Below are 72,089 nucleotides of genomic sequence, written 5' to 3'. Positions count from 1 at the left end.
GATTGATAAAATGATTAATTTATAATTTGTTACTTGACATTACAATCAATTTTGTGTTCGATTGCTGATAGAGGTATTTACTCTCTCCACCATTTAGATCTAGCATTCTGGACACTTCTCAATCTTTGCTTTATTTTTTGTTTACACATTAAGATCTGGCAATAATTTTAATGTATTTCCAAATACTCATTACAAATTTTTCTCCTCTGTTCTTGCCATACTTTGATATTGCCACAGTGGATGCAGTGGAAGAAGAGAAGATAAAACAAAAATCTGTATTAATTATTTCTGATAATTCACTGAAAATTATTTGCTATATTAACCTATTACCAAAAATATCATATTTAAATGCACTGTGAAATATTATAGAAAATCAGCTTGCTTATTTAACAGCATAAGCTGATGTCAATATTTAAAGTATTTGAGGATATTAAATTTAACAAGAAAGGAAAAGGGAATAACTAACTTTAAAATAAGTTATTTTAATAATTATTAAACATTTCACACTGTCTCTTTTAGTGAATTTGAGCCCATTCTACCACTTTGAATATTTTATTAAATAGTTATCTTTAATAGTACAATGCACATATCTTTTAATTAATGAAGCCACAATTAGACATTGCAAATCCCTCAAGTAAAAAACAGACTCAAATTGATATAGTGTTGAAATATTTGTTTCATAGTTTAAATACATACCAAATTTACTTAAATACTAGAAACTACATTATTGTGAGAGCCATTGGTTTAAATCTAATATGAAATTTACCCTTTCCTGGTCTTTATCATGCTTACTCTCTTCCTTTACTACATTTAAACTTGAAAATACCAAGATAAATTGAAAAATCAAACACTGTCAAACATTCTAACATACCCTCAAGAAAAACAAAAATTTTACCAAGGTAGAAATGGGAGTTATGATTTGCTGGATGCTACAATTTCTACAATATATTCACAGGTATCATTTTTGTCCTTATTGTGTTATTTTCTGAGGTATAAATCTTTGATACTACTTGAGGCAATGAATCCTGGACAACTGCAAATTCTATTCTCTTTGTGATACAATCTATTGCCTGAAACATAAGTATTTGAGAGATTTCAATATTTCTTATAGTTTTCAACATGATTTAGCTGTTATACTAGAGGAGGTATTCAGGAATGAAAAGTTTTCAAAAACATGGTATTTTTTTATTTTTCTCCAAGGATATTACTTTGTGGTATATTTTTTTTTCTTTCAACATTTTAATCTTATCATATAAGCGTGCCACAGCATTTGAAAGCAATGTTGAAATTTATATATACATTTTATTAAAATAAAAACTATTTAAATGCACAAAGGTAAATGTCTAAATTACTACACTGAAGTTATAATAAATTTCCATATTCACTTTGTTCAGTTTATCAAAAATAAAATTGTTTTAATTACTCTGTAATTCTTTCAATTACAGTGAATATCAGTAATATTCATAATTGCTATTGTCATGATATATCTAATGTTTAATAACACCTAAAATAACATTTTTTTAAAAAATTGATATAATTTGTTAATGGCAGTTTTGAGGACTTTGTTTCAGCAGGTATATTAACTATTTATATGAAAGAAATTGTGAGAATAATTTTATTTCAAAAGCTTATTGGTAGTAATATATTTTTAATGGTTTTATTAATTACTTAGAAAACATGATGCTATTTTGACTAATTCTTGTACTTTCCCATTCATAGTGCTATTTTCATTTTAATCAGTGTTGATCTTAATCGTATTAAATCATTTTCCCCCACAAAATGATTTAATCGTATTAAATCATTATTTGAAATAGAGGAAGAAAACAGCTCTAATGAAATGTGAGATATGCACCTGATATAGCAGTATGCATGATGCCATGCCATATATTTTATGCTTTGTTATTTATTTTATATTTGGGGGTAAAATCTAAGACTTTTTCACTTCATTGCTCCAGCTATGGCTTCTGCTTTATGACCCCTTACAGTTGGTTGAATGGAGAATGGTATTAAAGCCAAAGATCTGGGTGCAAGGTCTGCTCTTTGCCATTTGATTGCTTGTGTTTCTAGACTTTCAAATAACGGAGTATAAAATATGTATATAATATAATGTGTATATTAATATTAATATTACTATATGTAACCACCTGTATCTACATTAACCTAAAGAAAAGTACATGCTAATGAGTCAAACTCTATTTCATAATTACATGGGTTATTCAAGCCTCTATTCCTTTCTTTCTTGTGAATCTTGACACCACTGATGAGAAACCTAGCTCTTACCAATTGTCATCCATTAAAAAATTAATTCAATTCCAGTATACATGTACAGTGGTGTGAGAATTGTTAGCTCATACTCCTATAATAAACATATATAGCAACTAGATTACAATGCGTATGTGTAGTTCTTTTGTGTTTAATCTTAGACTCCACTCATTTCCAAAGTTGGAAATGACTTAGGTCAGCACTTTCCCCCACCCTCTTCAGTGAGGCTATATATAAAAATTAATAACACAAGTAAATTTATATATAAATATTTTAGAAAACATAAATTATTTAAAAAGTTAAAAAACTACGTAAATAATTTTTAAGGAATATGATTAAAATTATACTAAAAACGAAGTGATAATATATACAATTTTATAAAAGATGATGTTAAATATTAGGTAAAATGGAATTAGTTATTGAGTTTTGTTTTCTATTTGTGTTACCTAACATTTACATTGCAATAGTAAATATAGTGAGTATTTTATTATTTGCCTGAATTTAACAGATAAACCTCTATTTTCACACATCAATTCACTAGCTCATAGTAAAGGGAGGAACAGGAGGAGATGGAGACAGGGAGGAAGAAAAAAATTGGGGAGGTTTCCTTTTATAGAAAAAAACACATCATTCATGTAATTGAAATATTGAAGATAACCATTTTGAAAATTTTAATACAATAACTAAATAGTGAAATAATTATAAATGGAAGCTAACAGAATAAATGGAAAGCCACTGAGACATAGGTTATTCACATTGCTTAAATTATCACCTCACAAGTTATTTTTTAAAAACAGAGGGAAACATTGCCACGCACTATGAAGAGATCTGACATTATCATAATCTAGTGAAAAAACATTAGTTAAATGTGTGTGTATATACATATATATGTGTGTATGTACACATATGTATATGTTATACGTGTATACACACACATAATTACATATGTATACATATTTACACATATATGTATGTTTACACACACACACACATATAAATGGAGGTGCCAAAAAATTGTATACAAGTGGACACTTTGGTCAATGTTGCTCAAGAAGTAGTTCCCTGTAATCAGAAGTGTCTGGACGCTGATGGTAACCACTTTGAGCACCTCTTGTAATTGCAGAAGTCAAACGTGACTTGTACTCATCTTTTGTTATCGGTATATATTGAATATTACAATTTAAATACAGTTTTCCTTTTTAAAAATGTGTATACATTTTTTGGCACCCTCTGTGTATACATACATTTGTTTTATTTTTTTTACATTATTTTTGGAATGATTTTGAGCCTTTGTTTATAGCCTGTGTACTGATAACATTATAGAATGATGTTTGATATTTTAGTTGTGATAATGGCAAAGTTATTATTTGTGAGAATGTTCTATTCTTAAGATACATATACATACATATTTATTGTTGAAATATCATATTATATGTCAGCTATTTTCAAAACATTTGAGAAAAATACTAGAGGAAGGCTTGGGGAAGTAGGAGAGAAAGAGAAAGACAGAGACTTAGAGAGGGAAACAGTGAAGATGGCTTGTATAGTAGATTTTGCAATTTCTTCAAGTTTCTCCATCCACAAACTAAAACAAGTGAAACAACTATCTAACAAAACAAAATTGCAAAACATGTCTACACAAAATTAGATGATTAGGTAGTCCCAACAAAAAAAATGCAAGTATATGGGTCAAACCACTGAAAACAACCAGAATCCTAGAGTATCATCATCTGTTCAGGAGAAACTGAAAGGAAAACCATGTGACTAATAATGATCCCCAAAATTACCAACAAACATTCACCATGTCATTTCAGGGGTCATTTCTCCTAGTAACTATGAAAATCCAAACAGAAAATAGCAGGTGAACGGAGAGAGGGCTTTAATGGTAGGGGAAATAAGAGGCAGTAAATATGTTAGGTCCCTGGGTACTAGGGACTTTCAAACTTTTTGAAGGTTACTCCCAGATCAAAGATTTACACTGAGGAGAATCTGCTAGAAGAGTATAGGTAAGGATACAGACATATATATGCAAAACTTCAAGTTACATTTGTATTGTTCATATATAATCATCATTTTCCAGACATTGGATAATAGGTAGCACAGGGCAACAATTAACTGAGAAGGAGAAGGGAAAATAAACAAGGTAAGTCCTACGAGTGTGACACATGATCAGTGTCGTGTTAGATTTCATACAGGTTGCAGGGCAGGAAGGGGAAAACAATAGGCAGATGTCAATGGTCCTTTTGTACTGCAGAGGCAGAGTCAGGTTGAGAGGGCAAAGCTGGCTGGAATTCACAGGATACAGAACCAGAAGGTAGAGGGCTACATGCAGAAAGAGTGCTACAGAGATTTTCAGAAAATCCCTCTTGATTCTTTATTTGAGTAGAGATCAGCACATGGATGTGAGGAAAAATGCCAACTCCATGTGGTTCTTCAGAACCACACAAAAGCAGGAGGTGAAACAATTCCTTGTGCCCACATAGGATCAAAATAGTTAAGGTTTTCATCTAGCCAAGTGGAAAACACCTCATACTGCAAGGGTCTTCAAGTAAATACTCAGAATAGAAATGTGCTATTAGTGGGGCAAAATTATTACTGAAAGACTGTTCTGGTCCTGTCTAGCAAATCTTGAAACAATCGTAAGAGAATCAAAGTTTTTCCAATAGCTTAAGTCAGAGGAAAAAACAAACAAATACACAATCTCGTATGTTTAAAAAAGAAAAAAAAGGATAGATATGACATAAATAGATACGGATGATAGCTAGATAAGGAGGTAGCTAGATAGACAGGTATCCAGAACCTAACAATGGTGGTAATTTACAATGTTTGACATCCATTAAAAATTATCCTGCATATACATTGTATAAATGTCTAACCACTATGCTGAAACTAATATAAAATATTATTGAACATCAACTGTAACTGAAAAGAAAAAAAATACCCTGCATATTAAAAGCAGAACAATGTAATTCATAATAATAAAAAAAAATTACATTCACTCAAAACTGACTTGGAACTGACATAGATTTAAAGAGTAGACAAGGGGAATTACAAAACAGTTATTATAACTTGGATTATAACTATAGTCCAAGTGTTCCAAAAAGAACAAGAAAAACATAGGTAGATATGGAAAGTATTAAAAAGATCACTGCTCCCCCAAAAGAAAAAGAAAACCTCAATGCTTGAGATAAAGAAATTCACCACTTGGGATTAGTACAGATTACATTACAGAAGAAAAGATAAATTAGCTTCAAGATATAGCGAAGGAAATTCCATAATGAAATATCATAGAAAGAAAAATACTGAAATAAATGCATAGAGCATCCATGAGCTATGATACAATTTCAAGCAATCAAATATATGTGTCATTGAGGCTGGTCTCCAAATAGGAAGAATGGAACAGAAACATAGTTGCAGAAAAATGAAAAACATATCAAATTTTGTGAAAATTATAAACCTACAGATCAAAGCATTTTAATAAACTGTGAAAAAGGAAAAGTTAAAACAGAAAAGGTAAAAAACAAAACAAAACAACTATGGTAAACAACTTCAAAATCAAAATGCTTAAAACCACTGGTATAGAAAATGTGTTGAAATTAGTCAAAGGAAAAATAGAAGATATATTATATAAAGCACAAAATTAAGACTAACAACAGACTTTTATGGAAAAAATGCAATCTGGGAAATAGTGGATAAACATACTAAAAAACAACAACAACAATAACAAAACTGTTAAAATAGGCTCACATCTCTCATACTTAGCAAAAATAGTTTCCTAAAAGAAAAAAAAAATATATATATATAGGAACTATATAGTTATAAAGGGCATTGTTATTAAGAAGAAATAACAGTCTTAAACATTTAGAGCATTAATAATAAATTTATATTTCATTAGGCAACAGTTGCTAGAAGCTAAAGTGCTACAATTAACAATTACAGTCAGAGATTTTAAAATTCCTCTCTCAATATTCAAGAGAAAGTCAGTTAGAATGTAGGAGAGATGAAACATATTAATAACCAAATTGTTTTAATTCACATTAATATGTCTCTACTGAAGAACAGAAAAAAATAAGTATACGTTTTAAGTGTATACAAAGTATTTACTCAGACATACTATATTCTGGGCATTGATTAAATACCAATAATTATAAAATGTATCACATTTTGCTAGTATATTCTCTACAGTGAAATTAAATTAGAAATAAATATCAGAAAAGTACCTGGAAAATCCTCAAATATTTGAAACCCAAATAACACACTTTTAAATAATACATGGGTTAAATATGAAATTGAGGAAGGTATTATAAGGACAAATTAGGATGAATTTTTAACTAAATAAAATTACAAACACATATGAATAGTTGTATGACACAGCTAAAAGAGTGCTTACAGGATAATGTAGAGTGCAAATCTCCTATGTTAGAAAATAAAAAAAAAAGTATCCAAAGCCAATAGCATAAGCTCCCACCTTAATAACAGGAAAAGAGCACACTGAATCCATAGCAAGCAGAATAAAGAAATATATAAGATAAGAATACAATAAATAGAACAGAATATGTTTTAAAAATCTACTAGAGAAAAATAGATTAATCAAAAAGGTGGTTCTTAGACAAGATAGATAAATCTCACACATTCTAGTCGTATTTATGAACAAAAAGGAAGAGAAGGCACACTTTATCAGTATCAGGACTGAGTGAGGGAACAACACTACAAATCCCACAAACAGTAAAAGTACTATAGACGTACTATTTAACAAATGTATTCAAATAAATTTAAGAACTTAGGTGAAATGGACAACCATTTCGTTGACAGACATAAGCTACCCAAGTTCCCCTAAGAAGTCATAGGTAATCTAAATAACTACACTTTTTAAGAAAATGAATTTGTAGTTAAATTTTTCTAGTAAACCACCAAATACAGATAAATTTACTAGTGAATACCAGCAAATATGTAAAATGGAAATAACGCCAAGCATACACACCCACACAAACTGACACAAACAAATATACTGAGGGTGCTAAAAAAAGATGTGTACACATTTTAAGAAAGGAATAAAAAAAAACTGTATTAAAAATTTAATACTCAGTATATACCAATAATAAAAGATGATGCATACAAGTCATATGTACACATTTTTTTGGCAACCCGGAAATTTGATTTCAATAGCTATTCAAGTATAACTGAAATTCACGTAAGTTTTAGAAACATGAAGATAGAATAACAACAGCTCACCAAATATTGGATTTCTGACACATTTGTGTCTCCTATTTTCTTAGTTTTTTTTTTTTCAACTCTCTCTCCTACTGCTTCCTTCTTCCTCTCAGAAGAAATCCAACTTGTCTTTTTTTTGTTGCTGTTGTTTGATTTGTCTTTTACCATTTTATAATCATTAGAATGATTGCCAACCATTCTTCTGGCTTAATCATACCCTTATAATCTTTATTCTCTTTTACAACCCAGTTATCAGATTATCCCTCCAAATAAATTCTGTATTCTGTAAGTATAAAAAATTTAATCTCATCTAGATACCTTCCTAAAATTATCAAATCTAGAGAGCGGGAAGAAAGAAGGGAGAAGGAGGTAGGAGTGAAAGAGTGAGAATGAGAATGACAGAGATTTAATATTCTGCCTCTTATATTTGCATTCCATATGAATCAGATATAAATTTATATTTTCCACTGCCTAGTAAAAAAATTAAAAGAAAACCAACCTTCAAAAGAGATATTTAAAACTTTTACATACAATTTATTATTTATAATTATCATGTATATTATAATATATTCAGATTTAGATGTACTCAATTGTTTTAGATTTTTATTTTCTATGTGTTGTTAATCTTTGATAATTTTTCTGGGTAGCAATTGTTGAAAAATATTATATTTTCAGTTGTTGCTTATGGATTAAAGAATGCTCTGTGGGTCTGGAGGCACATCAAATTATCATGCCTATTTATTTAAACACCATTTTTTTCTTAATTATACAGGTCATAACTTCTAAAGTTCTACTTTACCTGAATGCATAAACAGCATAATCGGATTCTGTGATAAGTGTTAAAGCATTAAAAAAATGACAAGACAAAATTTCCTGAACTATTGAGGCTTAAAAAATTAATGCTGGGAATTTTTGTTTTGTTATCTTCTGACAACTCCAGATGACTAATGTGTCAAATAATGGTGATGCTTAAATCCCTGGTGTCATATATTTAACAAACAAAATATGTAATCAGCCCTCTAATGTACTGATTTGTGTTGTTTGTTTTATGTGATTGCGTTGGTAGTTTAACATTATTTGATGGTGTAGCTTATGAATTTTTGAATAGAGAGTTAAATTTAAAATAAGTTTTTTGAGTATATGAACAGGAAAATAAAGCATAACTAGAAACAATATGTATTTCAAATGTGATAATATATTCAAAATCTACAAAAAATAAGACACATCACAGTCAGAAAATATATAGTTTCCTCCATATACTAGATTCTCATTTCTTCTGTATTTGTTAATCTATGTTATTTTATTAGGCCTCAACTCCCGTTTCAGTATCTAGAAAATAATCAGTATTAATATGTACCTGTATAGTTATATTAAAGTGCTGATGGTGGAAGGGCGCACACAATGTGACTCCATCATGGAATCTCCGGTGCAGCATCTCCACTACCAAACCCGTGTTCTCCACCGGCTGGTGTCCATGGCACAGAGAGAGTCAGAAAAGTCACCCCATGCCTAACAGCTGTGGAAATCCACTAGTGCTAGACTCACCAGGTGTTAAATCCCCTTGGCAATGACCCAGCTAATTCTCTGGGGAACTGCATTGGAGGAAAAGCCCCATTTTTCACCCATCCAGGATAGAGATCTAGTAACTAGTCTATGTATTTTTAGATTTTTTTCTTTTTCTATGATTATTGAAAGCTACTGATTGTTCTCCAGGTACACTTTTAGCAGCAACTCACTCAAGGTGACGTGTAAACCTTTATTTTATTTTCATGCTTTCCAAATACAATACGGTCTTGAAAAATTTAGCTATTTAGAAATACTTGTATGATTTAAGTAATTAATGATTGTTTCCTTCTAAACTACTTGTAGTTTAGAGTGAGAAATCATTTTACAGAATATTAACTCCTTAAAATTTGTAGATCTATGGCGTTATATTTTATCATGTGCAGTTTTTGGCTACACATAGCTGAAAGCAATTGCTAACCTATATACTGTCTTTGTATGGACTAGAGGCACACTTGCTATGAGTAAGTACATCTGAGCCTCAGTTTCTCCTTTTAAAGTCAGGTATTGGGATTTGTACCATATTTATCAGTTACTTTAAACTGAGGACAGGCACAAAGAAATCTGCAGAATTGTAGTGTGGTTTCTCCAGTTCCAAAACTACTTATTAAGAATCTTTAATTAATAGGGTGGACATCAATATAATTTTATAATTTCCCATAAATGACTGTGATGAGAAATTCTAGTTATATACCACCAGAACAAGCAAACCAGTATGTTTCTTTTTCTGCACTTATTATTTTATTATTCCCTTTGCTTTAAAGGGAACAAATATTTTGTCACCCTAAAACTGCCTTTTGGGATATTGATTTTAAGCTGCTTATTAAGAAACAAGACTCATAAAGAACTTTTGAGCCTTCTCCTCCCTACCTAAGAGGTTCCATTCCGATTCCAGGAAAGGAGTCTTAGGATGCTGCTTTATCTTAATGTGAATTAAGGGCAGTAAATAGGAGGGCTTCAGGTAGGGGCCTGTTACCAGGATAACACCTGTGTCCCAGTGTTCTAGAATTGCCTAGGAAGAATTTGCCTGACATGTGTGTTCTGCTCTTCCTCAACTACCTGTAATTTGCCCATTCTCAACCCCACCCCCTTTTCTACTTTGTCTAAAATGTAATATACACCCAATGTTGCCTCACAGTCTTTGGAATTTTCATGCTTATGTGAAATCCCCACATGCATGCATTAAAATTCTCATTGTCTCCTGTTAATCTCTGTTAATTGATTTATTCGCTCAGCTAGAAGAATTTAGAAGGTGGGAGGAAAAATATTAGTATTTTTTAGCCCCGACAACTGCATGAAGAAAAATCAAATTGAGTCAAAGATAAGCATATAAATTACATAGGAGTAAATATCAAGACATATTCTATTACATGAAGATGTTAGTGACATTTTTCTATTACATATACAAGGAAAACAAGAAATGGATAACTTTGTACACAAGCCATGTTTCTGGATTATAAAATATATTAGGAAGTTTATATTGTAAAATACAAACTACGATCTTTTTCGTTCTTTTTTTTTTTTCCTGAAGACTCACTGAAATGCATTGGCTTACCAACATCAAAAAAATATAAAAAACATAGTCATATAAAATGTATGGCATTGGTATGACATAACATATCAAAACTACTGGAAAAGAATAAACAGAATAGAACATAATATGGATATCTAAGTGTATCTAAACCTAATATATATTAATCAAGTATCTCATATAATTTTTCAAAAGCATATACAATCATAAAATATATAATGTAAAGAAACAGAGTATCAGAGAGAAATGCTCAGTCTCCCACTCCATCTTTCTCAAGCCTGCCTTATTCCCATGACCTTCAGGCTAATAGGGAAGTTTCCCTCCTGCTTTCTCTTGCTCATACACATGGTAATTATTACAGGGATTTTGGTTGGGGCTTCAGTTTCACAAAAACAGCCACTACCATTTCTCCTTCCCTTGATGTAAAAGAAGGCTGAACTCTGTACTTTCTTAAGATGGATTTGAAGATTAGGTCTCCCATCTTCTCGGTCAATAAAACTTCCCTTACTCTAAACTCTGACATTTTGAGTTTTGTCCTTTCAAAGTGTGGGCTTTGGACCAGTAACAAGAGGACTGAGAAGTTACCTAACCTAACAATTTCTTTGTATCTAGAATGATAAGGCACATAAAGTGGGATAGATTTGCCCCAAATCACATTATTTAATAATTAAATAAATGAAGAAAACAAAAGTCTTCTGATACTGTTACCGTAGGCAGAAATCACAGGCCATGGGAAGATGGAGGGGCGGGGGTGGGAAGGGAACGAGAAAGTGCAGGAAACAAAGAAAAGGGGAGATAAGATCATTCTTAAGAAAAGGACAGCATTGTGGGCAGGAAAAAAAATCTCTGCCCCCTGTGTTGCCATGACAGTTCCTACAAGGGAATCCCACCTCCCAAAGGAAAGGAGTGGTCACAACAACCAGGACCTGCCCTGGGAACTCCTGTTAGGCCACCTCTGAATATGTTGTACCCTCATTCATATATAATCCTATTTTTTTGCTTTTCTGTACAGTTGCCCTTTTTCCTATCCTGTCCCTGCCCATTATTTTGGGAGTGTATTCCTTTTTCTTTTTTTCTTTTTTCTTACTTTAATAAATCTTCTGCTTGTTTGGCTTTGTTTGTATGGCTTTGTACATCCTGGAATGCCTTCCTGGTGATACAAGAACCCCCTTTTTCTCCAGTAACAAAACTAAGCACTACCCATAACATCACTGTAAGCTTCTTAGTTTTGTATTTCATATTTATTAGTTAAAAATAAATTATTATTTTGTAACAACAATTGCATTGTAGCATATTGGGATCTGATATTTCAGATCTTGTCAAAAGCTTCTTTAATCAATTCAGACACAATTGGTAGAAATATGCATTGTTCCACAGGTGAAAAAGATGGTGTAACACCAAAAAGAAATAACATCAGGAGACTCAGCAGCATCCTTAGACCTGAAGGGTTAAGGGGAGGGAATGATGTTTCCAGAATCTGATATTTTCCCTGGTATTGCTAGACTATTTCATTTGGGATCCATGTCATAATTTTTGTAAGGCATAACTTTATGCCTTACTTTACAATTTTTGAATGTAGATATTAATCTTCATTTCTAACATGTGAAATAATTTGTAGTAGAGAACATATCATGTTTAGTTTTGCATCGTTCAATACTAGAAATTTGGTTTCTAGTATTGGTTTCACCCAAGGTGAGTGCTTAATATTTAATGATGTAGTTACCTATGTTAAAAACCACAGGCCCCAAATGGTGTCACTTGCACTAAATCCCATAACAAACCTAGATTAAATACCTGACATAACTGCTGTTTCCATCTCTCACTCAGCAGTATAACCTTAGTCAACCAGTCTGGAATTTTCTGGCTAACACCAATGAGGTGATCTGTCATGTGGACCCCCTCCATTCCCCAAAGAAAGAAGAGGCAGTCTGCATGCTAAAATCCTTTGCCATTCCCTTTCCCCCACAAAGATGTCCCATCTAAAAACAAGCCTCCATTGTTGTTGAAAACTCCCTTGCTCCCCTCTTTGTCGTATAAAAACCTTCCATTTTGTACAACCCCTCAAAGCACCCTTCTATTTACAAGATAGAATGATGCCTTGATTCATGAATTGTTTAATAAAACCAATTATATCTTCAAGTTTACTCAGTTGAATTTTGATTTTTAATACATATTAGATATAATTTATATTTACATTGATCATTTCAGAAATTATATCTCACAAAGCCTGAGTTACCAAAGTAGTGATTTTTTTGAGAAATATGACAATAAACAGATAAATTCCTTACAATTCTTTTCAAATATAATATTATTGACCAAGACAACTTGTACTAAACAAGATAAACAGGCAAGGGAGACTTTATTCAAGACTGTTGCAAGGGGAGGGAGGGACTGATCTGAACTCCTCTGAAACAAAAGGATGGCTAAGAGATTTTATGATCACAGTTGAGCTAGTGAAAAAGTTCTGGAAGACATAGGCAAGAGGTTGGCCGATATGACTAGACCATTTGCCTTTGATAATTGGCACTGATCACTTTAGGCTCCAATTCTCTCACTAAGACTGAGAGACAGAGACCCTGCCTTTCTCGGTACACACATTTCAAGGAAATTGTGCCCAGGTTCTTGAAAAAGACATTCCTGTGTTGTAAAGCTGAGAGAGCCTGAGAGAATATTTACAACCCAAAGGGAAAATGGTAAGTTGCAAGTTTTCTGAAGTAAATGTTATAAAAAAAAAGTGATATCAAAGACCTAGCTAGAGTCAGGAAGAATCCTATCTAAGGTTTAGTTAAGCAGAGGGGAATTAAGGCTTTTTTGGTCATTATACCATGTATAGAGTTAATTTCAAAGCATGCAATCATTATAGTCAAAATCTCTATTTTTTTTTAAAACATAAATATTAGTGCAGAGTTTTTTTAAAGAGCACTAGTACCTCATGGTGAACAATTTGGAAAATTTTGACATGATTTATATGGTTATTGATAAAATGTTACAGATGCTATGTGAAGGGGATAGTTAATATCTTCCAGGAATAGTTTTAAAATGTAATCCTTAATTCTAAAATAAAAAACACTCTGAATTAATTTTCATTAATAGCATAATGTTAAAACCTACATATTATGAAAACTATATTAATCCTTCACAAAAGCATTTTTACCATTGTAATGTGATTTCTCATTTATTCTGTTATTACCTATATAATTACTGTTTTGCATTAAAAACAAAAACATACCTATAAATGGAAAGGAATGTGAGGGATAAAGTAGGAAAGAACACATTTGAGAAGACAGCATTATTAACACATAGCTGATAAGGAAATGAATAAAACAAACACATTTATTTCTTAATTCTTACACACTCTGCTAGTCTGCCAGCAGTAGTTTGAAAGAAAAATTTCAATCCTGAGTAATGGCAAATTCATACATATACTCATACAGAAAAGGATGCCTTACCTGCGGTATACACGATCTGTGCTCTCTCATGTGTTAAAAACAAATTTACTTGCTAGACATGTTTTATTATGGCAGTTGAAAATATAATTGTATTGAAATTGGAAATACTTTCCTTAAGAATTTTACATGCCAATGAATGCACTAAAAGGAAACTATCTTTAAAAATTTAAATGATAGGGTTAATAGAGTAAAATATTATATAAATATATTTTAAGATGCTTTTATTGTCTCCTAAAGATATCTCTCTTTCTCAGAGAACAAATATGTGGTGTTGTAATGTTAATGTAGAACTTGGATATGAACAAAAAATACACTTATTTTATTATTTTTTTTAAATTACTATCATATAAACGATAATTTGCAGAATTAAATTTGATTAAATACAAATCTTAAGAATATGGACATTTCAATGTAATACAATACAGACACTTCACATTTTTAGCTTTAAAATTTCTCCAGTGGTCTTATCCATTCTCTTTTCCAAGTAGTAAATAAATATACTCTGAAATATATTTCCATGAATATATGGTCTAAAATGTCTTAATAAAATAATTTTCTAAATTGGACTTCACAATTTTAGGAGCGTAAAAATTGGTCTCAATTATTGCAATGAGAATATAAGCATGGATAGGAAAAGGGTGACCAAAATTTATAAGATAAAACTAACAAAAATTACACGGTAAATTATTACGTAAAGTTATTGAAGTGATGATTTCCTGGGGGAAAATTACTAACATAATCTCAGAAATATGTAGACAAATGAGTGTAGGAATAAACATAGGGAAAAAAAGCAAAAGTTTAGAAAATTGCCAGAAATAAGTGGCAATATTTGATGGCTCAGTAATTTGACAAAATAAATAAATAAATAAATAGTCTACTATAAAAACTATAAAATAGAAAATAACATAAAATATTTTATATTAACATTAGCTAGACACACAGAAAATCTAATATTTTAAAAGCATGCTATTCTATGAAGCAGAAAGGTAATTTTTAGTAAAAATGTCAATTTCACAATATTAATTATTCAATCTATATTATTCAATAAACATATTGGAAGAAAATTTATATAAAGATGCATTTCATAAAATTACTTACATTTACATTGAATAACAATATGGAGTGATATATGCAGATTAATGTAAAATATTCATATTTTTTCAATTAAAAGAATATAATGGATATATGCAGTTACCACAGCTGAAAAACCTTACACCATCATTCAGAAATATATATCTAAGAACAATATGAAAAACTAAACTACAGAAATTGAGGTAATTACTTATAATAAAATCTGAATTCATTGGGAAACATCACAAGTTCCTCAATAGGAAAATCAAAACAAATGTAAATATATGGTCAATATTCACCTTCCAAACACACACACGGATCCACACATACACGCATGATTTTTAACTACATTACATTACTAATCCTGTTTCTAAGATTACATTTTGATGAGAACAGGGAGGTTTTTCAGTTGTTAATACTTTAAATAACAACAAATTGCCACGAACTGGTTGGAATTACAAAAGCAATACTATGAGATCACTGATTCAATATACTGTACCATAATTAAATTAGTATATGAACTTCATTGATACTGATTGTACACAAATTGGTTCTTTAGTCAAGTCTATTTAGTGTATTAGTTATTTAGAAAAAAATGTTCAAAAATAGTAAAATAATTGAATTATATATTTGGGGGAAAAACATTGCTACTACAAATATTTTAATTCTGAGAAGTTGTGAATGAGATATTTGAAAAGTTTTCTTAGAGGTAAATATTATTGTAATGAACCAATAATCATGTTTTGAGAATTTGCCCAATAAATGAGGCTTATAAGTGTGTACACGTATGATATTTTGTGCATGTTTATATGTATCTATCAGTGTACATATGTATTTATAGCATTGACACTTTACACAGCCTTTTTGAAACCAAATCACGGTTTCCTGGTCTCTGTGCTTTTTCCATGATAATGGAGAGGGCTAGCAGTAATTTAGATGTAGTGGAAGAATAAAAGTAGGGTAATTTATTCTTGCAGGTCCCTCTCAGGAAGGTTTGTGTGAATTGGATGAGTCATGGCTCTTCTCAAGTTGCCCAAATAATTTCTTCTGGATTTTTCATAACATAGTTTTTCTCTTTAATTGCAGGACATAGGGGTTATAATAGTTCTCCTTCTACTAACCTCTGGGCTTACAGCCCTGTCTCTGAAATATCCATACCCACACTTTTATAAATAAACTGTTTTAAACAAATTCTGCTCAACTTTCCTTCTTTCAAGTATCCAACTTATTTTTTATTGGGAGCCTGAGCAATGCAGTTACTGATACTAGAAAAACAGAACACCTGAGCAGGATTTTGGAATTGTCTTAAACTCTCTTAGTAGTTTGTCTTGCTGACTCTCCACCTCTCCTTTAATCAAAATCTTTGGCTTCCAGGGTAGGCCTCTACTCACAGATAAAGTAGGAGGAAAATTCATGATCCTGGTTCAGAGAAAGATCAAATAACTGTGCTAGCTAGAAGCTTTGAGTGGATAGCCACTGAATTATAATAACATCTTGATAATGCTTCTGAAATTAGTCTTAAAGAAGCATTCCCCGGTTAGCACATATTTGACATGCCTATCTGTTTTTTCTAATTTATGTGATAGGAGAAATGATCTGTTTAGAAATGAAATTATGGAGACTGATTGATGGATTAACTGTCTTGTCAGAGACCTAAAAAGAATACAACTGGAATTTTTTTCTTTTCTTTTTTAAGTTTTGGGGAAGAGGCTTTCAGAGTGAGCACTCGGTTTAAAGTAAACGTCCCAAATTTGTCATCCATGCCATAATAGCCCCTAAATATTTAAGTAGACAAAATTACTCCCCTGTGGATATATATGAGACTTCTTCCCTAACCACCTCATTCTTCATGATTGGGCCCAGAGGAAAAAAAAAAAATGGCCATAGTGAAAGGAAAGGCATAGATTTAAAAACCTTTTCTTTCCATCAACAAAGCAAATTGGGCTTTGTCGCAGCTACATTCTCAACACAATAATTACAGAGACAAATCCTATGCTGTGGATATGACACCATCCCCCAGAGTGGTAAGTTATCTTGTTAGAGGAAGGTGGATTCTCTTGGATTTGCTTTCTCTGCTTACAGTGTTTCTGTGAGCACTTACGTTCCTTGGCTGACAAAATTTCATATTTTTTGCCAAAATGATAACCTATACAATATTTTTACCTTCCATATCCAATATTATGGGCTCAATGAATTTGGGTATTTTAGGACAAACGTTTCTACTAAAAAAAATAACTAGAAGCTAAGACTAGTCCATGAAGATCTTCGATTTCTCATGCAGCTGAACTATGAAGCACCTTAAGGGGGTTACTGTGGTACATGAAGTGATCAATCCCCTTTACCAATGTTATTTTGCTAAAATACAGTTGGAACCAGGAGAACTATATTTGGAATCTGAAATTACTTTGGATTTTTCTCTTAATGGCTGCAGTAAATAAGGGCAATGAAAACTAGGGTGATCCGATAAAGACCACATCACTAAGTCTCTAACCCTGCATAAGTAAATGAGTGAGTTTTGCCCCTTTTAACTAATGTGCCAATGGAAGACAGACGGATATAAAAATGGGTGGTGGAAGAAGTCAGGTGTGATTACCAAGGGTTGTGACCAGATTTGAGATGGGTATATAAAATTTATATCTTACATCTTTATTTATCTTTATATATTTATGTACGTATGTATGTATTTATTTATTTACAATAGTCAAATTAGTATATGTTTAACCCTATTTGAAGAACACAGTGATGGTTAATATGTTAAGTTTTAATTGGAGTGAGACTTGATTGCTATTCACCTGTCAATGAGATTGATAACAATGTATCTTTGTGACTTCTTTTCATTGGTAATGCTTTATATTCACCTAAAGTAAAAGCAGCATGGGAAAAAGAGAGTGATTATTCCAGATATTTTTCATTTCACTTTCTTTACCCACTTTTCACTCCCCTCGATCCTGCTCTCTTGCCTGGAATACTGACTTTTCTGAACCACACTGATATGTTCCCAGGTCTTTTGACTTCACTTTGGTGTGAACCTTGGACAGTCACATGAGAGTATCAGAAAAGGAGGGGAGAGAGTTCCTTCATTGATTTCCCTGACTTCCTTCCAAAATAAGCATTTAATAATTATGCATTGATTAATGAAGCAAATAAAACTATAGGCAAATTATAAAGTTGTCTTAAATCAAGGGTTATTTTTTACAAGTCCTTTGGTTAAAAAATAAAGAATATATACTTAAGAAAAGTAATTGTTTATAAGTTACCAATCATTTGTTATTTATAATCTATTTTCATATTTAATAAGGACAAATTCATCATCAATCTATCAAAATGATGTTTAAACCAGTAAGGGAAACTGGTTTATCATTGATTTGCTTTTAAAAAAATATGGAACTACTTCCAATAAAATTAATTACTCACAAGTCCCTCTAATTTATATTTGTCACCTGATGCGTATTAATCTAGACAATATTTTAAGAATGCCTTAACTCTTTACTCTAGTAGGGAAAACTATTAATAATGATTTAGTTTGCCTTCTTTGTTCTGTTAGCTTTTTTTTTTTTTTTTTTCAGACAAGCTATTTCCACATGGTTTGAAAACAGACAGACATGAGAAGTTCTTAGAAGGGAATACCTTTATGGATTACTTCTGTAGACAGAGACCCCGGGTAATATAATTTAAAGCCACAGTTAAAAACTTATAATTGGAATAGGGAGGTGGATTGGAAAGGGGAGTAGTACTGTATTTCCCCCAAAATAAGACCTAGCCGGACAATCTGTTCTAATGCGTCTTTTGGAGCAAACATTAATGTAAGAGCCGGTCTTATTTTACTATAAGACCCGGTCTTATGTAATGTAATATAATGTAATATAATATAATATAATATAATATAATATAATATAATATAATATAATATAATATTGGGTCTTATATTAATGTTTGCTCCAAAAGATTCATTTGAGATGATTGTCTGGCTAGGTCTTATTTTCGGGGAAACAGGGTAGTTCTAAAAAGGAGAGATGATTCTGCTCTCATAAAAATGAAAAATTGCTAGTCAGAGTCAACAAAGAATTAAAGGTGAAGAAATATGAGCAGTATATATTTTTTCCTAAAATAAACTGTTTTAAATCTAGGAAAAATGCTTTATAATATAATATAATACCAAGCATATTGGTATTTTGCACATGTAAACATTTAGAGCACTGATTCAGTTATGACCTATCGATATCTATACCTTGGCAATATAAATGATTTTATGTTTGATGTTGAGCCAGTGGTAAGGAGTGAAGGTGGATGAAATGACCTTCAGGGAAATTTATAAATACACTAAGAAAAATATCAAAGATAAACAGATGAAAATAAAACATTTTATCTTACAGAAGCACATTTGCCCTTTGCTTTACCTGTTTTGTTATAAGACATTCAGAAAGAAAATATTTTGTTTTGAAACCTTCTTCTTGAAACATTTGTAGGTTTTGCTGATGTCAAAAAGATGTTTGGCCTTTTCTCTTAGTTGAATGGAGACTTGACGAAAAATTACCCCACTTATCTATAATTTTACTTTATACTAACTTTCAACATTTCGAGGGAAAAATATATTTTTTTTTATGATGCAATCATGAGTAAGGTTGAATGACTGTTGAATTATGGTTTTGATTCAGTTTATTTTGTAAACTGCTCAGTTCGCAACAAAATGCTCAATACAGAGATGGTCTATCTCTTTTCATTAAAATCCCTATCTTTAAAATGTTGTGATTTTATGCGCTCACTGTTCCTTAACTTTTCTTTTATGTTGCTGGTAACAGCTTACATGTGGGATAAACTGTGATACCAAAAATATGTCATGGTGTTGTTTTATTTCTTTTTTAGATAATCAGAAAATATGTTCTTTTTATAACCACTGAGTTCCCATGCATTGTAGCTTTTAGAAAGTCAAGTATTTTCATATATATATATATATATATATATATATATATATATATATATATATGTAACAAAAATAATTTCATAAAAATAAATTTCTAAACAGCTTATTTTAAAAAAAAAACTGATTATATTTGACATACAAATGCTGTAAAGAAAGAAACCATTGGGGGCCAGATCAGGTGAGTAGGGAGGGTTTTCCAATACAGTTGTTTGTTTACTGGCTAAAAACTCTCTCAGAGACAATGCCATGTGAGCTGATGCATTGTCCTGATGCAAGAGCCATTCATTGTTGGTGAAAAGTTCAGGTCGTCTAACTTTTTCACAAAGCCTTTTCAGCACTTCCAAATAGTAATTTTGGTTAACTGTTGTCCAGTAGATACCAATTCATAAAGAATAATCTCTCTGATATTAGGAAAGGTTAGCAATATCACTGCAATCAAGTTTGGGAACTTAACTGCCCCACTACACACACACACACACACACACACACACACACACACACACACACACACATAGCACATACAGATGGTGCTAAAAAATTTTATACTCATTTTAAAAAAGGAAAAAAACTGTAATAAATTTGTTATATATATATACATATATATACATATATATATGTGTGTGTGTATATATGTGTATATATATATATATATATATATATATATATTCAACTAAGAGAAAAAGTATAACCTCCTTTTGACATCAGCAAAACCTACAAATGTATCAGAGGAAGTTTTCAAAATAAAATATTTTCTTTCTGAATGTCTTATAACAAAACAGGTAAAGCAAAGGGCAAATGTGCTTCTCTAAGATAAAATGTTTTATTTTCATCTATTTATCTTTGATATCTTTCCTAGTGTATTTATAAATTGCCCTGAAGGTCATTTCATCCACCTTCACTCCTTACCATTGGCTCCACATCAAACATAAAATCATTTATATTGCCAAGGCACTTAGAGGGGAAAAATATATATATGGCATCCAAACAAGTACTCAAGATAGCAGAGCAAAAAGTAAAAATGAAATTGAAGAAAGGCAATACTACTGAACACACTTTTACATTTACTGTGAAATCTGGTACTTAAGAAGTAATTTTCAATAGATAATTAGATTTATATAAATATACAGATGTTGTAAGAAACCCCCATGATATGTGAGATTTTTAAAAAGATTTCTGTTTTCTCACATGTATTTATATCACTTTTGACAACTGTAGTTGGTTGAATTGTGGTGCGGTGACAAATAGAAAACCAAGGATTGGTGGCAACAACCAGAAGCCTAAAAGAGGCTAAGAACATTCTTTCCTAGAGCTTTCAGAGGGAGCATCAACCTGCTGACAACTTGATTTCTGAATTCTTTCCTCCAGAAATGTAAGACAATAAATCTCTGTTGTTTTAAGGCACCACATTTGTTGTAATTTATTATTGCAGTCCTAGGAAACAAATACAACCATCATTACGAAGCTTGAAAAATGCATAGATAAATAATTACTTTTTATTTTGAGGGAAAAAATACAACATGTTATGTTAAGTAGTGATCTATTTTACTCTGGTAAGTGAACTAGAAGAGGAAATTGTGAAAATACTGTCACTAAAAGAAATGTGTGTGTGTGTGTGTGTACGCGTGTGTGTGCACATGCATATATGTATGTATATTACAAAAGAGACATGATAGGTGAAATAATTCACACACTTAGGTTATTTGGGCTAACTTTATTCAACTTGAAAAATGAAAGGAAGTCATCTAGGGATATATATGTGTGTGTATATATATATGATATGTATATATAATATATAAATTTAATGTTTAACTTGCTATTAAATATTGATTATTACAGGCCAGTTCTTAAAATTTTAAGTTTTGATTTTCAATGTACACCCAGTGAACATCTCACGTCTGGTACAATGTAAGGTCCTAATAAATATCAGTGGATTTTTACATATAGTAGCTATTAAAATAAATAAATAGGAAATCCCTCTTGCACAAATAAAAAAGAAAACAGAAAAGCAAAGATGCCTACCTCATCAAAGTTCAAGTAAAGCCAAGTTTTTAAGCTTTCCATTTATTCCCCCAATAAAGGAATATGATTTCTCCTTCTTCTATCTTCCAAAAACACAAAGATGCTTAATCAAATGGGAATTATTCTTGCCTGTTGTTGTTTTCACATATCATATTCAACTGTTTAGATTATCCCTGTGTCTGGAATTTAACGTTGTAAAACGAGTTCATTCCTTCATCAACATTAAATTCACACAAGCATTTCGTATAACCTGTACTTAATATATGTTGATGATTAAGGTAAATATTAATAATAACTTTTATAACTGTCCTCTAGAATCAATACATACGTATTCCAGATATTTCTTGTGGCCAAAAGATAGACACTTTATAACTGAACAAAATGAAAGTGATTAACGATGTGTAATAGGCATTATCAGGGTCATTTTAACAATAAATTATTTCCAAGTTTATTTAAAAAAAAAACACGTGAATGTCTATATCATAAAATTCATTTAGGCTCTCCTACTTTATCTCCGATTAGAATTGGGTCATGTTTGAAAAGATACATTTTTTTCCCAATCCATATGTTTTCTTTCTCAGATTAATAAGTATGAAAACTAGTTTAATTACGGTTTGCAACATGCAGAATGTTGTATAAAATATGACTTGCTATTTATAAAAATATCCTTGTATAAGCACTATTTGCTATTTACTACCTCATAGATGGCATTTTCTAGTCTTTTGTATTTTTTTTCTCTTGGAGGTATGAATTTCAGTGTTCTTAATCTTTTTAGTATCCAAAGCTTATGGTTAACATAAATGTCAACTAGTAACAGGGTTACATGTTTTGTTGTTTTTTTGTTTGTTTTAATGACAAAAACACAATGGAATTTAAAAAATGAAAATAAAGAATATTGATTTCATTTAATAGTTGATGAGAAATAACATTTATATTTCAAAATCTGAACATATAGATGCCAAAAATGAACACTAAGTATATTTAATATTCAAAATAATTCGAATGAACTCCGAATTGCAGGGATTATTTGACTTTACCTCTTCTTGCATTTTGCTATGTGTATTTTAACGTTAATGTGAGTTTTTTAGAATTAGAACATGTTAGGATAGAAAAATATCATAAATGTCTTTGTAGAAGTTTTTTCTGTCTAGTTTGAACCAGAAGGTTCCCTGACTCCAACATCATTGTGAAAGTAGTGTGGCTAATCAGAATTATCACTTGCACAACAAAAATTCAATGTTTGTACATTTCATCTTGGAAAACTATGAGGAAAAATGAGGGGCTCGCGGGGAAGGATCTTAGTACCAGTAATACAGAAGTTTACTTTAAGGATCAAGTAATAATAAATTATATGTTAAATAGATACTAAGGAAATTTTATGTTAACAATAAGTATCATACAGTCTTTATAACAATGTAGAAATCTGATGGGAAAAACAACGGAGACTATTTCTTTTAATTCATACATTGATTCATAACATTTTAATACTTTTACCATTATTAATGCAATTGGTATACAAAGCTTTAGAATGAGATATTTATTGGAAGATAAAATGAGATATCAGGCTTTCTTCTATTTGTTAGGATGCAATTTTTAAAATAAAAATCATTACCATTATATGTAATTATTTTTATATGCATGCAATTCAATTAGTGTCATAGAAAAATTCAAATGTCAAGTACTTTTTTAAGTCAATATGCACAAACATATTGATACAGATTTTGCATATATATGATTGTTAAATTCCTACCCAAAGAGTTATGAATGCATCCTTAGCAACTGCTACTTCTTTTTTGAGGAAAGTGTGAGAATATAATTTGACATGTTGCAAGTCACATGATCCAATCCAATAAGGTTGATTAAGGCATGAAAATGATTCACTAATACCCAAATTAGTAGATTATTAAGAGATATGAATAAGCATGTTGAAGAGTTAAATATATTTTCAAGATTTCAAAGACTTAAAATATCTTGAAAGCTGTCGATAAAAAACCTTTACAATATTAAAAATCCACTTAATAAAATATTTTATAACGTTGGCAATTTTCTTTTCACTAAGCTTTTCACTGTGATTTCAAAAATATTGTTACAGCATTGTTCAAACACTGTAGAAAACTAAGTAAGTGTTAAAACGGTCAATGTTCATTATTTTAAATCTAATTTTTGAAACTCAAGAATATGTAAAAATGTACGTATTTTGTTACCGCATCCATATACTTGATTTGAAGTTACACTATCCTTTATATTTTGTGTAAGTAAAATATTTTGTAGTTACCACTTATCTTTTTAAACTGGACATTAAAAATATATAAGCCATGCATTGTGTATATAAAGTGTGTAATCACTTGAATATATAATATTTAAAGTTTTTGAGCAATTCACTTAACATTAAAAAAAAAAGTGTTTGCATAATTTGTATAACTTTAAAATCACCTAGATTTCCTTTCAACTCATAATCATTTTACTTACTTTACTTCATGATTCATATACCTTTCAATTATCTGTCACATTGAGTAACAAAATTCAAGATTTTCCAAGATAAACTTCAGTACATAGTCATTTTTAAAATTTCTTTTTGAAACATTTTTCTTAGTATTTTTCCTTTTGCCTGAAGAGTGCATCTTACTTCCTGCTTTCTTTTCCCCTAGTTACTGATCATTACTACAGAAAATCACAAATATTTGCTGACAGATTTCACTATTAATTATAGTTTCTTAACTCCAGCCATCCCTTCACAGACTGTTCTAGTGTCTAACATCAGGTAACAAACTGCCACAGAACATACTGGTTTCAATCTTTGACTATTCACAGTTGGACAGTTGTCTGTTGGGATGTCTCACAAACTTGGAGTCAATATCAGCTGCAGCTAAAGTCACCTAAAGATATAATTTGATCTGATATTTGAGATTCCTTCTTCATTCACGTGTGGTGTATGAACTCAGCTGACTATAACAGCCAACAGCTACAGCTGACCAGGAACTAATCTGTCTCTGTTATTCTTTCTCTTCCCCCTCCCCCTTCTCCTACCCTCCCTCTTACTTCCTCTCCCCTTCCACTTCCTCCCTCTCTCCCCCTTCTTCTTCTCCCTCTCTCCTCCTCTACCTCTTCCCTCTCTCTCTCTGCACAACATACCCAAACTGCTAGTATCCATTGGGAGGAATTTTTGTTTCGTTTGCTGGTATGTTTGATAGTGATAAAGAAATACTAGAATAATTTGTGATAGTCATCTGACCAACAGTGCTTAGAAGATCTCATGGAAGATATCTATTTTTTCTAAACAAATTGTTTAAATAAAAATGCACAGATGTATTAAACATAGTTATTTTAAAATGGAATTGTAATGGCACTCAATGTCACATCTATCCATCCATCCTTCTATCTTCTTCTTCTTGTTCTTCCTTCTACCATTCACTCTTCCCTACCTTCCTTACAATCTTTGTTATACCTTTATTAAATTATTTTTTTTCTATTTGAAATATCTATATATTAGGTTAAACTCTTGAAATATTTTGCAATGTAAAATAACTATACAATTATTTTTAATAATCTAATGTAACAAACTTCAAATCCTCCTTTACATGCTAAATCATTTCAAACAATTTGTAATATCTCATCACTTCAAACACCAGCAATATCATTCAATTCTTCTTACTTTCCTACTTTTTTCCCATCTTAACTCCTCACCGCTTTCCTTCTTTCTTCCTTTCCTTCTTTCTTCCATTTGAATAATTACCAAAGTGTGCTGAATATGTTTTACATGCCCAGTACAATGACAGTCAAAAATAATATTTATAAATTAATAATCATTTGGGCTAGACTTTAAGTAATTCACTTGTATGATGATGACATTATCAATGTGTAGCACAAATAGATCTGGTAAGGGTGTAGCAGACAAGGTTAGGTACATAATAACTACTATCTTAATATTGAATCTTACTACCCTTATTTTTTAAATATATAACTTATTGTCTTTTATAATAGGAAAGTTCAGTGTTTGTTTATATAATATAGATCATTTATTTGCAAACCAAATTAGAAGTGACACCATTTTGTATGTTTTTCTCAGTGCATGTTGATTATTTATTCTATTGGCAAGTTGAAATCAGATGTCTAAGGCATGATCATCATGTATTTATGCATAAACTAAGGAAATCATTCTATTGCTCCATCATGAGCTCTATTTTTGTTGGCCTAAAGAATCACTGTTCTTCATTCTCACCCACAACTTCCTTTAGTGTCCCAGCTGAAAGTGACACTCTAGGCTGGCAGGAGTATTTATATTTGATATTTTGATGTCTGAAAAAGACCCTCAAATTTTTTTGTCATGTGCTTAAAAAACAGGCTCAAAGCTCCATCAAGAAAAAAAAGAAGGCTTTATAGTTCTGCAATGTTGTAAATGACCAATTTAATATCTTTAATATCTAATGAAAATAGAATTTTATTAGTTCTCATCTGATAAATTACTCCCCTAATATTTGAACTGTGTTTACCTTAGTATAAAATTATAGAGTGATAGCATGATTTAATTTTCTCAGCACTTCAAAAAAATAATTATGTTGTAACTGATCTACCCCTGCTACTAAAACATCAGTTTTCAGTCTAATTGTTGTTTTGTCTTAGGTACTCAGACTTTCTGATTAGTTAATTTTTGTGTTTTTTTTTTCCTTCACTCTTTGTTGCCTTACACCTGCCAAACCGTTTATTCCCCCACGCTCTTCCCGGGATTTCACAAGGGAGTGTCTCAGCAAACTGAGGCCCGATGGAAAGATATCGGAAAAGCTCCTTTGAGGGGAAGTCTCAGCAAACTGAGACCCAATGGAATCATATCTGTCCCTCCCCTTCAATGGATTCCTTGGAGTTGTGCGCGTGTGTGAAGGCAAAGTACAAGCTGGAACACAATGGGAACTTTCGGAGACAGCCAGCAGGCTACGTCACACACAGATCTTGAGATTAACAATCTTTTATCTCCTTAGAAGTTAACCAACAAAAGCTATGCGTTGGCCCAATTCTGGGCTCAGTCCTTGAGGCTTGAGTCCCTTGGCCCACTTGCACCCTATTCTTGACTACTGTCTTTTCTCAGCCCTGCCCTGCCCTTCTCGCTTCCCACAGCTTGTGTTGTGCTGGATGTGACAATTTTTTGTGTTTGAAGTCCCTCAGTGATATATCTATGTATATACTATTAATATTATGCTTTCTTAAAATTCTTTGTGAAACTTGATGTTGCATATTTTCAAATTCGGACCACATCTAGATGGTTCTTCAAGAAATAAATGGAAAAAAAAAGGCTTTTAAGCTAAGTAATTTATTTACACATGATGAATTATTACATTCTAGATATTCAGAGGTAATAATTATCTCCTACTATTTAGTGTGTTAGAGTATATTTGATTTGTTATTTTTTATTTCATGGGGTTTTATGCACTAATTATTTGCTTTAATATTCATTGGAAACAATAAGAACAAAGTGATCCTATATAAAACCTTATTTTATAATAGAAAGAAAAATTTAGAATTAAAAACAGATAGAAACCAAAAATTGTACCAGTTAGTGCTAAAAGACATCTATTCTTTAAACATTGGAAAGGTCATTCTTAGAGAGCAGATAAAGAGGCACGTCAGGAGATACCTACAATGACATAATATCTTGAAATCAGATTGCAACTATTGATCACCTACTAGCAACCCAATTATCTAGAATTACCATCCCAATTAAGCACCTGTCTTCACAGTTGTGTTTTCTGAGGCTTGATAAAATGGGATATTCCAATTAAGAGGAATCCTTAAGTAAGTATTGTGTATGTAGAACAGTTTGATTACTCCAAAAATATCAGTTTTTTGTGTCCTAGCTCAATATAGTTTAGATCCATTATTTATTATACCTTTTAGCTTATGCAGTTATGCAACAATTTTTATCATAAACATTTTATAACAGTATAGAAAGGAATAACACTTGGCAGAATTGTCCCAAGTATAGCAAAATCCTTTTCTCTTAATATTAAGCTAAAAACACTATATATAAGATTCCATTCTCTGATGATTTTTTCTCTTAATGTCTTTCCATACAACACTTTAATTTTCACTTACATTTTAAACCTCTTAGAAATCATAAGTAGCTGATCTATTTTGTGTAACTTCCGTTAAGTTAATGGAGTAATATTTATCTACCACATGTTTTATTCCTGTTACATTTTACAACTTAATTAAAGCTGGTAAGATAAATTGGTGAAAACTGAGATGTTTTCAAACTGAAATTATATGGAAGGAGTTCTAATTATATGGAAGGAGTATATGCATTGTTAACTGGAGTGAGATGTGTCATTAGAAGGGATTTAAATCGTGTGAAGACTTGTCTCCAAAACTTTTACCCCTATTGCATCAATAAAAATATATTTATTAGGTAATTTAAAAAAAAAGAGTGGCTTTGGAAGAGAGGTTCAGAGGAAGTGAGCACATTATGTATTTATTGTTGCGTAACAAATCTCTTCAAAACATGCTGGCTTAAAACACCAAGAATTATTTATTGCCTTATATAGTTTCTGTGGGTTGGGAATTTCAGTGTTGGTTTACTGGGAGGTTCTGATTAGGGTTTCACATGAGACTGCAGTAGATGTCAGCTGGACTGCAGTCTTCTGATGGCATATATGCATCTGCAGAAATAATTTCCACAGAAGTCACACAAGAGTGACTTTACCTACTAGGCAAGTTGGTGCTGGCAGCAGGCTAGGAGACTTATATCATCTTTATGTGGGCATTTTCATGGGCTTACTTGCGTATCATCTTAGTATAGAAGCTAGCAAACAACCAAAGTGGAAGTTTCATTGCTTTAATAACCTAGCTTCATATTACATGGATTATATGGGGACAGACAGCCCTGATGCAGCGTAGAAGACAATGACATCACCACATATGGCATTTGTTATGTGGACCATCTTGGAGGCTGCCTATATCAATAGATTAGTGTTGCCACCCCAAAATTCTTTTGCCAGATTTTTAGTGTTCAACTTTCAATTCTGCCATTGATGGTGTGACTTTTGACAACATATTTAACCTCTCTATCCCAATATTGTTTTTTATATTTAAAATAAATATTATGAAGTAAATTATATTGTATTTTTGTGAGGATCTAATGAGCTAATATTTGAGAATTGTTCTGAAATGAGGGGAAATACAGTAAGTTTTCTATTATTCTTGCTATTTCTATTTTTATTTATACAGTTACATCAAGAGTAAGCAATTTTTATGCGCTTTTTTAGAAACAAAAGTGTAAAAATTGCCTAAACATCTCACATTCACATACTGTTGGTCATCGACATAATTGTTTCAGTGTCAAGAAGCTAGTAAATACATTATTATGAATAAAAGGAAAAACAAAGTGAAATGAATGATCTTATGAAGGGACACATTTTTATATAGAGAGAATCAAAGCATATATGGAAATTAAAACTCAAAATAGTATCTCTAATTTAACAACCATGTACAGTTAGCCAAAAAAAAATACTATGTTTAGAAAAGTAATTATGTTTATAACCAATATTATAGTTTTCATCACCAACGTATGCATTGTCACCCTTTGAGTACATTGTACACTGTATATCATGAAACAGGTTTATGAATCAAAATATTCAAACAGGTCTGAGCATGATTGAAAATACAGAATCAACAATTGAAAAACCAAATGAAAACAAAACCATGAGTTTGTGGTTAACTTTAATGCTCAGTTTTGAATTTTGAGGTGAGGAGAGGGAATAGCAGTCTTGGAAATAATTTCTTGCTCATGCCTGATATAATTTCCTGACAAAATGAAAATAGGCTATAAACTAAAAATAGTCTCTATAGTTTATGCTAACTGCAGATGACTGCCAAGAATAACAATGTTAAATAAAATACTTTTTAAAAACCCACTGCTATCACTTTCCTTTGTTATTAATCTTAATTTGCTGGTGAATTGGCTTAGAAAGAATCATATATTTTCATAACAATCATTAGCAATAGGAAAGATTTAGAAACAGTACAGCAAACTGATATGAATTTATAACTCATGAAAATATATGGGAGTATTTAAAACAGAAATATTGAATGAAAGTAAAATTTGCATCCATTTGCAATTCATAAGTTAGTAGTTTACTGATGACTCCGGTAAAATCAAATTCCTTGTTCTAACCATAATCAGTTGTCTTTTACATCAACAAATTTTGTATCTCAACATCTATCACAGAATGAGGGACATTTTTCTGAATTATACTCACCTCTGCAAATTACACAATTTATAGGTAAAGTTGTTGCAAATGTGTCACCAAGAATTATTTAAAGATGATTGAAAGGAAACCACAGAAACAACAGAGACAACAATAACAACACTTACACAACAAACATACACACAATCCATCTACCTGTACTCCTTCTTGTTCTATAGATTGGTCTATGCTAAAGACTTAGCTGAGCAAAATAAAAAGTGATTTAAGTAAGTACCATGTTTTATCAAAAACACATTATAACTACACTCTCTTCAATTTGCATTTTCCTGTTTTCTCCAACTCCACCCCCTCAATATGCATGTAGGTTTCCAGTTATTGAAGGCTTGTGCTTTATAATATGTAAGCCTTTATCTAGCGCAGAACATTATTCATAAAGGTTAGTCAATAAGAATATATAGAATGAGTAGATGTTGGGCTTGATAAAAGAATGACCCCATTAACACTGCCATCGTAAATCATAAAAAGTACAGTGCATGACCTGCACCTGATGAATAAATTGGTGCTTATGAAGTTTAATATATCCATTTAATAGTGCTTCATCTTATAAACATATTTTATTTTAATAGAAAACGTGGCATGCACTATCAGCTATAAAAATTCATTTTTTTCCTGTGTCCTCCAACTTTTCATTTAATTAACTCATAAAATATTGTAATAAAAATACCAAGGAATAAAAGTCACTAAAATCGAAGATACTTTTTTTCCAAAAATATTTCCAAAAATATCACATTGATAAGAAGCAACAGTCAATGTTATGTGACATATGTTCAACCATAACTGAAATAAAGTCTTAGAATATATGGCTGTGTTCTGTATTATAAGAAATTTCATGGAGCGTTATTTACTATTTTTTGCTTTAATTGTTAGATTATTAGGATGCAACATGTTATCTCAAATGTAATCAAGCAATTTGCAAATATATCATTTATATTCTTATTTTGGGTCACAATTAACATTTTATAACACCTCATAAAGCAAATCAGTCGATGTATCTCATGATATATATGCATCAAAGAAGTGACAGAGACTCTTTAGCTTTATTGTATATGTATGTATGTATATGATATGTACTCATATATACACGCATATGTATACATGTATTAGTAATATAAAACATTTTAAATGACATACATTACTTAATATGTCTAATGTTCCTGGTACTGATAAAATGTAAGTGGATCAAACGTATAAAATACATAAAAAGCAATGATCCTTGTCATGAAATAGTCCATAGTGAAACTGAATAAGAAAACAAAAATATATTTGAAGATTTTCAGTCAGCAGAGTACTTAGTAGTTATTTAACAACGGTGATCTCATGGTTAGATTTATACTTCAAATATAAATATTTGTTTTTTTATAATTTATTGAATGTCAGATGCTGACTTTGTGATCAAGATTGCCAATGCATATGTCAATGTGTGGGTATAAATACTTGATTTTACTATGTTTTAATCTACACTAGCTTAAAAGTAGGTCAAATTGAAATTTGGTAGACATTAAAATATGAAGAAACAAATTAATAATGATATAGAACTTCAGCTGAAAGAACCCAGCATAGCAACTAATGCAAAAAAAAAAAAAAAATGTGTAAATCCAGACAAGTAATGACAAGATAAGAGATCCTTGATGAAAAGAGTAGAAGAGAAATCGTTGGAACATAAGCATAAAATGAAATATAATATAAAGACACACACCTAGGTAAGTCTTGATTATTCTTAGGAACACCAACAATAAATCCACAAAAAAATCCAAATTTCAAGAACATGTCAGAATCAGTTGAAACACAACCAAGCTGGTATTGTTTTTTTCTTTTATATTATAAACTACAAAACAAAGATTATTTTTAGAAGATTGTATCAAAAGTTATTTTGTCCAATAATACGGTATCTGCAGTAGTAAAAATTCCAATATCCCAGCCATCATTCATGAGCCAGTAAAACTAAAGCTTGCTGTACGAAAAAAAACTTCAATGATAAAAAACTATTTTAGAGAGAAAAATTTAAATAATTGATAATCTCCATGAAAATCATATAATAGTGAACTATATAATAGTTATACAGCCAAGATTTATTTTGTATATTTTACCAGGCACTGTTCTAAATCTTTAACATACATATTTCATTTATTGTGAGACTTATTTGAACAAAATAGTATTACTAATTTTTAAGTTAGGATAACAAAGCTTAAGAAATGAAATGTTTTGTTATGACACAAGGATGCATAGCTCATACAGAATGTAATCTAGTTATGAAACCATTTACTTGGCCTTTATAGGCTGAGACTTTTACCACTGTTCAATGAATACTGCCAACACTGAAATCTATGTCCCAGTATAGAACACATTGAGAAAAAACAGGAGTGGTCAATGAATCTAGAAATATTTTCATTAATAATCTAATCATGATAAAATATAATCTATAATCTTTAAGATAATAATTATTTTCTTATTTTAAGAAGGATTTATAATAAAGGGAATGAAGGGAAAATTAACTATAGCCTGATACCAGAATTAATTAAATAAAGCTATTGAATTTTGTTTGCAAATTAAGTATGAGTGCTGTAAAGATAAAACCATAAGATTGCATCTTACTAGAGAAAGGTGCACATTGCTCTATAAGTATAGGTGATATATATACACACATGTATATCGATAGATAGATAGATGATAGATAGATAACTATAGATATAGATATATTTAAAGGTAGACATTAGTTAAATAAATAAAATAAAATAAAACAAAATAAGTTAATGACATTGAAATAAATCAATCAGTCCTCACAGTAAGGACAAATAAGCTGAATCATTCTAATTATAAAAATTGCATGTTGTGTCCCTCATTGTTCTAAGCACTTTCCATGCATTAAACCACTAGAGATACACAGCAAATGTATAAGTTGAATTTTTTTGGTTACACTGACTTTATACGTTATTCAACTGTAACCACAAAGGTTGTATAGTCTGCCCATCTTTGGAGAAAAAGAATCATAAATCAATCTGCTTTTTCAGTGATCATTCCAAATGCCTACTGCTTCTCAATTAGGAGACAAGAAGTTCACTATATATAGTTTTAACTGACTGCATTCAAATAAATATCTTCATGACCTCATAACTTAATTGTCAGATATCGAAGCAGCTAAATCCAGGATTGCCAAAGGGGGCCAAAAATTCTTGAAACTGGTATAAAGTTGGCATGGCAATAAGAAAAGTGACCATTACCCTTCTTTAAGACATGGGGGCCAAAAATTCTTGAAACTGGTATAAAGTTGGCATGGCAATAAGAAAAGTGACCATTACCCTTCTTTAAGACATTCCTCAGTATCTTAACCTAGGTTTTATAATAGACTAACACAACCTACCTTGTTCCCCGAAAATAAGACCTAGCCAGACAATCAGCTCTAATGTGTCTTTTGGAGCAAAAATTAATATAAGACCCGATATTATTATATTATATTATGTTATATTATATTATATTACATTATATTATATTATATTATTAGACCAGGTCTTATAGTAAAATAAGACAGGGTCCTATATTAATTTTTCTCCAAAAGACGCATTAGAACTGATTGTCCATCTAGGTCTTATTTTCAGGGAAACATGGTAAAAGGCCTTCTTAATCTAAATAATTACCTTTATGGTATGAAAATTCCCCAAATTATAAGGATTTTAAATCAAAGGGAGAAACATCGCTATATGTGATTAAATACCAAAGGCGCACAATTTTCCTGCACAGGGAAAGATGAGATATTCATAGATTCACCATTGTCAAAAGCCAAAGTTCTTCCTTAGCTCCAAGAATATCTCTATGTTGTATTCTGGACCAAAACAATGGAGTTCATTTTGGCAAATGAATAGTCTCCAATTGTTGCAAACCACAACACTGACTAAAATATCGGAATGAGATAGCTGTTTTATCTTAGGATGTAGAGTCACTTTGAAGATTACTTAATAGTCCTGAATGTTCTCCTAGAGTGATAAAAAAACTTTTGAAACTAGAGATAGGGTGATTCCATAACACTGTGAATGTACTATATGCCACTGAATGTACTACATGCCACATTAAAATAATTCATTGTATATTACGTGAATTTCACTGGAGTTAAAAAATAATAAAAACCCAAGGTAGTCAAAAAAAAAAAAAGTAATCATTTCATACTCCTTAAGTCTTCAATAATAAATTAACAGTAAAGTATGAATGTGCATGGTGTCACTTAAATGAATATGCTTTGAAAAATCTTTACCAGAGAAATACACAATTATCTGAGTTCTTGTAGTAACCCAGGCATTTGGCCTTACCCAGTATCTTTAATAAGAGGTATTATTCTTTCAAAAATCTAATCTATGCAATCAAAAGCAGAAAAGAAAATATCCCCTTATGCAAATTGCATTTTTATTTTTGCTTCTGAAGCACTTTAATCATTCAGTGTATATTGTTGCTGGACTTAACAATCATGGTTTGTTGGCAAAATAGCTCTAATTAGCTCAATGTTAAGCACTAAGCTGACTGGCAAATATCTTAAAAGGGTTCTAAATTAGCACTAATTTAAATCACCTCTATTATCAAAGGCTTTCTTTAGCAGCTCTGGGAAGTTTACGTAAGATTTTCTACGGGACTATTTAAATAACAATCTCTCATCTTTATAGAGTATTATATAACTAGCAGGCTGGAGTAAACAGCAAATTGAGGATTTTGCAAAAGTATATTTACATATGAATTTTTACACACAGGGGCAGAACAAATGATAATCGAAAGCTACTGAATTACTATTTAATTAACATGGAGATTCCAAATGTGATGAAAAAATAAGTAAATCAACGTGTGCATTTTAGTATGCTTTCAAAGAAACTAGAAATTCTTTCAATTGCTATCGAACCATTATCCAAGTATCTGAAACATTTTTCTATCATACAGTAAACTCACTTATATGGAGACAATTAACTATTTAATTACCAGAAACTTTAAACAAAATTTGTACTAGTGGCATTTATAACTTTAGAAATATTTTTATGAAGAAACTGAAAAATAACTATTATGTATATAGACATCTTTGATATCATATATATAGACATCTATTTTGCATCAATTAACTCACATTAAATTTCAAAAGCATTAAAATATTAATATTTATTAATATTAATAAATAAATTAATAAATAAATAAAATTAATAAATAAATATTTATTAATATTTATTTTAATATTAATTAAAAATAAAATTTAATAAGTCGACAATAAAAATAAATGCATCTGGACATATAATCTATGAGGCTCCCATTACATATAAACTAATATTAAAGAAATTAGATGGTGCCATCTATATCATTCTAGCTTTTTTTCCCAGGAGTGTAAAAATAAAATACATATAATTTATCTTTAAGTATTAATTATGGTTAAACCGATGATGATTTCTGTAAGAATTTAGGGAAATAAAAATATAGTCAAATCACTTAGATATGATTCCTCTTAAGAATTGTTGATATGTAATAATTAATGTTGGAGTTAAGAAAAATAGGCAGGGAATATCTGGAAATATCTAAATAACACTCATCACACTCAATACTACCATCTTGCACCAGCATACCATCATTTTTATCCTGTAACTTTGTAATAATCCTCTTACTGTAACTTTTCTTCTGGGTTGCTCCCCTTTCATTTCTTCTTAATGCAATAGCTAGTATAATCCTCTTAAATTTAAAGCAGATCATATCACTGCTGCGCTTGTAATTATCTACTGTCATTTCACACTGTAGTTATTACCGTGACCTACAAACTACACAACAATTTTGATTCCATGCTATTTCCTATTTCAGTGACTTGATCTTCCATTTTACTCCCCCTTATTCACTTTATTCCTACCAAAGTATAGTCAAGTTTGAAAGAGATTTTTGCCGGAACAATTGGAAGAGTTGATTTGTCCACAGTTTATAATAAGAGACTACAATGATGCCATTTTCATGAAATGTAAGGAGCTCAGTTTTCCATGTGTTAAATTTAAGAAGATCTAAACCTTCAAATGCAAATACTGAGTTTGCATATGGGTATAGATATATGATTCAGGAATTGAGTGAAAAGTTATTGGTACTGAAATGTATACAGACACAATATACATGGATCTCAGAATAGATTTCTAAGTAAAATATGACTGCTGTATTCCTTTTTTAGGGCTTCCATATCAAGGTACCACAGACCAGTGGCTTAAACAACACAAATGTATTTCTCACAGTCTGGAGGCTAGTAGTCTGAGATGAAGGTGTGGGAAGGGTTGATTGCTTTGTATACCTCTTTCCCTGGCTTGTACATGACCATTTTCCACCAGTGTTTTTACATGGTCTTCCTTCTTTTACTCCCTGGGTCCAAATTTCTTTTTTTTTTTTTTTCCTTTAATATGGAAACAAGTCATATTGGAGTAGGGCCCACCCTAATCATCTCATTTAATTTTCTTCTTAAAGACCCTACATCTAAACACAGTCGCATTCTGAGGTATTGGACATTAAGACTTTTTAATATATGAATTTTGGGGAGACACAATTCATCATATAACAAGTGATCACCACTAATCTGTGTTTCCTGGGAGAGCCAAGAAGATATTGTCTTCATAAAGACAATTAGGTATTCACTGTAAAGTGAATAAGTGTATTCACTGTAAAGTGTGGTATAACACAGCATCTTTGAAAAGTTATGAGCTACTTTTCTACTATAAGTTTCAAATAACATTAAGAGATACCGTATGAAACAATGAGTGATGGATTTCTGGAATGTCAACGTCCAGATAGCAGCTTATAACTGTCCAAGGAAAGTGAATATTCATAATGGCTATCGAGGCAGGAGTGGTAATCAGCCATATTTTGTCCTTAAGGTATCTAACAGAAAACAGTATTCTATGCAGTGAGACGGAAAGTCAGAAAATACGGTAAGCAGAAGGCTGATCCAAGCCACCATGGTGGTAAATAATACTGCTTCACAAGACTTCCCAACCTAAGTCATTTTCCATTGATTGAGTGGGGAAAAATCCTCTTGAAGAAGAGTCTGTCTGTGCTACTGTATATGTCTCGGATTGTTTTCCAAATGGGGCTTTTGTAATTTGCCAATGCAACTGTGCACTGGAGAAAGGAGTCACTAGAACCTTTTAAAAATTATTTCCAGATATAATATCTGAGCTGACACTAAAACCAAATGGTAAACTAATTTGGCTTGACTAATATATAAGCACCAAGTAATAAATGGTTTTAGACTGTTTATCACATAGGATAACTTGTGTGTCCTTGGACATTCTATGTTGATTGTCCACTCCTTGATATATACCTGGGACAGATATCCTTAGTATATGGAAGAAGATTCACATTGGACCTTTGTGTTAGGAAGCCATAAAAGGAAGCTTTTGAAACTACCCATCCTCTGACCAAGACAGCATATCCAAAGCAAAACAACATCTAAAAAGACTTGCAGAGAAAACATCAAAATCAAGGATTTTAAAGATGCATAGAGACTAGTATCCATAACTGCTCCTTTTAATTCACTAGCTGAACCTGTATGAAAAGCAGAAGAGTACCATAACATTAATCATGAGATACAGAAGATCAATACGGACTCTGACGTTTTGTATGTAGCTTTTACTTTGGTGTGTTTTTTTTTAATGCTCCTTAACAAGAAGGATGATAAAAAAAAATAAAAAATAAATCTTAACCAGGCAAGTTCTGTAGCGCATCTTCAGTGTCCTGCTGCAGGACTGTTTGATCTCTGCTCTTGGACATAATATATTCTGTAGGGTTCTTAATCATACTGATATGCTGTGTTAATGGCATTATGCTGTCTTTGATCTGATGAGTTGGAAGTGGCAAGAACTGTAAATTCTCTACTAAAACAAAATGCCAGAGTGTCAAGATAATTTCTCAGATGTTTAGAAAGGATTAAAAATTGGTGACATTTTTCTGAGTATAGGATTTTGAATAATCTCGAACATCCTTTCTAAGGATGTAAAGCTCTTCTACTCCCCGCAAAACTGACTTATACCACTAGAAATAGACATGTGAGGCACCTGTTTGGGTTTTGGGGCTGTATACACCAGCATGGGAATATTATCTTGACTTTTTCATAAATGACTAGAAATTCTGCTCATTCAGAAAGTCCCGCAAAGCAAGAAAGTTTGCTGTAGTAAGAACTGGCTGCAGAATGTAATGTTTTGTTTTAGGGCCAAGGACTCAGCAGAACCAAGGTGAGATAGTTGTGTGGTACTGATGCAAGTTGTGTGGGTTTTCTGTTACAGCCCATTAGGAGAACAGCTTCTCAAGTTCCTATTGTGAGGCAACAGGGCTATAGCCTCTGTGGCAGACAAAAAAGGTCCTCTTTAGAAACAGCTCCTAGGTTGACAATGGTAGAAATTATGTTTCATCATATGGCATGTATTGAGTATGTATTGAGTATAGCTCTCCATTTTGACACTGGGTGTTACTGAATCCACTGATTTATAATTTTAGGCAAGCATTGTGAAAGTCCACTATACCATGGGAGTGCTACATTTGAAACTAGCTTTAAGTAGATGTAGACAAATGAGACTCACACTCTCAGGTCACTTATTTCTTTTGTACCAAGACCCGCCCTTCAACTCTCATCTATTGCTGTATGGCATACATCCCATGACCCACTGAAGGGAGGGAAATAATTGGGGCCTAATTCACATACAGATCACCAAATATACTAATAGTAGCCCAAAGTGGATTGCAGTTGCATTCCATTTCCATTCTGGCTAAGCTCTTGAAGAATTGTGGTAAAGAAAAAAAAATGCTTGGTGGGCAGAGCTGTGAGCAACACATTCAATGTTTTACTCAAATTTAATGGAAAATGGCCTAATGCGTGCTTTAGTTTTGATATCTCACTACAGGAGAAATAATGGTTTGGCCTGCATAGCAGGCGACTTGTGTAATACAACCTGGAATTTTGGGGGGAAAGCGACTTGGGAAGAAATGTGCATGGAGCAATGAGAATGATAAAATCTTTATAACACACATTATATCTCACATTAATGCCCACCAGAGATCATCATGTAGGGAGTGCAATCAGTAGACAGTATGAGTGACCCAAACGTTCCCTATCCCAAATGTTTCCATACTAGGTGGATGATAAGATTGGCGGTAATAGCATTGGTGGTAGCAATGCATTTTCTTAAAGTGGACCCCATTTTACCCAGGCTTATTTAACAGCTCCACTACTAAATACTAAATTTATCAGCAGTGCTATTCTCAAGTCCTAAGCATGACCCTAATTTACAAGGTAATAGCACAGAAAGCTTTCTTAAGCAACACAATCTGAGAGTTTACAGAATGCCTTATTCAGACCAAGAGACCCATTTTACCATTAAGGATGAACAATACTGGAATCACAGTGATGTTGTTCACGGATCTTACCATATATCATATCACTGAAAAGCACAAAAGACATATTAAATCTAGACATTTATAATGGCCCATTAAAAAAACACACTTAGAAAATTCAGATGCTGCCCTATAAATGACAATGTATGTCCTAAACTATCAGTTGATATATGGTGTTTAGGTTCAAGTACCACAGTTTACAGGGTCCAGAAATCAAAATGTTGAAGAAAATGTTTTTTCTTTCACCATCATGCCCTACTTATAAAAATTTTTCTTCCTGTCCTAGAAACTTAAGACCTTGGAAGGTTTATTTCTTGGTCCCTTGAGGAGCACAGGAAATTTCTTTGCATGGAAAAAAGGACTTTATAGATGTGGAAGTGAAGTTGTGATGCTTACCTGGCAACTTTGGATTCCTCATGCTAGTAGATATGTCAGTGTGCTGACACACACATTGACCCTGAGTTCCAGGAAAAAACAAAAATAGCTACAAAACACTGGGCAGGGTGAAAGTATATATGAAGTTCAGTGGACGTTGTTTTGGTGGCTGTATGTTAAATTCTAATTATGAATAATGAATTACAGCATTCATTGTCTGTGTAGGTTCAAAGGCTCAGTGCCCATAGGCAAGCAAACAATATCATCTGAAATGCTACATGAGTATATGGAAACTCTAAATTTAAGGTTGAGTAGAGAAATGATAAATATGCATTTCAGGTTTCAGATTGCCTTTGGCAGCTGGCTATACCTTAGGCTGATACTCACTTAATTTTTAAGGTATGGCAATTGACCACCTCCTTGAAGAATTGAGTTTTCACTTATTCTATCATGGAATATGTGTGTACATGTTATTATCACATTATTAGAAGAGAGCCAAAATCCACAAGAGAGTGTTAATTGACTCGAGTGTTGCCAGGGATAGACTGTACCTCAATCATAATTCTCCCCTGATTAATTTGGCCCCTCCAGTCTCTTCCTCTTGCTCAATGAAAATAATCCCCTGTTGCAATCATGATGTAATTTCTGATCCATACTAGCACTCATAATACCCAGGGGTGAGGGAAGGCCTCGCTGCTCTACCTTGCAGAATATAGCCAGAGCATCAGCAGTCATGGTTTCCCAGTCCAGCTAGACTCAAGTACCTCTTTTTCTAGACAGAATACTCAGAATACTCAGGTGAGCAATATGGTTACCCAAGGGGAAGCTCAAAATGCCCATTAAACCTAACCCAGAAGTGCAAAGCAGTTAGTACAAACCCAGATATGCAAAGCATATCAGGCAAACACTGACCAAATAATTGATTTTAATAACAAAAAAGCAAAAAGAGCTAGGAAATACATTTTAAAACATACCCAAATAATATTTGATAAATATACCTATGATATATTTGTATATAAGTACTGAAGATTCTCTATTTTTACCATACAATTTATATAGCAAAATTCTTAATTCAGAATGCCTTAAATTTTCAATCTAATAACACTGCCTGTAAAACTGTGGGACGTTTACTTCACCTTATTTGGTTCATTGATAAAATAGTAGAGTTCATAAGGATTAAAAGAGTTGTTACATGTAAGTTATTTTTTTTGTGGTTTTTTTGTTTGTTTTGTTTTGTTTTCTTAAGTAATGCATGTAACAGAGTATGCACTCAATTAGTGTTAGATACCATGTTAGAGGTTTTAAAAACATTTATCCCGTTTTTTCATAACTCTAGGCATGTCATTTTGCTTCTTAGTTCCCTATTGATCTCTACCATCTCATAAGAACTCACTTCAATTTATATATGGTAAAGAGTCTGGGAAAGGGCCAGTTTAACCTTTCCATCTCAAGTTAAGACAACATCTTCCAGTCTAAAAAGTAGTAACTTTTACATAGTTTATCCGTTATTCCAGGATTTAAATTCAATTAAAAGTTCATCTCCTTTAAAAGACAAATAGTCATCCTTCCCAGCGGGGTGTATGAGTAGAAGGGAGGTTATGTAATACCAGGAGGCAAAACAGTGGTACTGTCTTCACAGATTCTAGGGAGAGGCTTCACCCAAATTAATCTTTGGGTATTGTCCTATGTACTGCAGCATACCTTGGTATGACTACTCCAACACATACCCTTCTGGGGTGTGCTGACATTTACTGCTTTTCTTTATGGTCCTACAAAAAACAATATATGGACATTCTGTACCATCCTTGTTCCATTCCTAGAGCTGTTCACATTTGTCAGCTATCACTACCTTGCTAATCTCTGCTGAGCAAAAACGAAAGATTGTAGAAGTAATAGCGTAGGGCTTACTTTTGCCTAAGTACACCTTCGTACCTTTTTTTATCTTCTGAACTGACAGCCTATATTGATGCATGCCAAGCTAAGAAATGTTTTGTCCCTAAAGTTCCAGATGAGTCATTGGTCATCACTGACTTATACCCTCAAACCTATTAGGGGGGTTTCTTTCTAGCTTTAAACTTCCAAACCTTTTAGGTTTCAGCAAATGAATAATAAGAACAAAACTTCCATTATATATACTCACATTTATAATTTTACTTTTTAATACCTATCATTCCAATAAAGACATCCATGTAATTCATGTTTGAAGTAGATGGCTATGTGCCAAATCCTATGATTTTCCTAGTAACTATGTTATTTTAAGTCAGAAAAAGCTAAAGATTTCTGAAGTTATTTCTCTACATCCACTGATCTATTCTTCAGTTGATTTTGAATTTTACAATATACCATGTTTTTAGCTCGTGATTAGGAATACAAAATTAATAGCCAAACTATTATATCATCAAAGACTTCAACATTTTTGTGGTATAAAATTGTAATGTGACTCTCTCTGTAGTCAATGATACTTAGAAATAAAATAAACTATGCTTATTTTGTATGTAGAAGATGATATGGCTTTAAATTGCCTTAAGTGATTGTAATACATTTCATACAGTTTCCCTTAGAATGAAATGATACGTAAATAAATACATCAGAGGCAAACTCTTAGTTTTGTGTTCATTCATAATGAAATCACAACCTATTTTGACAAAAATGTTATAGTTTCCAAGGAGAAATGTTAATGCATTCAAATATATTCAATTATGTCTTAAGCAGCATATTTTTATACCAATATGCAGATTATTTCAAATAATAGAATTCCTTATCCTAGCTGATTCGTTTAATTCAGTTTACCACTATATAAATAGATCTCTTTTTAAATTTCATATTCTATTTTTAACAACACAGTCAAATTCTGTATTACACAAAACATGAATAGAACTTAAAGTTTCATGCCCTAAACTTAATATATTTAACAAGTTTGAAATAGTCAGTGTATCAAATAATAGAAGGGAATAAATATATTTTCATTATACAATCTTGTTTGACTTCTTTCTCTTTTATATACTCCCAGAATTTCTTATGGTTTGTCATATTTTATTAGCCTCAAACATTCCATTATGCCCTCTTTTCTTTATCATCATCATTTATAGCTTTACTTGCTGCTTTGTGAATCTCACAAGCTTGCCTTATTTTTGAACATTCATTTAGAGTATCTTATTTATGTTCTTCACAAAATTCTTTATTTTTAAATTTAGAAAAGCACACCAATTTAATGATAAATAGTTAATGGTAAATTTTTAGTCCAGGTTACTTGTAAGTTTCTACTTTAAAATAAGAGAGAGAGAGAGAGAGAGAGAGAGAGAGAGAGAGAGAGAGAGAGAGAGAGAGAAATTAAGTATATATTAATTGACCCTGCCTGTAATTTGAAACTCATACAAAAATCATGATTTTCCTTTTCCTCCATAAACTGACTTGACGTTAGAAATGTTATGATTTTTTTTTTTTTGAGTTGTCAAAATCACCTGATTTTTTCCCAGATGGCCACAAACATTTTTAAACTTATTTGCCATCCTTAATTTTTGTATTGTACACAATTTAAAAGTCCAATACTATTTGATTATTTCTTAATTCAAGATGAAATATATTTAATTCCTTTTATGATATGGTGAACAGGGTTTAAAAAATAGATATTTGGAATACTTGAAAATTTGGACTATTTAATACCATTTCCAGTAGCTTCCAGTAGAAGTAACTTTTCACTCATTTATATAGAAAAAAAATATTAACCAGTTGCAATTTTGTGTGTACTCTGCTGGCACTAAAGTTATTTTCAGATTATTTTGGCACTGGTTCTTACTCTAAGTTATCTGGGATATTTCAAATGTGCTCATACTATTTATTCTTTCTCATTAAATCAAAATACATAAGTTACAAGGAATTGAAAAAAAGAATAGGGTATATAACTCTTTATGTAAGTACATGTAGTGATTATATTCACACTAATGCAAATCTGATTAGAAAAATATTTAATCCTCTATATTCAGCCTATTATTTAGAACTAGATATCTATCATATTGGAAGAAATACATGCGGTCAACTGTTGAAGATGGATGGATGGATGGATAGATAAATGATGATAGATAGATAGATAGATAGATGATAGATAGATAGATAGATAGATGATAGATAGATAGATGAAAGATGGATTACAGATAGATAAGGTCCTTATACAATGAGTAGAATCTATGGGCATACTACTAATGGTGAAATAATTCACTGCAAGATTTTCTTTTCTATTTATGTAGGTAAAATTATATACTTTAATCAAATACACACACTTGTAAATAGTCATAAGACACCAAAGCTTTCATGGAATAGAAGAAGCTAATTTTTCCAGAGATACCATATTTTGATTCATTACTCACATTTTCTCCCACTTCAACTATCAAATTACTTGCCAGAAATCATCAATATTTTTTGCTCCTGCACCTCACTGAATGAATTTTGAAGAATGAAATAAAAATTTGCACACTTCTGAATTATCATAGTTTTTCAGTGTAAGATTAATACTTCCAAATAATATGTTTTTCAGCGTATTGTATATTTGGGATTTTTATATAAAATGGTTATTTACTAATTTAAATGTATATGGTGTGTCTCAAATAATACTCATCGTCCCATATAATTTTTTTTTAACATTGTGGCAATTTAATGTTTTTTTTCTTATTTTATTGAACTAGGATTTCAATTCTACTTCTTCACAAAATTGTATACTAGTATATCTTTTATACATTACAGTATTTTATTGATACTGTTTGTACACATGTGGAAGAAAATTATTATGTAAACATTATCAACTGTTAAAGTAAAATAAAATTATTTTTCATATATTTGTATACATGACGATATCAATATCTATATGAAGCTATGCGGTTATTGCTCCAAGCAATCTCATCTAGTTCTACCATGATTGTCCTCAGTTGTCCTGATTGGATCTCCCTTCAGAAAAGACCTTGCATTCATTTGTGAAGATGGCAGATAGATGACAGTCTCAACTGCATTTGGTTCTGTCTCAGCATTCAAGCTGAGACTTCACCTTTTCTGTTATTGGCCTCAGCCAATGAGTGAACATAGCAAGGTTACAAAGGCTGATCATTTTTGTCCAATGTGGAACTTCTATATTGGGTGGGTAATAACTATTTCAGAGTTCCTCATCATGGTGGCCAACAATTTGTCAGATCTGCATAGTGGTCTCAAGTTCTACCTGCCTAACTTGTCCTCTTCCATCTTTTGTTTATGGGTTTCAGATCTCCATTGCCTCCTGAAGTTTTCCCCTGCACAATCTGGCTTCCTCACTTTTTTTTTTTTCCTAATAACAGACATTAACTACAATAATCTTTCTGAATGCTTACGTTTATCTTAGGGTCTGCTATCAGAGATACTGAACTGACAGAAGCTCCGCAAGTCAGGGTTTAATTCTAGTCATTATTTAACATTGCTTGACAAGGTAAAAGTCTTACAATATTTTGCTTGAAATTTTGATGCATGTGACAATGTAAGATCAATTTTGTTAATATTTTTTATTTTTGTGTTTTTATTTCTTTATTTTGAAAAAGTTTTAATTCAGATTTAGAGTTGTAAAGATAGTACAGATAGTCCTTGTATATCTCTCACCAAGCTTTTCCTAAAGTTAATATTTTACATAACCATGGTACATTTATCAAAATTAAGAAATAAACAATGGTGCAATACTGGTAAAGTCCAGATTTCATTAAAATTTAAGATGTTTGTTAAAAGATTTTCTGACTAATACACTTTTTCAGTTCCATCATTGATCTAAGATATCAAGTTGCACTTAGCTGTCATCTCTCCTGAGTATTCTCAAATTTGCGACAGGTATTCAGTATTTCCTGCTTTTTTTTTTTTTTTTTTTTTTTTTTACTGACCTTAACTTTTCTGGAAGAGTACTGGTCAAGAATTTTATAGAATGTCCCTGGTTTGGGATTTTTCTGATGTTTTCTCATAATTATACTGGGCTTATGGATTGGGAGAAGAACATCGTGAGACAAAGTTCTCTTCTCATTGCATCATAACAACAAATGGATACACGGTATCTACAGGCATCAAGGTCTTGTTCCTGTTAATCTTGATCACTGGTTAAGTTGGTGTCTGCCAGGATTATCCACTCTAAAGTTTCATTTGTTGTTTTCTTGGTCTGGTTTTGGTGTCATAGTAATGCTAACCTCAAAATGAGTTGGTACTGTTCTCTCCTCTTATGGTTTTTGGAGAAGATTTTGCAGAATAGGTATTATTTCTTTCTTATGTTTAGTTGATGAAGGCTTTTGTGTTAAAGAAGGAAGAGGGGATGTGAGGTCTTAATGGAATATCTACAGAGGCTGTTATTCTTTTCCAGCAAGCACCACAGCAAAGCTTTCTGAGGTTTCTCCCAGTTCTTCCGTGTGAGTGTCTCATAGAGCTCTTGAATGGAAAATCTGTAAAATGTGCAATCCTCCTCTCATGAATGCTCTTATCACTCATTCTGTTCTACACTTGGCCTTTCACAATTTTTTTTTTCTTTTTTCAATTACCAGAATCTTCTTTCCTGCTTAGATGGCATTCAGCAGCTTTTTTTCCGAGGAAAGTAAATAAGCAACCCTGTTTCTACTTGCAGGCATCTCTCTACACATTTCAGGTTAGTGTGCTCTGATACCTCAGTTCTCTGATATATTCAAGAAAAGTCATCGGTTTGCTGTTTGTCCAGCTTTGTTCTAGTTAAAGGGTGGCAGTGAAACTCTTTTCTGCTCTCTATATCTCTTACTCAACCTGGAAGCCTTTGGCCTCATATATATGTGAGGCCTCATATATATATATATATATGTACACACACACACACACATATATACATATATATGTATATATACACACATACATATATACATATATGTATATATAAATACATATATACATAGATATACACATATCTATGTGTATACATAGATATGTGTACATACATAGATATATGTCTATATATACATATATATATAGACATATATATGTCTATATATATATATATAGTATTGTATTTCTTTTCCATCATTGCTTTCTCATCAATTTCAATGGAAAGATGACTTAAACACTGAATAATTATTAGATTTGAAAAAGTAAATGATATGAAAAAGTTATACATCTATATAATCAAAGAGCAAATTAAATTATATTTTTTACAATGCAATAATTTACACAATCATAAACGTAAGGAAATTAATTTCTGATTAAAAATAAAGCAGGATCATCTAATTTGAAAGAAAAAATAATCCCACCTCAACAAATGTGTGCTTCTATTTGAATCTGGATTATTTGGTAATTGAGTGAAACAAATTTCTGGATATAGGGCCCTTTTATTTTTTTAGGTTTAAATTTGGAAAAAGAAAACAATTTCAGTTTAAGCAATATTTTTTTTGTGGGATTAAATTAATCAGCAATTTCACTGCATGCTTTCCTTTTTACGTTATAACTTCAATTCAAGGAAATATACAATATATGGATTTATTTTGTTCACATTTAAAACATTATCATATGCATTACAAATATTAAAAGTTTTAAGGTTTTATATTATAACATAACACTTAATTTACATAATCATGTAACGCTTCCCACATAATTCATTCATTTAAATGATAAGTATTAAGCCACACACAGAGAGGTACAGGCACATGTAATTTTTATATTCTAAAGTTGAGTTTCGGTTATATGATAAATGTTGTGTAGGCTTTAAGTGCATCTGTTAAGCTATTTGTAGACATTTATAACTAATGTTCAGTTATGTCATCATTACCAAGAAGAAAATTGTATTTTATCTGGTAGCAGTTAATCATTTCAGAAATTGACTCACTGCATTATTTTTTATTACTGAAATGAATTTAAAATGATGACACTTTTGGGAGTCTCCGTATTAAGAAATCTTAGAAGCTTTAAGTAACTTTTTAGCGTGGTTTAAAAACAAAAATATCTTCCTTCCTTCCTTCCTTCTTTCCTTCCTTCCTTCCTTCCTTCCTTCCTTCCTTCCTTCCTTCCTTCCTTCCTTCCTTCCTTCCTTCCTTCCTCCCTTCCCTTTTTCTATTTAGTTAAACTAGAGAGAAATAATTGACTATATCAATATTTCCTTTTAAATTTTAATTCCAACTAAGATTATGTAAGTGGATTGGTTACTAAGATATATGCTAGGTAGTATATGCTGTGTAGTATTTTTTATATTACTTTTCACTTCTTTATTTCCAAATAAATCCATATTTTAATATCCTTAAAATTTACTTTTAATTACATAAGTTACAAAGGAATGCATTTTCTTTTAGAATAAAAGCATTGCATACAAGGCAAAGAGTTTCCTATTCCACCCTTATTCCTAGACACAGTTAAGAATTATTGAGTTTTATTTTAGAATTTTAACAATTCTGTGTGGTATGTGTGTAATTGTGGGTGTGACTTCATGGGATTGTATACCCAGTGCTGTATTTAACTTTCAGTTCTATATTCTCTGATAATTTTGTAGGTCAACATTCTACCATGATAATTAGGCTTTCAGTTTTCTTTAGTATTGAATTAACTTAATTTTCTGGACTTCTATTTTTATTTTCATTTTTAATTTCCACAATTATAGTTTTAAATTCCAAAATACTTAACAGCTTATTATTGTATGACAATTTCTTCTTAATGGACACATATCCTTCATTTATCTCTCTGAGAAACAAATTAGATACACTTATTTTAAAGTTCTTTCTAAACATACTCTTCTTTTGCTTTGTGTAATTCAGTCTGATTGTATTTCTTATAACTCATTTAAGACAGCAAACTTATTAAAATGTTTGTTGATTATTAAATATGCACCGAATTTCCAACACAATTCCTCTCCATGTGCTGCCTTTGCTGAGGACTATCCCTGGTGAAAAGCAGTATTTTGTAGTTGTTGTTTGCTCATTTGAAGAGTTATGAGGTGGATTTTGTGTGAGTAATCATTTAGTAGTAAATCAGGTCATACTCCAAAATCCAAACTCATAGTAGTGAATTCCATATTCATATTGTGAGAAGTAATTTACCATTAAATAGTATCCAAAGCAGTAATTTGAATCGTGTTGCTTTATGATCATTATAAAATATGCTTTAAATTTAAAGTTGCACAAGAACCAAACCCCAATAACTTTGTACTATGTTTTATGATTGGGCATATTTAAATGATATTATAACAAAATAATTTAATATTCAGCCTCTAAATCATTTTTTTTCTTTCTTTTTAAATGAAGCTATTACTATAGTTTAAGAAACACTGAACTAAATGAATAAAGCTAGTTTGAGAGACATCTAGCTAAAAAAGAAGATTAGACTTCTGGGAAAATTTCCCAGACATGGTGGAGATTGGGTTATATATTTCCAGTATTTGTCCTATAGTGTGCTATACTTTCATTGATACATTAATCACAAATTATAGTAATCATCTGCCTATTTTCTGCATTCCTAATTAAAATAATAGAGCAAATACTTATCTATGTTGTTTACTATTTTATCTCCATAGTCTGGCATGTGGTAGCTTCTCAGAAAAGGTTTCTGAATAAGTGAATAAATTGTAGAAATGATTCATATTGTTTTTAATTATACAGTGACTAAGTATTTTTATATATGCTGAATATTAAACAATAAAAATATTTTTTCCCGGCATTTAAATAAGCCAGAGAGATAACAGGTATATATCAAATAATTTATTTCTTTTTTAAACAGTGAATGAAGGATACATATTTTCTTTTATGGCACCAAATTGCACCCAAGATAAAAACATGGTCTAGTGAGTCAAATGGCCTAATGAATAAACGGAAGTTTCCACAACATTGATTATATGCATAAACTATCTCAGGCTTAATGACAGGCTGCCACTTGCATAATTTGTTGTTTATAGTTCTGTCTCTTTGCTTCCTAAGAATCCTTTGTTCTAACTGAGCCACCCTTTCACACTTTGCTGCACAGGAGCATTAAGTCTGGGCTTCACTGATATTGACAACTCTATTCTATTGATTCAAATTGTGCTTCAACACATCCTTGAAGGATTTCTTATGACAATCTGCTGTACAACTAGTTTTCTTCAGTTCCTCATACACAGGTTTCTTTGGAATCTTATTGCCATCAATTTTCATCACATGAATAGGCTTGCAGAACAATATAAAATGAAAGTATCTTGGGTATTCAGAATCTATGAATATTCAATGACTGTACTGTTTGAAACTTTATCAAAGTATATTACTTCAGAAAAAAAAACTTGGTTGATAAAATATTTTTTTAAGAATGGAACTGATCTATGAGTATGTTTCTGGTTTGTTTGATACGTAACAACCATTTTGATAGTTGCCACATGGGAGGGGATTAAGGGTATAGGTGAAAAAGCCGAAGGGATTAAGAAGTACAAATTGGTAGTTACAAAATAGTCATGGAGTTGTAAAGTATAGCATAGGGAATATATAGTCAATAATATTGTAATAACTGTGTATGGTGTTGGACGCATATTATATTTATTAGGGTGATCACTTTGTAAATTATATAAATGTCTAATCACCACTATGTTATATGTGTGAAACTAATATAATATTGTATGTCAGCAATTGTAATTTATATATGTAATATATATATATATATATATATATATATATATATATATTATATATTTTAAACATGAATCTGGGTCTAAATATTAAAAAAAATAATGGAGCTGATCAATTCTAGATTGTACAGATATCGCAGAACAGAAAGAATTGTCATTGCATCACCATCATCATCATCGTCGTCGTCGTCATAGCTTACATTTATGTAGCATTTCATAAAATTATTGTTTTTTAAATTGATAATGGAACTGCCTTTTAGTTTAGGTTACCTGATTAAAAAGGAGCTAACCTTATACTGGAACCCAGAATTTTTGACTGAAGATGTTACCACTAAATGTGACTGGCTACAGAGTTTAAAAATGCTTGGTGTACAAACTATTGCTACTAAACTATTACAATTTGTAGTTATTTTAAAAAAATATTTCATGTAATATCAAAATACTTTGAAAATGTTTAAAATGACTATGACAATTTTTCTTTTTTTATGGTCCACTAATCAGTCAGTAAACAGTTGTTGAACAAATAAAGAATGGATTAACTCACTGGAATTAATGGAGACTATGCTATATAAAAATAATTTGTATTATGTTAACATGCAAAGTAAATATTTAAAAAATCATAATTTTTAAATAAATATATATTATTTTATAAAATGAAAAAAAAAATAAATCTACACTTGATGCTACCCCAGAATTGTTTTCAAATGTTGAAAGGGAGTTACTAATAAAATGTTATATTCTATAGAGTGGAAAATTCTTGAAGTTTTCAGGAACCAAAAAATTATAAAATATAACTTGTAAACTACTTAGGAAAGATATTCTTAGCATTTACTCAGTAAACCTCAGATCCAAGAAATGCAGAAACTTCAGTACCATTTTCCGGTGGAAAAGGAGAGGAAGCAGAAACATTCTATGGAAACTGTTGTCCTACTAAAGGCCCACCAAATGTATACCACAGTCTGATGCACACTGGTAGAAGATGCAGATAGTATGAGACATTTTTCTAAAAGCATGTTCTATGTATTATTTCAATATGTTAGACTAATGGAGCATCAGAAAAAAGTTTTGCCTGTTCTATACTATAACTTGCTATAGGGACGATGTTGAAGAAAATTTGCCTTCATTGGTTGATGTGAGATTTTGTTTATTAGCTTTTATCTGTTCCTGTATGTGAGATGATTTCTGTGCTGTGATCGGGGATTGAGTAAATTCCCCCTTTGGTCTCATTCTCCCGAGCAAAGGAGATTTGGGATGAGGTTGCTTTTCTGTCCCACTTTGGTCTCATTCTCCTGAGTAGGGGAGACATGTAGTGAAGTTTTCTGTTTAGTCTCGTTCTCTCGCGTAGAGGAGACATGAGATGATGTTTGTTGTTCTGTCCATGTTGTGAGGTGATGGTTAGATTAGGGTTAAAGAAATTCTTGATCAGGGGTTGAGAGAACTCCCTCTATTCTGTCTGTTTCACGTACATCAACAGATGAAGAGAATAAGTAGCTAAGTTATATCAGGACGACATGGAAGGCACGTTGCCAGGCTTTGGAAGACCTTGGGCTGATGGTGGCTTATCTGGATGAATTGGCCTTTGGCCGGATGGACAAAGTACATATCAGTAACTGCTGGATCCTTCCGGCACTGGCCATTCCCGGAGGGGGAGGCAGGAACAAGAAAATTGGCTCTAAGGTACATCTGAGAAAATATATAAGACAGATCTCAGTTGGCAGTTATTGATTATTATTTCATCATTTGGTCACTTCTCATTGGCAATTTCTCATCATTCTAACATTTTGAAGGCTTCCAGCAACATGCAGCTTACAACACCAGGGGATGTCCTGACTTTCAGCCACGAAACTGGTGAGGGCTGGCTGGTTCCTGGCCTCTCCAGTGTTGTTCCCCATGGTTAGCTTTCTGGAGAACTTGTTAACATCTAGAAAACTTGTATGCAGCTTGTAGCTTACAACATCAGAAGATGTCCTAACTTCTAACAACAACAACAACAACAACAACAGAAGCAACATTCTTCAGATTGTTAACACCTTGAAAACTTATATGCAGCTTGCAGCTTATAGCATCAGAAGACACCTTGACTTCTAACAACAACAAAGACCACAACAGCAGCATTCTTGGGAACTTGTAAGCAGCGGTGTGGAGACACTTGAGTTTCTCTCAGCTACAGACCTGACAAGGTTTTGATTTATGACTTTTCCAGTACTGTTCTCCCCCAGTTTGGTGAGCTGTTGACATCTACTGTAATAGTTACTATACTATAGAGCTTATTACTGCTTTTGGATACTCCTTACTGATGTCATTTGTGTATTGAGCCAAGCGATTTTTGATCAATAGTAAGCATATGTTGGGATCTCTTAAACTTAGATGTGTCCTCCTTTGACATTAGTATCAATGTATATAGTTTAGTCTTAACCACCTTTACTTTCTGTCATTAGCACATTCTATTAATTGCCTTTGTCTTTTGCTATTGCATGTTGCTAAATAAATAGATTAGATATTGCTAAATAAATTAATTAGCCCCTCTCTAGCATGTGTCCCTCCTCCTTCTTTCCCCCACTCGTCATTACACTTGCCTTAGCTAGTTTTTATTTTATTGTATTGTGTGTTTGTTTGTTTGCTTATTAAAAGATTGTTAAAATCTTGAATTAGAATAATAGAATCACTGTGTCCATATTATTAATACACAGATGAAATTAACATAATAATATCAAGACAAATACCCAAAGGTGTGATCTTATTCTCTCTGTCTTCTTTTTGTAGGAGATTTTGTTTTTTTTCAGGAGAACATCATCATAGAAAGGAGAAAAAGAAAACTGAACTTTATATGGTCATCTTTTTTTCATTTCAATGTATTTTTAGGAAGTGATGTTCAAGTAGGATTTTGCAGACATTAACTAAATTTATTCATCATATTTTGAACAATAAGATATACTCTGTATTATTGTTCTATCAACATGAAAATTGGCAGAAAACTCTCTTTGAGTACATGTTGTACTTTTCCTCTTTTTGAGGGCATATACTCAGATATACATGTTTTTACACATAGGGTGTATGGTAAGCAGTATTCTGAGAATCATCCCCAATGTTCCTTGCCCTTGCATAACCTTATTCCCTTTAAATGTGGGTAGAGGTTGTGAATGATAAAATGTCACTCCATGATTCTGCTATTTTATATTGCAAAGGGAGAGTATTTAGGTGTTCTTAATCTAATCACACGAGACCTTTAAAATCAGAGCTTGTTTCTTTTTCCCTGACTGGGAGCAGAAAAGGAAGTCAGAGAGATTTGAAGGCATGGACATGCCATACCTAGCTATGAAGACAGAGGTGCCACACACTAAGGAATGCAGGTATCTTCTAGATTATGAAGGAAAGTCCCTTAATGAACTTAGCAAAGAAATGGGGAGCTTAGTCCTACACTTCCAGTTATGAAATTTGGCCAACAACTTGAATGCTCTGAGAAGTGAACTCTTCCCAGAGTCTACAGCTAAGAGCCTATGCAGGTAGACATGTGACTGTGGGCTTCTGAAACTCTGCGGAGAACTAACTCAGTTGTGTCCACCAGGACTTCTGAACTACAGGAATGTGAGCTGATAAATGGTAGTGTAAGTTGCTAAATCTGTAATGCTTGTTAGACAGCATTAGAAAATTAATACCTGTGTTAGATTTTTTTTTAAACTATTCTTTATTGTGAAAATGTCAGATCCCGTGGATTTGTTTTATGAACTATACTAATATATATCTCAAGGTCAATATATGTAGTTTTAATTTTGTTTATATTGTTTTGGACTAATACTTGTTCTATTTTGTTTTGTTTTTTTCAAGTTAAAAATACTCTTCATGGTGATAAAAAATACATTACATAAATTTGCCCACCTAACAAGTTTTTAAGTGTGTAGTAGAGTCTTGTTAACTGTATTTTGTCATTTCTCCTTTTTCATTTCTAATTTTAATTATTTGTGTCCTCTCTCTTTTTCTTCTTGATGAGTCTGGTTAATGGTTTATCAATTGTGTTTATCTTTAAAAGAACAAGGTCTTGATTCAGTTGATCTTTTGTATGTGTTTTTAGCCTCTGTTTCATTTATTTCTACTCTGATCTTTATTATTTCCTTCCTTCTACTCAGCTAGAGCTTTGTTTGCTATTCTTTTCCAACTTCCCTTAAGTGTAAAATTAGATTGTTTATTTCAGATTTTTCTTGTTTCTTGAGGTAGACCTGTATTGCTATGAAATTCTCTCTTAAGATGGCTTTCATTGTTACCCATTGATTTGGGGTCATTTTGTTTTCATTTTTGCTGATCTCCAGGTATCTTTCAATTTCTTTTTTGATCTCATCATTCACCCATTCATTGTTGAGCAGCATGTTATTTTCCTCAATGTATTTCTGTGTTTTTCAGTATTATTTTTTTCTTTTAATTGATTACTAGTTTAATACCATTGTGGTCAGAGATGACACTTCATATGATTTCAATCTTCTTAAATTTGTTGAGACTTGTTTTGTGGTCTAACATGTGGTCTATCTTGGAAAATGTTCCATGTCCACTTGAAAAGAATGTATAGTCTGAATGCTTTGAGGTGAGATGCTTTAAAAATATCAATTAAATCCATCTGCTCTAGTGTGTTATTTAAGGCCACTGTTTCTTTGTTGATTTTCTATCTGGAAGATCTGTCCATTGCTATCAATGGGGTGTTAATGTCCCCAGTTATCATTGTGTTTTACTGTCGATCTTTCCCTTTATGTCAGTATTTGTTTTATATATATTTAGACATGCCTATTTTGGGTACACAGATGTTGACTAGGGTTATGCCCATTTGTTGGATTGATCCGTTCATCATCATGTGATATTCTTCTTTGTTTTTTATTACAGTCTTCATTTTAAGGTCTATTTTGTCTGATATAAGTATTGCTACACCACCTTTTTTGTGTGTGGCTGTCCCTCTAGCCCTCGTCCTGAACCATACACTCAGTCTTTCCATGTATGCCCCTGTCACCTCTTGACTTGTCACCCCTTTTCCAGAACCCAGGGTGAGTGCTTGCAAGAGTTTCTACACAAGCACTTTTAGAAGACGTCTGGGATTACAGCTGACTTCCATCTCACTGAGAGGGATGAAATCCTCTCTGATTTTCACTGCCAGATATTGTAGGGACTCCTCTTCCCAGCACAGGTTTCCTGGGCTGGGGAGCTTGGTGTGGGGTTGGGACTTCTCAATCTTCAGGGGGACCTCTGCCACTGAGGTGTCCCTCCCAGTGCTCAACCACTACCTATGGATTTGGGGTCAGTAGCTTCGTGTCTCCAGCCCTCCTACCAGTCTCAATGTGGCCTCTTCTTCACATCCTTAAGTACAGGAGTACTGACTCCTATACTTAAGGATATAAAGACATCAGCAAGTCTTCAGATGCTTCTTGAAGTTGATTGTTCTATATTTTACTTGCCATTTTAATGTTATCATTAGAGTCATCAGGCATAGCATTTACCAATTCTGCCATCTTGATCTTCTCAGACTAATACTTGTTTATAAGGAAAAATAAATAAGTAAAACAATGAAGCATTTAAGTGAATGGAAAGCTCATATGAGTCAGTAGTGTGACATGCTGCCAAAGCCACTAAGCATATTACCACAGAAGTCTATTGCATAGGTCAGTGATGCTGCATGAAGAATTCATCTCTTTCTCACTGCTCTACCATTAATGAGAGCCGGGATTTAGAGAGCTATCGGAATTGATAGAATGTGTTGTACTCCTTTTAGTGGTATTAACATTAATCATCATTTTGGATCATCTGTTATTCAGGTTAGTCCAGATCTTGTATCTAAGTCTTACATAAGTCTAGACGTGATTTTTTTCCCAGTGCAGATTTTACTTTATTTTAAATCTACTTCCTGGGAATCAAACTCTGAGGAAGAGATTTGCATGGAGGATGTGTTTTGGACTTTCAGAAATATATCCAAAACAATGTGAGGATAGCAGGGATGGGAATGGACAGAGAATTATTCCCTTATGGTGAACTTTGATTCAGTTGTAACAGAGGTTTTAGCTACTACTAAGATAGTTCAAATGTGGGGATGGCTCTTCAGAGTTAATTCAAATATAGGTGAGATAAGGCAGGGGCAGGGCCTCTAAGAAAACCATTAGCTGCCTTTCGGAAACAAAGGGCCAGTAAATCAAGATGAGACAAGGAGAGCAACCAGAGTCTGCAAAAACCAAGATGGCCACAAAAGCCACTGCCAAGTAACCTCCAGCCACATTATATAGTTATTGCAATACATCTACATGCTAAACGACCACAGGTGCCATGACTCCTCTGGAGAGAACCATATCAAAAAAAGGGTGTATCCACAATTCCTGGAAAAACCTACCCCTTCCAGGAATTAATAGGAATATTCCTCTCTTTTAATCCCACACTAAAAAACTTAACTAATGAAAACCACAGCCACAGGGAAGATAGGGGCTGTCTCTTGCTAGGAGGCAACTTCTGCTCTACCTCTGGAGTAGATCTTTATTCAATAAACTATTTTCGCTTTATTTCCTGGCTTACAGTTGCATTCTTTCCTGTGTGAAGCCAAGCAACCTCATTTTTTGCAACATAGGCAAGGGGCTACAACACACTAATTGGTTACTGAATATGAACTGCTCCCAGAGAAGGCACACAAATTTATGAAAGCTCCCATGATCAAAATTAATTGGGAACAATTTACAGGAAGAGTCTTAGCTGTGAGCCATTAGTATCTAACATTTAGCATCTGGGAAAATAAGGACTTTGGTTCTAAAAGGGTTATCTGGGTAGCACACCTGAGTCTGCTGCACTCTGGAGTGTAGCTTCTGGTCCATTTGGTGAACGAATGAAAAATAATGTATATATTTGTAGTTACAGTATAAAGTCTTTCCTCTTTCCTCAAGTATAGACAGCCATGCCTTTAGATCTTTGGGTCTGGGAACTGACTTATATCTAGAAACTGAATATGACAGGTAAAAATATATAAATGCCCTCTCCTGGTCCCCATCTCAAAAAAAAAAAACAAGTAAAAAAGTTCTGCTCTACTCAGAATTTGTGAATATGATAAGAAATCACTTCCATGGTTACTTAATATTATATGGCACAGTTGACCATCAGATAGGGAAGTTTTTCAGGTGGACTTGGTTTCATCACCAAAGGCCTTAAACTCAGAGAGCTTTCACTGGCTCATGGCACAAGGGGAAAGAAGAGACAATGGAAATGTGAGAACTTAATACATCAGGCCCTTGAATAATGTTTCATACAATGATGTTTCCTTAAAATGTTCATGAGATGCCATAGGAACTTTACTCTTATTTATGTCAATTAGCCTACGGTAAGATTAGTTTCTTTATGCAGTGTTTAACTTAAAGTCACAGAACCTATCAACAATACTTAGTGAGGACTCACTGAATGCTGTCGCTAGCTTTGAGATACAAAGCTTCCACATGAACAAGACTTTGGGAAGCCTTTAGGAGGAAAGCAAACCTTGGATGACAGCCAACAAGGAAAAGGCAACCACAGACCAACCATTATAAGATAGTGGAAGAACAAATGACCTGAATAATTTGGAAGTGCATTTTTCCCCAGATCCTTGAGACAGAATTCCAACCTGGCTAATACCTTGATTTTGATCTTGTGAGACCCTAAGCAGAGAACCTGTTTGAGTCCACCTGGACTTTCGATCTACAGAACTGTGAGACCATAAGTGAATATTGTTTTAAGTGTCTACATTTGTGATGATTTGTAACGGTGGAAATAGAAAATTGATAGAGGAATTGAATGTTCCATTGTGGTCAGCTTTCTGCTGGGCAAATTTTTAATCCTTTAAGTATACAAATCAAGCAATAGTTAAATGCATATCTATTTTGCCTTGTGCATACAATGAGCTTTCATCCATTTCCAGAGATTCCTTTGTGTTAAGGTGCTCTGATATCAAGCCCAGCATTGCTGTACATATTAGGTTGTGAAAAAGTAATTGTGATCTAAAAGGTTAAAATAATTGCAGAAACAGCAATTACTTTTGCACCAACCTAATAGTATTAGTTAACTTCATGTTGTCTCTGATTGTTGATTTAGCTGTGCTCTGTCATTTTAAAATTGTATCAGCCTTATGATTTAAGAAAGTTCAGTACCAGGAATCATTGTCGTAAGACCCCAGCCATCAAAGAAGTTTGCAAAAATACTGTTGCAACATCAGTGTATTTCCTATAGCCTAATGAAGGGGGGGGTGTCCTCTGAGCTCTCCCAAGTAATCTACTTGGGTGGGGGTTTTTCTAATTGGGTGCTGAAGGCCCAGAATCTAAAAAAAAAAGTTCTAAAGTTATACATTAAACATTTATGACTGACCAAAAGAATGGTTAATTAAACAATAAACTTTAAAGGAAAATAATTTACAGCCTTTTTAATTATCACTATAGTATTAAAGAAACCTATTCAAAATTATTAAAGCTCAGTAAAGATGTTTATTTACATTCCTGATAATGTGTTCAAGTAATTCAAAGAATATTTCACTTGTCTATTAAAAATATCTGAAAAGTCATTAAGTTAAATTAAGAGGTCATAAATTATATTCATTTGAGTCAATTAACGGACACTCAAAATAACGTTAAAGGGGTTTTAACATGCATGAGTCCTTTATCATGGTTAATGAAACCATTTCTATCATTGTGTCTTAGTTTTAACAACACCTAAAATTCAAAAATTCACAATATAATAATGCAGATTTAAATTACTGAATTCGGAATTAAAAGGTTCGAATGAAATTAAGTTTGAATTTCATTTTCATTTATCTTTATTTTTCATTGTGTGAACAACTGAATCAAAAATAGTTCAAGTTAAGATCTTTTATAGATGATATATTACAGAATTATACGATTGAAACCTATGTAATTTTACTAACCATTGTCACCCCAATAAATTTTAATTAAAAAACATTTTTATTAACTCTTAAAATTCTCTCCAAAACGTAATTTGCAAATTTGATTTCATCCTTTTCTTTAACTCAATATTTTTCATTTTTTTTTTTTTTTTAGAATTTAATTATTGTTCTTATTTATCAGCATTATCATATAATACACTGAAATATAATCTGGTATACTGCTGCATAGAACATAACCATTTAAAATGTCAGAACCCCAAACAAATAAATTGTGTTCTTTAATATCAAAAAACAAAAACAAAAACAAATGAAAGGCCTTAGGTACACCAATCAACAGATTGGTAAAAAATATCAGTTTTCTACTTGTGTACTTTATCAGACAAAATGCACTTTTCATGGATTTAGCTTATCCATTTGTAGGTTAGTTGATTAATTTCCATCTATCTGCAAAAACTTAATAAAGTGGTTCATTCTACTTTACATGATAAAATCATTAAAATGGTCTCAAACTAGAAAATCAGATTCAGGTTAAAGGAAGAAGTATACAATCAAGACATAAGGTAGAAAATGCAGTTCTTATAGGAGTAGCTCTGCTTCCAAAGGAAAATATAACAAAAAGTATCTATTTATTTTGAGAGAAAGGAGGAGCTGTCTATTTTCACAGAAAAAGCAAGTTTCTTTTATCTTTTCTTTCTTTTCTAATCACTGGATTTCAAAAAGCGTTTGGAGTGGCTATTTAGGCAGGAGGTATTTAGAAGTATAGCAGTCTGCAACATTTTTGAACTATTTTGTAAAACATAATATATTGACTTTTGTAGAAAGATAAAAGCATAAGATTAAGATGCAATAAAATATATATGTGGAATTTTAAAATATAGGCAAATAACAAATTTTTGTAAGGCAAATGTGTATCAGGATAAAATTTGATATTATTGTATATTGTAGATGTATTGTGTAGCTTTCAAAAATGTTAGCAAATACACAGTATAATTCTCAGAGAGCATTAAAGAAGGCAGGGGGAACCACAGATGGAGACTACGCATTTTTTAGTCATGAGTGTGTCTGCTATGTTGCTAGATGAGAGCCAGTCTATATGTCTAAGAAAGCAAATAAATGGTGAAAGAATGCCAATAAATTATATGCTTTGATAAGTTTACAAATAATAACTACTCATTTATAAGTTTACAAATAAAAACTAATAAGTTTACAAATAATAACTACTATATTTTTAGTTTTCAAAGAAAATGGAAAGCATTCTTCCTCATTTAGTATTCAAAATATTTTGGTTTGTTTTCTTTACTTATTGAGCTCGTTACACATAATAAGACTATATATCTGTATATATACACATATATAGATTATATATACATATAGATTTAGATGCACATACACAAATATATATATATATATATACCTATGTGTATAGTGTGTACTGCATAAATTGTGTGTGTAGTGTGTACACACACACACACACACACACAAACACACACACACACACGTTATATAATATCACTGGCATCTTCCCTAATGCACAATGCACAAAAAACATGAAAATATATTTCATGTCAAATATGTAAAATACTTCTAAATTCACATTTAAAAGATAATAATAATTAAGTTTGAATAAGTAATAAACACAAAATTAACAATATTCATAGACACCTACTTTACTGCTCTTTATAACCACTGCCAATATTTTTACAAAGATCAATATATAAATATTATTTTTTCTGATATGTATACACAGATTTATATAATAATTTTATAGTCTTTATCACTTATTTTATATTAATAAATATAGATAACTGTGTAGATTGCTTTTACTTTCTAAAAACGGGGAAATAATTTTTAAAACATTGAATTAAAACCTTAAATATTTTGAGGTTATTTGGCGTGTGTGTGTATATATATATGTGTGTGTGTGTATGTGAGTGTGTATAGTTTTTATATTTTGAAAGCATATTTCTGCCTGCTATATAGAACTTTCTCTCTGTAAATGGATCTCATGTTCATAATAAGTCCTTCTGCTTTTATAAAATATTTGTTTAATCATTAGTTGAATAAAACATGAATTCCAATGAAAATATTTTATAGCAGTATGTGAGTGTTACATATGTTATTTTCCAATGTCTCATTGATTGATAATTATTTGTTTACTGAGTGGATTACTGCATACTTTCTCTGAGTCGACAAACCTATTTATAGTTTCAGACAGAATGAATGCACATTTTAGCTCCATTTTGTAACCGCACATTAACTTAATTTCTTTAGCATGCATTTTTGCTTTAATCCACGCTAGCTTTGTTTAGCAGGGAGAACTATGAATCACTTACATTCTTTCCCCATATCCTCTTACCTATACACATACTGCATGCCCACTCTTTTTAATCATAAAGCCCTTAGAACGTTAGGTTCTGGTCAACACTAAATTTACATAAGAATAAAGCTCTGGGTCTATCAACTATGACTAGGATCTGAATCTGCTCCGACAGTTTCTTATAACAAGAAACTTCCACTCAATTTTCCCTTTTTTTTTTTTTTTTGTCGTGATAATGAGAGGAGATCTCTGTAAAATCAAGCAAACCATTATCCAAGTTCATGAGTGTTTGAACATGTATTGGAACACTTTGTTTTGGAGACATGCGTCCTGTGTGCCAATAACCAAGCAAATCAAAAAATTGTATGAATTATTGTGACTAAGTTGGGCATATTCGTAACAGAATAGCAAACTACCATTAGACCAAAACAAAACAAAACAGAAAACTTAACCTACCTACATTGCGGAAAACATAAGAAAAAAATGTTGCCAAATAGGATTCTGCCTCTTTTTCCTCTTGTACAAAATTTGGCAAGAATGCATATATATGATTATGCATATGCTATGTATGCATTCTTTTATATTACATATATGCTATATATATATATATATATAATATTATATACTATTATATTTGTATATATTATATATATAAAATCTATATGGTGCCCAAAAATGTATACATATTTTAAGAAATGAAAACTATTAAAATTGTAATACTCAAAATAACAAAAGATGAATACAAGTTACTTTTGACTTCTGCAATTATAAGAGGTGATCAAAGTGGTTACCATCGGCGTCCAGACACTTCTTATTATGGCAAACTACTGCTTGAACAACATTAACCAAAGTGTCTACTTGTATACATTTTTTTTAGCACCCTGGTGTATATACACATGTGTGTAATGTGTTTAACTCAGTGTCTAGCTTGAGCTCCTATTTCAAGGTTTGTTGTATGTCTTGTTTTTGCATAAATGGAAAAATTCAAACTTCTTTATATATACATAGATTAGAATATTTATGAGTTTTAAAACCTAAATGAAAACTGGCATGAAAATCTCTACATAGTACAAAGAAAATAACTTATAACTTGGTATTTTTTAGAAGCTAGCTTACCAAATAGGTTCTACTTCAATGGTTAAATAAATAGAGATATAGGTAATGATAACTGCTATTAGGCTGTCAGAAAAAAATTACTGAAAGAATTCTGATGGAGAGATTTTAAATAAAACATTTTCCTGAAACAGGTCATTTCTTGCATTTTTTTCTTTCAACCATATATTTTGTGGAAAATTTCCATTATAATGTGTACTTTGAAAATAGAAATGCATATCATTTCAAGAATAAAGTCTGTAGTCAAGAGAAAAAAAAAACTGATTAGTTTTGGACACCTATGAGTAACTTAGCATAAACATAAAGAATATTTCCCTAGAAATAAAAGGAAATGGATTTGTACAACATAAAAATAAGTCTTTTATTAAAAAAAATCATATTTGCAGACTCATTAGGAGTTAGGTAAAATACATGGCCAAAGTTATATTTTTAAAAAGTGACTGGCTAAAAAGCTAAAGGAAACATTTAAGTACTTCCATGGAGCAGCAGAATAGAATCTCAATACAGAAATCCAAAACCCAGCAGGTGGCATCAAATGCTTCTGATGCATTGGAAGCAGTGGGGAGCAAAACCTCAATGAGACAAACCACAGCTTTGCTAACAGTGCCCCAGGGTGTATCGGCAAATACAACTGAAATACCGACTTTCATAAAATAGGCAAACTTTGTTTGCAGAACACACATTTCCTTTCATAACTATACCTAAGAATCTCTCCTAAGACAAAAGATAAAAGTTTCCTCTGTGTCTTTGGCATACTGTTAAACATGACAGTGATTGGGAAGCGATGGATACCTGAAAATATAAGGAATGAAAATCTTTATTTGAAATCACAGAGGGTCACAAAATACCCAAATATGACTTCTAAAGTTAGTCTTACTTTACACTTTTATAGAAACAAAGATAAATTACTTTTCCAAAGACTATATCAATAAACTTTTTCTTGACTACTTCACAGATACGGGGAAAGGAAGAGGTACATGTATTCCATTGAAAAACCATTTGTGAGAAACAGTGAACTTGAATTAAAACTATTTTGTACTAAAATTACAGAGGATACCAAAAAAATGTATGCACATTTTATGAAAGGAAAAAACTATTAAAATTACGCTGATGGTAATCACTTTGAGCACCTCTTGTAATTGCAGAAGTCCAACGTGACTTGTATTCATCTTTAGTTACTGATATATATTGAGCATTACAATTTTCATACAGTTCTTTTTTCCTTTTTTAAAATGTGTATTCATGTTTTTGGCACCCTCTGTATTTATATGAAGATGCAAATAAAATATTTCCATCCTCTTATTGTAACTATTACATTCCACCGAGGAAATACAGGTATCCTATTTCTCCCATTTCATGTCAAACATATAATCAGTGCTCTTAGTTTCTTTACAACACTTCTAAAATTATAATATGCAAATGGTTCACCCAAAATCTTATTAAAATGCAACATGATTGAGGAGGGTGGGACCTGAATTTCTAAATTTCTGAGAAGTTCCCTGTTGATTTCAAAGCTGACCTCTCTCTAGACTACTCTGAAGAGTTAGGTCATAACTTAGAGTTTTCCAATGGAAATACTACAGCACACAGGAGAGTCCCCTATTGATGGCAGGTGTGCCTACCCTGTTGCTCTCATTTGTTCTCAGTGTTTCTGGGTGACGCTTGACGCAGCCAGAGCCAAGGTCGTTCTCTTCCAGCTACACTGTTTTATCCATATTGTATTAACACAAACATCATATGTATTCTAGCACGAAAAAGGTTTAGACACACGACTTTGCCTAGTGTATGACTTAGTACCAAACATACCATTCTTAAAAAATTCTTTAAAAATAAAATGAGTAGTTCTTTAAAAGCCCAGCTTCTTGAATATATTGAAGTCACTAAGAATATATGTGAATATTTTTTCTTCTTCTTGATTACAAAATGCATTTTAAGAATATGTAACTTTGGAATCCATCTATTTCCAATATTCTATATGGTTCCAATTATATCTTAAAAATCCATTTGGGCATATAAAATTTGTATAATTGATTACTTTGGAAGTTTTTTTAATATTAAAGACACCTTTCTTTTATTAAATGGTTGTCTTTTAAATCATTAAATTAATATTCCTTAAATCAGATAGTAACATCTTCTGCAATGGAGATGAAAGACAGAATCTCCCAAATCACCAATGCTTAATTGAAGCTTTATGAAGGCAGTCACAGGAATACCTGTTGTAGAATTTCATTTAAATAAAAGACAAAAGGAGGAAAACATTTCATCCTGTTAGAAGTTAGAAAATAATTTTCCTTGGGACATAGTGGCTGAAAGGGAGCACTGAAAGACGTCTACGCTGCAGGTAGTGTTCAATTTTATGATCTGAGTAGTGTGTTTAGGTTGTAAAAAATCAGTATAATGTATTCTTACGTGTACTTTTCTGCATTAACAATAACATTTTAAACATATAAGTAATCATATTTTTTCAAAATTTATTTTTGGAGTTTCTCTGAGATTTTTTTTATTTAAAATCTTTTAATTTCTATTTTATTGATTCTATATCATGCATGGTTGTTGCTCTTTATCAGCTATCGTATATGCTTTTTTGAGTAATTTTTAATGAAAATTTTCTGGATAATATTTAATGGTAAAGGATCACTCAAAAGTTGGAGGGATAATTGTATGTTTGTGTTGGAATAGCTAGGTGTGTATGGAAGGACAAAATATAGACAATTTTATTTATCAAATTCTAATTGTAACCCTTAAATCTGCTGAGAGGGTAGGTTGCAACTATATATTTAGTGTTATGCTTTAAAAAAATGTGGAATGCTTTCCTAAATCATTCTTTCCACAAACAGGTTTGATTCCAGATAGAGAATTGCACAACTGAGAACTTTCTGGCTGATGAAATGGCTGGTTCATCATGCAGAACATCCTGATAATCAGAATTATAAATCACTGAAAGATAGCTTGGCTTTGAATCATTGATACTCTACTACAAAATATACCCTTTAGTCACGATAATAAGATCCACTGCACACTCTAGGCCTTGTATGAACATACACTTGAAACCACCTTTTCCTGACATCATTCACTATGGTAGTCAGACATAGAACTGAAATATGTTCCTGGCATCTAAAGCTGCTTTACCCTGATTGAGAAAAGTAGCTTTTCCAAAATGTCTATTTATGAATATTTGTCAACAACCATTTTCCCCTTTACTCTAAGGGAGGGGTTTGTAGTAAATAAATGAAATTAGCATTTGTTACAGTAAACAGGAAATATTTTACCTTAAGTATGAGTGAATATATAAATAACCCTAGTCACTTGTTCAATAACAATACAAAATTAATTAATTTTATGGAGAATTTGTTTAAAAATATTCAGCCCAACTCCTTATGCGGAAACTTAGATTTGAAGGACACGAAGGAACTATTTTTCCCAGAAAAAAATCTTTCAATGGATCTGGAATAATTCATCCATATTTTCTTTCTCATTTGCGTTCTTGAGAGGTTTGTGCTTTCTGGAAAGATTGCCTTGAATAAGAGTTCTGAGAAGTAGGTAGAAATACATATAAGTTTCATAAAACACCACAGTATCTAGGAGTAGGTAGATTTTATTCATTCATTCTCTGGTAAAGTTCTGAAATTATATTTTTGCCTTCAAAATTACCAGGGGTTGTTGGCTGAATGATGGCCTCCTGAAAATTTTAACATTCTTATCTCAGGAAACTGTAAATATATTATATGTGGGAAAAGGGACTTTTCAGATACAATTAAATTAATAATCTTAAATGGTGTGATTATCTTGGCTTATCCAGGTGGACCTAAGGTAAATCACAAGAGGGAGACAGTGAAGTTAGGGTCAGCTCTACAAGATATGAGGTTGGAAGCAGTAATCAGAGGAAAGAAGATGCCACACTGTCTGGCTTTAAAGATGGAGATGAGAGGGAGGGGTGAGGAAATATGAACCAAGGAATCTAGAAGCTAAGAGAGAGAAGAAACAGATTCTCACCTAAGCCTCCAGAAAAAAGCAGCCCTTGATCTTAGGCCAATGAATTTGATTTTAGACTTTCAGCTTCCAGAATTGTAAGACAATAAATGTGTCTTGCTTTAAGACACTAAATTTGTGATAATTTGTTACAGCAGCAATAAGAAGCTAATACACCTGGCAAACAATAACTGAAAACTCCCTACCATGCTTATGCAGTTATTTACTCTTTCATTTATTATATAACTCCACTGTCAGAATTCACTATACTTGTAATTCTTTATGTAAAAGGCAGTGCTTTCTTCTAGATTTCTAATTGGATCCTGTAGTGACCAAGCTTTAGTCCTTTCTATGTCTCCAGATATGGAAGATCCACATGATGTTGTACTACATCTCCTTAGGTTACAATTGATTTATTTCAGTTAGTGGTACTGAAAATTCTGTATGGCCTCAGGCTCATTTTGCCTTGTCAGTCTCTCTCCTGAAGTGACTATTGTTCATCTTTCTGCATTTGTTCTGGGTCCTTTTTTGAAACCTGGATCAAACCCAATATACGCTTAAGTCACTGAACTTAACACTCATGCAGAATGAACCTCTAGTGACAACCCTGAAATGGAGCAGAGCTGCCAGAAAATAAATATCCCAGCTGCCAATATTTCAGGTGAATACATGTGGATTTCATTGTGGAATTTGCTCAGATTTGGGAAGAAACAACTTCCATAACCTATAACAAATTTCAAAAGGCATCCTCGTTTTGGCTTTTAACCTTGTCCTGTCTCATTCTCACCACACACATACTCCTACTTCCTGTGATCACTTCTCAACTTCTTGCACAAAGATTTTGTCTCAGGCTCTGCTTGCAGGGAAACCTAAATTAACACAACAGGATAATGTCAACAGTTTTGAATACAGCAGTGTTCAAATATTTCTTGGATGATTTGCATTTCAAAAACAACTGATTAATGACAAGGATTTAAAATACATTTTAAGAATTGTCATGATTTTGTTTGGTACTTTTAATTTTCTTCCATAATGATGATTTTTTCCTTCTGCATGCATGTATTTAACATTAACAAGAAGTATCATTAGCATGCTGTTAAATCTTCTCCAGTATATCCACAATGAAAGATATTTCTAAAATCTGTTTCTTAAAAGGTTGCTCCAGTATTATGAGTTATTTTTTGGATAGGCATTACATGAATTTTATTTTAAAAATGTTTTATAAATGAATAATCCAATTTTCACTAAGACATGACATTTACTTGAAGGCCACCTTATCTTAACTATTCCTTTAACTAAAAGAAAAAAATAGTACACAGCATTAAAAGATCAGTTCTGATCTTAGATGTAATGCACACATTTTATACTGTGAACAGGCAGTGCTAAATTGACACTCTTATAGTAACACATATTATGTTCAAAAAAGTATTTATTTTTATCTTACTTTTTAAAAATAAATAAATATTTGATGACTACATGCGATCTTTTAATGCTTTCTTAAAAAAATAAGCCAAAAAAGCAAAAAGCTGTGAATATACATGTGTGTTTGTGCTTACAGTGTGCATATATATAGTTGTGTGTGTATGTGCATTATATATATATATATATATGCATTACACACGTAGTACATAATAGTATATATATGTACTATATATAGTATATATACTGTATATTATATGTATAATATATCTATATGTATAAAATATATACATATATTATATATGTATAAAATTATATATATATATATATATATATATATATATATATATAGTATTTTCATATGTATTTTCAGCGCAAAAATAGTTCAATCATTCTACTGGGACAATTCAAATTACAAATAGGAGTACAAATTCTTTGCTGGAACCTTTAATCATGGAAACTTACTTTAGTTTTAAAAATGTATACAATAAATTAGTCAGGTATTACCTATGATTCTTCTAAGAACTACAACTATGATATGTATGTTAATGTTTTTATATTTAGTTCATGATAATACTTTTTCATTTATTTTCTACAACTTTTAATATCAGTATGGTTGGGAACAAACTGTTTTGGCCACATTTAGTTGTAGAAAAATATGAAGGCACTGTGAGTTTTGAACATTTTATGAAAATCCCAATAGCTTGGGATTTTTTTCTAGGTAAATATGGACACAAATCTTTATCATTGAATCCTAATAAAGTTACATGGCTTAATGGGGGATGGACAGTTTTCCATAGAAAGGTAACCTTTTTTTGGTAAGTGTGTCTTTTAAATCTGTAGATACGATACCCTTATGCTTCAGTATAAGAAATTTTACCTTTTATTACATACTTCCTTTTTTTCTCAGCCATTCATTATCATTATTTCACTTGAGATATACGTGTGTGTTTAATAATTTGTGTTTTGCTTAATCTTAGCTAATCTTTATAAATTCCTTAGTATTGTATATTTTCCACAATTATTGTTTGAAGTAATGGAAATTATGTCTCCTTATAATTTTTTTTCAATGTAATCATTTTCTTTCTCTCATCTGATTATTTCCAGAGTACTACTGGCTAAACTTTACTGTCTTCTGGTGTCTTAGCATCTATTCTTTGAAAACCTACCATCTTGAATTTCTATATCAAAATAAGTATTTGTTTATAAACTTGACTTGTTTAGTGGAGTAAATTTTGTTTCATTTTCCATTTTTGATTCTTTGCCCATCTTATTAGTGCTGTTGAGTAGGTACCATGAGAGTCTTTGTAGTTGTCAGTCTCCATTGAATATGTAACATTTATTCTAAACCATGCATTTGTAAGAGTATAGAAAAGATCATCTCATGGAGTGAACTAAGGATGCACATCATTTAAATTTTGCTACGTTGACATCCAACACAAACTCACAAATACTCTGCCTTGTGGGTATATCTAATTTACTTCTATCCAGCAAGATTTTTGTGTGGGTCAGAGTGAAGGACCAGTATGTTACAGATCCTTAATACGATTTTCTAATACTTCAGTTCCTCTTACCAGGAAATTTAGCTGGCAAACTAATTAACACTTACTGTTTTCTCCCCAATATATCACAGAGACAGACAAACACATTTAGATGGTTTTTTGGTTTGTTGGCTGGTAGGTGGTTGGTTGGCTGTTGCTGGGTTGTTTTGAATTGGTTTTGTTTGGTCTGATTGCTTAAAAGTCATATACATTTCCTTACTGAATCTGATCTCATTTGCAATTTCATGTTTTCAACTTAGGATTTCAGTTGATGATTTAACTTTGCATTAACAAACCAGCTAGCTTCCATAACTTCCTTATTTTTTCTGCTTTGCTGTTCATTCAACAAAAAAAAATCTCTCAGAACTGAAGTTTAGAGTTATAAATGACTTTTGCTTTCATGAGTTTCCTTTTTCTTTTTTGTGCATCCTTGTTGATCTGGGTTGTTTTCTGAGAAGATATGTCTTTAATTCAATATTATCATTGCATTTAATTAATTATTAACTAGTTTCCATTTATCCTAAAATTCTATCTGATTATACATAAATCTCATTTTGCTTACATGTAATTAATTCTTAAGAGGTAATTGAAAAAGGACAGAAATTGTTAGTACATAGAATATTAACAATTGTTACTAACCTATTTTGTGTTTAAAGATTGATATATTTTCTTCTTTATAAATTCCTAACAATGCTGATTATCATACTCTGCACTATCTATTAATTAATGACTATAAAGTTTGTGGTGAATACTAAGTGTTTTAATTTAGTAGAACATCTTGTCATTTAAAAATTCTTCATGACAATTTCTCCAAATTATAAAGCTCTGAAAGGTGACAAAAACTAAACTCGTTTGGTGAAAAACTACAACACTGAGATTTTATTATTATTAAACCCAGTATTAGCTATTATAAAGAATCTGTGGTTACTTGGTATAGGAAATACTATATTTGTGCTCATGTGAGTCTATAACCTTTCCATTATATATTTATTGACTATTTTTTCCCATCATAGTCAATACCTTTTCAGGCATGGTCATTTATTTTTACTAAGCACCTACATTAAAAATGTTTTACAGCATAAAAGATGCTCCATATTATTTCAAATATATTCTAATAAGTACTATACTTACTACTAATGGTGTTTCATAATACTCTTGACTCCTTATGAAATAGTAATTTATTGTGGCACAAAACTTGCTCACTGGTAAATTATTATGGTAGCAAGTTAAATATTTCACTTATACTGAGGTTTTAAAACACAAAGAAATAACTTTTAACAATGTAGACCATCAAAAATGAAGTAGGAATAATAAATAATTCAGATTTAATTATATAACAGTAAAATTGATTTAAAAAGGTGGTTAATCATTTTTATTTTAATTCAGCAAAATACCATTAATATCCATTCTCTTTGCAACATAGAACAATAAGAGCTCAAAAGAAATGCAACTGCCAATGAGCTCTCAAAATACATAAAACCTTTGATGTTTTATCAGAATGACAGTTGGAAATTCTACACAATTTTTGAATTGAAGTAATCACATAGCCTTTTATATATATATAAAGTGCCAGATGACAAATTCAAATTCTGGAGTAATTGTTAGTAAACGAGTGGCTGATACCATCTTAACAAAATTTTTCTCTACCAGTGTGTCTAGCCTCCCATTTGTGATTATTCTGTACATTCTTCCCTACATATTATACCTGAAAAATACCAAAGTGTGACCTCAGAAGACATGCATTCTGTTCTTTTTTTTTCTTTTCTGAAAACTGTACCATCAGATAGATGGATAGAAAGACAGATAGACAGAAATAGATACAGATATTTAGATCAACTTAATTTCAATTTTCCTAAATATATAGAATTACTTTCTCTCTTGTTCACTTCTTTGTAGTGAATAACCTGTTCACTGTTGGGCAATGACATTTCTGAATAAAATCATTCTCTAATGATGTTGAGATATCTGTTGTAAAGAGCAAAACTGACCACTGAATTTGGTGAGATTGAGGCGGTTGGTGACCTTCATAGAAAAGTTTAAATGCAATCCTCATTATAAAAGCCTGATAGGAATCATTACAACAAATATGGGGTAAAGAAGAGTGATATCTGATAGAAATTATCCTCTAATGTTATTTTGAACTGACTGAGTATCAGAGAAATAGGTTAATAACCCAAAATGAAATATGAATTTATGGGAATAGTTGTCTCATTTTTCAATTTTAATTTTATTTTATAGACTATGTATCTGCTG

The sequence above is a fragment of the Rhinolophus ferrumequinum genome, chromosome 4, assembly GCF_004115265.2.
Source record: "Rhinolophus ferrumequinum isolate MPI-CBG mRhiFer1 chromosome 4, mRhiFer1_v1.p, whole genome shotgun sequence".
NCBI classification, from domain to species: domain Eukaryota; kingdom Metazoa; phylum Chordata; class Mammalia; order Chiroptera; family Rhinolophidae; genus Rhinolophus; species Rhinolophus ferrumequinum.
This window is presented reverse-complemented; position numbering follows the sequence as displayed.